Source organism: Triticum aestivum, chromosome 2A (genome assembly GCF_018294505.1).
Source record: "Triticum aestivum cultivar Chinese Spring chromosome 2A, IWGSC CS RefSeq v2.1, whole genome shotgun sequence".
Lineage (NCBI taxonomy): Eukaryota > Viridiplantae > Streptophyta > Magnoliopsida > Poales > Poaceae > Triticum > Triticum aestivum.
In genome coordinates, this window is record NC_057797.1 from 514,180,971 (window position 1) to 514,253,059 (window position 72,089).

Sequence of the window (72,089 nt, forward strand, 5' to 3'; positions counted from 1 at the left end):
TGATGATGATGAAGAGCCTGAGAGGCCTTTGACAAGGAAAAATAGGAAAGCTCCTGCAGGCAAGGTGCCACAGTCGACGCCGATGGTGGAACCAGTCGTTCAGGACGCTGGTGATGCCAATCGGGGTTCAGTTACCTCCGTCGTACCATTGTCGAGTGCCCTGCCTTCTTCATCGACTGCTCAAGCTCCCGCCGACCCACCTTCAGTTTTTGTGATCCATTATGTCCTAGAGGACGAAGTGAATGCTGCCAAGGAAGCCATACGCCAGGCGGGCATTATGATGGAGAAGATGAAGGCGGTGCGGGATGCCAGTCAGGCCGCCTATGACGCCAGCTCGGCTCTCCAAAGCAATGTTCAGGTTAGTTGGTCACCGCTTGTTCTGTTAGGATATGCTATCTGAAGACTCTCTTTCTGAAAATCTTTGCATCTGTACACCCACTGGGTGCGTTGATTGAATTTTTGGACTAGTTGGGGCAAGCTGAGTGCACCCACTGGGTGTAGTCCCCGAGACTACAGTGGACTGCTGGCAGTCGACTGTAGTCTTTGTATTTTGATTCTTTTGCTCGATCTGGTCTGGCCGTGTCGAGTTGCTATCATTTTTGGTAGTTCCGCTCTTCCACTCGGTCTGGGCGAGTGGGATCAGAACTGGTGGGGGCACGCCAAGTGCACCCACTGGGTGTAGTCCCCGAGACCGCAGTCGACTGCTGGCAGTCGACTGTGGTCTGAGTTCTGTGGTCTGAGTTCTTCTTTCTTGACGGTGCAATTGTTCTTTCTCTCTCTTTTTTTTACTCCCTGCACTCGACTCCGGTGGGCCGGTCAAGTGGGATCAGAACCGGTGGGGGCACGCAAAGTGCACCCACTAGGTGTAGTCCCCGAGACTATGGTGGGCTGCGGGCAGTCGACCGTAGTCTTAGTATTTATTGTCTTTGTTGTTTTTCGCTGTAAAATAACTTCCCCTCCCTGATTGCAGAAATCTTGTGATCTTGGAGCTCGCTTTGCTAACTTGGAGAAACAGCAGATCCGGCTAAACCTTGACTTGGAATTGGCTCAGCAAAATCTGAAAAAAGCGCAAGACGAGGCTGCTGGTATGGAAGGTAACTGATTGCCGACCGAACTTCAATATATCTCTTTGGTATCTTTTTTGATTCGATTATTTCTTTTGCAGAGAAAATGAAGTTGGCTCTAGACAAGAAGGACTTGGACCTCGCCGCCGCGCAAAAAGCAGCCCAAGACAAAACAGTTCTCGCAGAAGAGAAGCTTTCTTCAGTCGGAACGCTTGAAGGAGAGGTGACTAGACTGACATCTTGTCTTAATGAAGCTAACCGCAAAGTGACCAGCCTGAAGAAGGATAAGGTCGCCCTGAACGAAAAGTTGGAGTCTGCGATCCACAAGAGGAACGACACAGAAGCTTATCTGAGGACCCTTGCCAAGAAGCTTAATCTCGTGCTGGGAGGTATTTCTTTTAATCCGACTGTGTTGATGCTTGCCATTGGATTTTGCTCGGTTGATTGAACTGACTTTTGGCTGCAGAACTTTGTCAAGACTTTCATGAAGAAACTGGAAGGGTCGAGACGGGTCTGAACCCTATCGCTTCCCCGGTCTGCAAAGAAACTACGATGAACATGCTCCGACTAGAGTCCTGTATCGCCAGTGCCACAAGCTACCTCGCACGCCTAAAGGAGGTTGTTTCTTGGATCGAATCGACGCTTTGGTCGGGGCAACGCTTCAGAATGATCTGGAATCTCTGATGACTCGACTAAACGAGATCCCCGGCCGAGTGCAAGAATGGAAGAAATCCTCCGCCTGGTGTGGCGCTATCCCTGGTGCGAGTCCATTGCAAGGAGGCTCGTGAGGACAAGCTGGCTGCGATCAAAGTCGCTAACACCAAAAAGCACGACTTCCAGTCCTTCATGGAGACTTTCATTGCTGCCGCTACTCGGATCGCTGATGGGATCGATCTGGACTCGTTCGTGGAGCCTGCCAGCCCTCCTCCGGTCGAGTGAACAATCTTATGTAACTTGGATACGCTTCAAATTTGCCTCGGAATGCCGAGTGGTTTCTGTAACCGTTAAACTCCTTCGGGCATGGAGCCCGAGTACCTTTGGTTCGCTGCTTGGAACCTTTTAGTATTTATCTGAACTTGGTTTATCGTTGAATATCTTCATGAATTCTCCGTCGAGTGGAACTCGTTCTTCACTCGAGACAACTTTTGTATTTGTGGCGCAGCTCCGAAGGAGAAGGTAGCAGTCGACCTGCACCTCGTCGTCCTTGTGGGTCGGGATGGAGCGCACGTTGTATTTGTGGCGAAGCTCCGAAGGAGAAGGTGGCAGTCAACCTGCACCTCGTCGTCCTTGTGGATTGGGATGGAGCGCATGTTGTATTTGTGGCGAAGCTCCAAAGGAGAAGGTGGCAGTCGACCTGCACCTCGTCGTCCTTGCGGATTGGGATGGAGCGCACGTTGTATTTGTGGCGAAGCTCCAAAGGAGAAGGTGGCAGTCAACCTGCACCTCGTCATCCTTGCGGATTGGGATGTGTTTCGTACTTAGGCGAGTACTGGACTGCACCTAAGCCTCCAAGTCGGAGGGTCGCTCTCCACTCGGTAGGATTTTTCAAACTTAGGCGAGTACTGGACTGCAGCTAAGCCCCCGAGTGGGAGGGTCGCTCTCCACTCGATAGGATTTTTCAAACTTAGGCGAGTACTGGACTGCAGCTAAGCCCCCGAGTGGGAGGGTCGCTCTCCACTCGGTAGGATTTTCAAATACTTAGGCGAGTACTGGACTGCAGCTAAGCCCCCGAGTGGGAGGGTCGCTCTCCACTCGGTAGGATTTTCAAATACTTAGGCGAGTACTGGACTGCAGCTAAGCCCCCGAGTTGGAGGGTCGCTCTCCACTCAGTAGGATTTTCAAATACTTAGGCGAGTACTAGACTGCAGCTAAGCCCCCGAGTGGGAGGGTCGCTCTCCACTCGGTAGGATTTTCAAATACTTAGGCGAGTACTGGACTGCAGCTAAGCCCCCAAGTGGGAGGCTGGCTCACCACTCGGTAGGATTTTCAAACACTTAGGCGAAACGGGTTCGCAGCTAAGCCCCCGAGTGGGAGGGTCGCTCTCCACTCGGTAGGATTTTCAAACACTTAGGCGAAACGGGTTCGTAGCTAAGCCCCCGAGTGGGAGGCTGGCTCACCACTCGGTAGGATTTTCAAATACTTAGGCGAGTACTGGACTGCAGCTAAGCCCCCGAGTGGGAGGGTCGCTCTCCACTCGGTAGGATTTTCAAATACTTAGGTGAGTACTGGACTGTAGCTAAGCCCCCGAGTGGGAGGGTCGCTCTCCACTCGGTAGGATTTTCAAATACTTAGGCGAGTACTGGACTGCAGCTAAGCCCCCGAGTGGGAGGGTCGCTCTCCACTCAGTAGGATTTTCAAATACTTAGGCGAGTACTGGACTGCAGCTAAGTCCCCGAGTGGGAGGGTCGCTCTCCACTCGGTAGGATTTTCAAATACTTAGGCGAGTACTGGACTGCAGCTAAGCCCCCGAGTGGGAGGGTCGCTCTCCACTCGGTAGGATTTTCAAATACTTAGGCGAGTACTAGACTGCAGCTAAGCCCCCGAGTGGGAGGCTGGCTCACCACTCGGTAGGATTTTCAAATACTCAGGCAAGTACTGGACTGCAGCTAAGCCCCCGAGTGGGAGGCTGGCTCACCACTCGGTAGGATTTTCAAACACTTAGGAGAAACGGGTTCGCAGCTAAGCCCCCGAGTGGGAGGCTGGCTCACCACTCGGTAGGATTTTCAAACACTTAGGCGAAACGGGTTCGCAGCTAAGCCCCCGAGTGAGAGGCTGGCTCACCACTCGGTAGGAAATTATTTTTACAAACTTAGGAGAAACGGATTCGCAGCTAAGCCACCCACTGGGGGATTTCTCACGCAAACAAAAACAATAACAATCACTGGGAAAATTATAACGCTCTTGTCTTTGATAAATAAACTACAGAAGTTTTTCTTATTACATCTCATTCGAGTGAGAATTCAAGTGTAAAAGGGGCGGAGCAGCTCCGCATTCCAGGCTCGTGGCTCATCAATCTGGCGATCGACATTGTAAAGGTGATACGCTCCATTGTGGAGGACTCTGGTGACTATGAAGGGACCTTCCCAAGTAGGAGCGAGTTTGTGTGGTTTCTGTTGATCCACTCGGAGGACCAAGTCTCCTTCTTGGAAGGCTCAACTCTTCACATTTCTGGCATGGAATCGACGCAAGTCTTGCTGATAGATGGTCGATCGGATCATGGCCATTTCTCTTTCTTCTTCCAGGAGGTCGACTGCGTCCTGCCGGGCTTGTTCTGCTTCATCTTCAGAGTAGAGCTCGACTCGGGGTGCACTGTAAAGCAGGTCACTCAGCAAAACTGCTTCAGCTCCGTAGACCAGCTTCGGGTGCTTCCGTGACTTGACCACAATATCATCCATGTATGCTTCCACATTCCGACTGATTTGAGTGAGCAAACACTTCTGAATCATCCTTATGAAGGTGGCTCCGGCATTCTTGAGGCCGAATGGCATGGTAACATAACAGAAGCACCCGAATGGAGTGATGAAAGCTGTTTTGATCTCGTCAGGTCCATATAGACGGATCTGATGGTACCCGGAATAGGCATCTAAAAAAGACAGTCGCTCACATCCCGCAGTCGAGTCGACTATCTGGTCGATGTGGGGAGAGGAAAATGATCTTTTGGGCAGGCCCGATTGATATGTTTAAAGTCAATGCACATGCGAAGTGACTTGTCCTTCTTGGGGACCATGACAATGTTGGCGAGCCACTCGGAGTGGTAAATCTCTCGGATGAACTCTGCTGCTAAGAGCTGAGCCACCTCCTCACCAATAGCCTTTCTCTTCTGGACGGCGGACCGTCAGAGATGTTCTTTGACGGGTTTCACTTTTGAGTCGACTCATAGGCGGTGCTCAGCCAGCCCCCTGGGAACACCCGGCATGTCAGAAGGTTTCCATGCGAAGATGTCCCAGTTCTCACAGAGGAACTGGATGAGCGCTTCTTCCTATTTGGAGTCGAGTGTTGTTGAGATATGAGTCGGAGCAGCACTGAGATCGGTCGGGTGAATGTGAACCGGCTTCGTTTCACCAGACGACTGAAAAGCTGATTCTATGGCGGGCTTCTTAGCTCGCAACAAATCACTCGGGTCTGCAGTCTTCTGGTATTCCTGCAGCTCCACCACTGCCATCTGAGCATCAACGATCTTTGAGCCTTTCTGAAAACACTCTTCTGCTTTCTTCCGATTGCCTGTAAAGGTGATCACACCTTTGGGACCAGGCATCTTCAATTTGAGATACACATAACATGGTCGAGCCATGAAGCATGCGTAAGCTGGCCTGCCCAAAATAGTGTGATAAGCACTCTGAAAATCCACGACTTCGAACGTCAACTTTTCTTTGCGGTAATTCTTGGAATCACCGAAAACCACATCAAGAGCAATTTGGCCGAGCGACTCAGCCTTCTTCCCAGGAATGACTCCATGGAAACTCATGTTGCTGGTACTGAGTCTGGACATCGGAATGCCCATTCCTTTCAACGTCTCAGCATACAGTTTGTTCAAACCACTGCCACCATCCATCAAGACTTTGGTCAGTCGAGTGCCTTCAACAACTGGGTCGACCACCAAAGCTTGCCTCCCAGGGGTGGCAATGTGCATTGGGTGATCAGACTGGTCGAATGTGATGGCAGTCCGAGACTACTTCAGATAATTGGGTGTTGTCAGAGCAACCATATTCACCTCACGGTTGATAACTTTCAGTCGACTTTTGCTTTCAACATCAGCAAAAATCATCAAGGTGGAATTGACCTGGGGCTATCCATCATCACTGTCTTCCTTGTCCTCAACTTTGTCCGACTCCTTTTCCTTATCTTTGGGTTGTTTGCCCTGGAACTGCTGGATTAAGAGCCGACACTGTTGAGTGGTATTTTTCGGGTAAATGAGCTTACCCTCTTCGTCTTTCTTGGTGTGGATGTGACATGGCAAATCCAACACATCATTTCCGTCTTAGTCTTTAACTTTCTTGGGGTTCCAAGGCCCTTTGGGTTTCCCCTTAAACTTTCCTTGAGTTACAACCAAGGCTTCCCCAGGAGCAGCTGGCTCAGCTTTCCGCTTCTGTTCCCAATTGGAATTTCCTCCTCCGGTTTCTTGGGCGACTGACTTGTGCTTGCCACTCCGGAGTCGATCCTCATCTTCACCATTAGCGTACTTGGTGGCAATCTCCATCATCTGATTCAGAGACATGTCTCCGGTTTGACCAAATTTCAGATTCAGTTCTCTTTACTTGACGCCTTCTTTGAAGGCACAGACTGCTTGGTGATCAGACACATTCTCTACCGTGTGATGTAACGTGATCCATCTCTGGATGTAATCCCTCAAAGTTTCATTCGGCTTCTGCACACAAGACCGCAGTTCCGTCAGCCCTGCCGGTCGCTTGCATGTTCCTTCAAATGTGGTGACAAACACTCGGGCGAGATCTTCCCAAGTGTAAATATTGCTGGGTGCTAACTGATTCAGCCATGCTCTGGCCGTGCCCTCCAACATGAGAGGCAGGTGCTTCATGGCCACTTCATCATTGCCACCGCCAATCTGGACAGCCACTCAGTAGTCTTCAAGCCAAGTATCGGGCTTGGACTCACCAGTGAACTTACTGACTCCAGTTGCCAACCTGAAGTTGGGAGGAATCACAGCGGCCCTGATGGCTCTACTAAAGCACTCTGGCCCCGAAACATGTACTCTACTGCTGATAGGTGCATCTCTGTCGTGACCTTCTCGGTGAGCTCTGATCCTGTCGACCAAACCTTGAACGAGAATGGATCTCGCATCAAAGCCTGGTTCCCTGGGGTTGACTGGAATCCTTCGCCCAACACTATGAGGGTGCCTGTCATCCTGCTGTCGAGGCACATACGATCCACTCCTCGGGGGAGGGGTAGGCACTCGACGTCGATCGTCACGATCGAATCGGTGATCATACTGCTCACAGTTCCCGTACTGATCACGCCGGTCCCCACGTCCCTCACGCCTTGGGGGCGATCTTGGGCTATGAGCCGACTGGACTGTGTCTACAGCAACGGATCTGCTATGAATCCTGTTCCGCGACTGAGAAACAGCGGAATTCTGGTCTCCTGCTGCCTGGAGTAACGCTCTAATCTGCAGCAAGCCTCTGCCAGCCTCTGACTGGGAAGGTTGAATCGACTCTGCTATACGGGTTGCAGCTGCTAAATTCTGAATCGGAGTTCGATATACCTGCGGGGGCGGAAAGAGCTGACGTCGACTGGATTCTGGAACCCGTTGTCACGCACGCTCGTCGAGTGCTCGCTAGAGGTTCTCCAGTCGAGTGCGCTCAGCCAAGTTTGCCAGGCGCGCGTCCTCCAAGACACGAGCCTCGGGGGTTTCTCCAACGATAGGAGTGTGTAGTGCATCCATGTTCCGGCGACAAAGTTCTTCTCTCTGCAGCGACGTGAGAGGCTCAGGGAGATATTCCTCATGGGGATGTGACGGGTCGCCTCCACCTGCGCCTCCGTCGGTGCGGGGAAAACCGGGAGGACTGACCACCAGAACCTCTGCCGCCGGATCGCTGCTGTCGCACTCGGATGCGGTGTCTACGGAGCCAGTCGAACAGGCCGTAGAGGGATTCATCGGGCTCGATCGCCACGACTTGAGGGGTGGCCGACTGGCGTGCCACCGCGTGTCTCACCCACCACTGAAGTCTCGGCCGTCCTGAGCGCTTGCGCCGGCGGGAAACAGGGAGGAAGGACAACACACGGGCCGACCGATAATGGGTCGACGGTTGTCGCAAGAGGACGCTGCGGACGCACGCGCGAAAGTGCGTTGCCCCGCGGACAGGGAGTGCGTCGACGTCGAGCGGAGCCTCCTGGAGCCAAGCGGAGTCGTCGGCGATGAACGTGAGCGTGCCGAGACGGATCTCGTGGCCCTCCACCAAAACTCTGCCAGAAACCATGATGATTTGGATCGGAAAAGATCGCAACTCCTCCAACAAATTGCTAAGACACCGCCCCACGGTGGGCGCCAACTGTCGTGGTTCTAAGTCTGACAGTAATGTAGGGGGGTAGGTATGGAGAGGCAAGATCTTAGCTATGGAGTAGTTGTAAGCACACGAGGTTTACGAGTTCAGGCCCTTCTCGGAGGAAGTAATAGCCCTACATCTCGGAGCCCGGAGGCGATCGACTGGATTATGTGTGTATGAATTACAAGGGTGCGAACCCCTTACACTGAGGAGGGGGGTGGCTTATATAGAGTTTGCCAGACCCCTCCGGCCCTCAGTTATGCAGGGTTTTAAGTACATTAAGGTCGGGCATTACTGGTAACGCCCCTAATAAAGTGCTATGATGACCATAAAAGCTACTTAATGACCGATCGTTAGCGTGCAGAGTGACTTTAGGTCTCCTGGCCGTCGAGTGGTTGCTTCTTGGTCGAGTGATTGCTTCTTGGTCGAGTGTCTTCGAGTCTGTTGAGTGGAACACCTCCAAGTCGATTGAAAGGTGATTTCTTCTAGAGATGTCCTTGGGTAGGGCAGTTAGGACAGGTCCATGACCCTACCCTAGGTACATAGCTTCATCACGGAGCGCTTGCGCCGGCGGGAAACAGGGAGGGAGGACAACACAGGGGCCGACCGATAATGGGTCGACGGTTGCCGCAAGAGGACGCCGCGGACGCACGCGCGAAAGTGCGTTGCCCCGCGGACAGGGAGTGCGTCGACGTCGAGCGGAGCCTCCTGAAGCCAAGCGGGGTCGTCGGCGATGAACATGAGCGCGCCGAGACGGATCTCGCGGCCCTCCACCAAAACTCCGCCAGAAACCATGATGATTTGGATCGGAAAAGATCGCAACTCCTCCAACAAATCGCTAAGACACCCGACCCACGGTGGGCGCCAACTGTCATGGTTCTAAGTCTGACAGTGATGTAGGGGGTAGATATGGAGAGGCAAGATCTTAGCTATGGAGTAGTTGTAAGCACACGGGGTTTACGAGTTCAGGCCCTTCTCGGAGGAAGTAATAGCCTACGTCTCAGAGCCCGGAGGCGGTCGACTGGATTATGTGTGTATGAATTACAGGGGTGCGAACCCTTTACACTGAGGAGGGGGTGGCTTATATAGAGTTCGCCAGACCCCTCCGGCCCTCAGTTATGCAGGGTTTTAAGTACATTAAGGTCGGGCGTTACTGGTAACGCCCCTAATAAAGTGCTATGATGACCACAAAAGCTACTTAATGACCGACCGTTAGCGTGCGGAGTGAATTTAGGTCTCCTGGCCGTCGAGTGGTTGGATTTGGTCGAGTGGTTGCTTCTTGGTCGAGTGTCTTCGAGTCTGTCGAGTGGAACACCTCCAAGTCGATTGAAAGGTGATTTCTTCTAGAGATGTCCTTGGGTAGGGCAATTAGGACAGGTCCATGACCCTACCCTAGGTACATAGCTTCATCAGGTAAGAGAGAGGTTACACCGCTGCATAGAGGGGGGAAGAGTTGGTGATGATGGTGGTGAAGTTGTTGGTGAAGATGGCGGTGATGATGATGGCCCCTGGTGGCACTCCGGAAGCGAGGGGGAGAGAGCTCCCCTCCTTCTTCTTCTTCTTCCTTGACCTCCTCCCTAGATGGGAGAAGGGTTTCCCCTCTGGTCCTTGGCTCCCATGGCGTGGGAGGGGCGAGAGCCCCTCTGAGATTGGATCTATCTCTCTGTCTCTCTCTGATTCTGCATTGTAACATTCCAAAATTCTAAATTTTGGAATGTTATATTAAATAGATAGATTTGATTGATTGTTTGATTGATTGACTGAAAGTGAGTGAATTCAAAACTTTTTGAAAGTTAAATGAGAGGGAATAAAAGGACTTTCCCAAACTTTCATATTTGCTTTCTGATCTTCATGAATTCAAATTCTTTTCAAATACAAAACCCTTGAGCGAACATGATATGACTTCTTCCATTTAAATTAAATGAAAGGGTATTTGAAAATAATTGAATTTCATTTGGAAATATTTCAATTCATAAACTTCATGCAGCTCAATGATTTTCATGAGAGAAGGTAAAACGACTTCTTCAAATTATATGAAATATGAGTTGGGAGTTTCAAAGAATTAAATTCAAAGTTCTTTTGAATTTATTTTCAATTTGGAGTTATTTGAGTTTTATTCAAATTATTTTTCTCCAAAAATAAAATATATGGAAATTAGGGTAACATGATTCCCTACAACAGAAAATTGCAGAGAAATAAATTTGAAATTATTTTGATATTTTTAGAATGATTTTTTATTGGATTTTATTAGACTAGTGGCACTCTTTGAATTATCTAAATTTGTGTGGATTTTATTTGGCATTATAAAAATGTTCAACTTGTAAAAAATCGTTTTCTGAAAATTTTGATATATAATATGACTATATAAAGTTTTATTTTTATTTTCGTTTTTCAGTTTACCGCATTCTGTCAAAAAAACAAAAAAGTGCGCGTACACCTGAAACTAACTATCGCACACGTGCGCATCATAGTACCAGCGAGTGCCCTATTTTTTTCTTTATCCTATATGGGCCAGGCCCAGCCAGCCTTTTCATTTTTTTCTCTTAGGCTGATTTTGTTTTTTTTAAACGCAGCCGCAGCGTGCGCGTGCGGCCGGCCGAAGGCCTTTAGGCCCATCCGCCTCTTTTCTTCTCTATTTTGTATATTTTCATCTATGTTTAGTCCCACATTGCCTAGTCTTTGACCCCTAAGCCTCTTTTCCACCAATAAATATAGACCCATAGAGCCTCCAAAAAATCATCCGATTCGGGTTAAATCAATATTTTTGTTTGACTAGATTCATTTAAGAAAAATATTTTTCTCCTCTCCGACGCGACTTCTGAAAGTTGTCTCCTCTCTCCAAAGTCGTCTTTTCTTTGCCTTATAAATGTATCTTTTTTTGTTTTTCTTCTTCTTATACTTCCGTAGTTTATTTTTATTTAGACTAATATGATAGAATAATTAGATTATCAATTAGTCTACGTATTTATACGTTAGACCTTAACCGTAGTTATTTTTCTTCCGTAAAACAGCTTGGCCCTGATTTTTTAAATAGCCATAACTTTTCACTCGTTTATCCAAATTAGATGAAACCAGCACCTATAGCTTCGTCTTGTTTTCACCTATCCAATGAACCTATCACATCAACTTTTTGAAATTTTCAAATTTTGAATTTTGTTTTATATTCAAACTTCTTTTGATCATAACTTGAGTTTCGTAACTCCTATTTAGTTGATTCTTTTTGCAAATCGAAGCTCTTGACTTAAACTTTCTGATAAGGCCAAATTCACATAATTTTGGTACTGTTAGAAATTGTTTTATGTTGCAAGAGTATTTGCTTGGTTTTGGTGTTTTCCGATTCGTCTTCTTCGTTCTTTTTTATTATTTGAGTGATTGCTTATGTGTGGTTACTATTGCTTGCTTACGATAGATTGACCGGAGTATGACGAATAGAACTATCAAGAGTTATGAGTGCGAATCATCTTCATCAACATTGCAGGCAAGTTCACACTTTGATCATATCCCCTTTCATACCCAGTTTTTATGCATTAGTTTCACCCTCAAACATTGCATGAGTAGGATTGATAACATGTGGGTATTGGGAAGTAGTTGATGAGGTAGGAACCTATTTGCCCTGCATTCAAAACTTGGGAGTTACTATTACGTTATGCTTATAGTGTCATGCTATGCTCGTAGACGTGGATTGGGTTTTGAGAGTATTCATGACAGATGTGAGATTGTTAATTAATGGTTTACTTAAGGTGGCAACTTAAACACACATCTGGGTGAATTGAGGTACTTGGGTATTCCAGGATTTGCCTGTCTAGGCACCTGGGTAGACCAGGATTGCCTGTTTTTTTATGGACCGCCATTCAGGCTCAAAGGGATCATGAGATTTTTCATACTAGACACTTCCGTGTGCAGCCACAAGCTATTATGGGCTATAGCATAGTTGATTAAGTCGTGCGAACTCTTACAGTGGTAGACTAGCAGATGTAGGGGAAAGTAGGTGTAACGGTATACCCATCGTAAGGTGCTAGCGCTTCTGAAAGACTATGTCTCGGTCATCCGTTTCTCAAACACCATGTAGTGCAAGAAATCCAATGGAGGAGATCGAGTCTTGTGGGGAAAAGTGGGCAAACCTCTGCAAAGTGTATAAACTAATCATGATTAGCCGTGTCCCTGATTATGGACGTCTTGAGTATCTAGTACTTGGATTATCATGTGAATCTCATCATGTTACTTTAAATTAATTTTGTTGGGTTTAATGATGTTACTTAATTGGGATTGAGAATACTGTCAACCATTCTCAATGATTAACAACCACCATGATAGTTAAATAAAAATTTATTCCTTTGTAGTAGGGAAAAATTGGCTTTTCGCAAAAACCTTATAACCGTAGAGCTTTTCCACCAGCCATATATGCATGTAGTGATAGCATTATTCATCATTGCTCTACAGTGTGAATTTGCCAGTACATTCAATGTACTGACCCTTTGTGGCTGCAACGTCTCATGTTGCGGGATTATCTTACGACGAGTAAGTGATACGTTAGGGTTACGATTTCTACACTCAACTTTGCCGTTGGTGTTGATGGGAATCCACAACCTTGTTACTTCCGCTATTTTGGATTTGAGGTAATAGTATTTACGTTACTTTTACATGTGATTTACCTCTGTTATAAATCCTCGAGTACTGTGTGTGTTAGCATACCGATCCAGGGATGACACTTAAGCAAAGAGACTTGATCCATTCGGGTCAGGTTGCTACATGCATTCTCTCCTCGCTCTGTTTCACCGTTTTGTGTATATATGGAGATCCGTAACTCCAATTGGCCTGAAACCTTCGCCATGATTTTTTCCCGAATATTAGCTTTCTTGCGACAAAAGAAGAGCGTCAACCGCCTTACAGTGGGCTCTCGAGGGTAGGGGCGCGCCCTAAGGGGGGGGCCCTGCCTCGTGACCACCTCGGGCACTAGTTCGCGTTGATTTTCCTTCCAAATTTTCCATATTTTCCAAAAATAAGCTCCGTACGTTTTTATCCCGTTTGGACTCCGTTTGATATGGATATTCTGCGAAACAAAAAACATGCAACAGACAGGAACTGGCACTGGGCACTGGATCAATATGTTAGTCCCAAAAATAGTATAAAAAGTTGCCAAAAGTATATGAAAGTTGTAGAATATTGGCATGGAACAATCAAAAATTATAGATACGACGGAGACGTATCAAGGGTCCAAGTCCTCTGGATCACGTTCGTTCCGAAAATCACGTTCCCGAAGGTTTCATTTCGTTTGGATCCGTTTGATATTCTTTTTTGTGAAAATCTGAAATAGGCAAAAAATAGCAATTCTGGGCTGGGCCTCCGGTTAATAGGTTAGTCCCAAAAATAATATAAAAGTGTATAATAAAGCCCAATAATGTCCAAAACAGAATATAATATAGCATGGAACAATCAAAAATTATAGATACGTTGGAGACGTATCAGAGGTATGATCTTGATCTTGATGGCCCCTGTCAGATATGCAAGAAAACAAATCACATTGCTAAAGATTGCAATTGGTGCTATGCCGAGGACAACAGCTACCAAAAGAAACGAGTTGTTGCAGCTGTAGATCACTCATATGGAGTTGACACCAATTGGTATGTCAACATACCAATTGGCATGATCTGTAGCACCACTGTCAACATACCAATTGGTGTCAACTCCATATGAGTGATCTATAGTTGCAGCAACTCGTCTAGCTCACCAGTAATGTGATCTGTAGCACCACTGTCGACATACCAATTGGTGTCAACTCAGTATGAGTGACCTGCAGCTGCAGCTCGCGAAAATCGCGAGTTGTAAAGATGAGAACCATGAAAAGCAAGATCCCGAATAAGAAAACAGAAACCGAGGCCCGCTTGGATCATGGCGAGACAGATAGAAGCAGGACGAAGAGCAATAACACGATATGCACGTCGTGGTGGAACGGCCCGGACTCCCACGGGGGGCGGCAGTGGGGAATCTTGGACAATGGGCGAAAGCCCGATCCAGCAATATCGCGTGAGTGAAGAAGGGCAATGCCGCTTTTGGGCTGTTCGCCCATTAATGCGGTACGTGAGCTGGGTTCAGAATGTCGTGAGACAGTTCGGTCCATATCCGGTGTGGGCGTTAGAGCATTGAGAGGACCTTTCCCTAGTACGAGAGGACCGGGAAGGACGCACCTGGAAGGAGACCCATCATTTTGCAATGAAAACAACATATAAAACTCTGGACAATTTTGAAATCAGGCCAAGCGTCTTAATACATATGCAAAAAAATTCATTATTGGCCCACCATTGATTAGAAGATTTCATAGACCTCTTTCCGATGAAAAATCTTTTTTGTGTAATTCCAAATGTGAAGCAAGTCTCCGACCCATTCTCCAGTCTCCCGCACTGCTCAAGTGTGCGAGTTCGTATGAGGACCTCCTTCCCTTTTGCTCTACCCACTCTCCGTTCACACGGTTATCAAAGCGGAGGAAGGGCGGGCAGCAGGTACCACAAGCCCTCTGTCCCACACATCTATCAAGAAGCAAGTGTAGTTCACCGGACTCATTTCTTTTCGTAGTAGTTGTCCTCGGCATAGCGCAAACGGAGCAGGTATGTAGATTAGTAATATTGGTCATTCTATTATCAAAACCCCACACAAAGATTTACATCTTAAAAAAGTCTTGCATATCCCTACTACTTCACAAAATTTACTCTCTGTCCATCGTATTGCCATTGACAATAAAGTTTTCCTTGAATTTCATCCCTTTTTCTTTTTATCAAGGATCAGATCACGAGGAGAATTCTCTATCGAGGTAGATGCGTGGGAGGGCTTTATCCATTGATTCCTCGATTTTGAAGTTCCAATAAACAAGCTTATGGTGTCATTAAACTTTCACCGGAGAGATGGCATGCACGTTTAGGACATCCTTCTTTTGTTATAGTTCAACAAGTGCTTAGAAATAATCAGCTCCCGTTTGCTGGTGAGCGTCGTAGTGAAACAATTTGTGATTCTTGTCAAAGAGCTAAATCTCATCAGTTGTCATATTCTATTTCCACTAGTATTTCTCTTCAACCATTGCAACTTGTGTTTTCTGATGTGTGGGGTCCAGCCCCTACCTCTGTTGGTCATCATACTTATTATGTTAGTTTTATTGATGACTATAACAAATACACATGGATTTATCTTCTTAAGAAATGAGCTGATGTCTTTCAAGTTTTTGAAAAATTTAAAGCACTTGTTGAACGCAAATTTGATCGCAAAATTGTTGCCCTCCAATCTGACCGGGGAGGTGAATATGAAAAACTCAACAAATCTTGTTTTCAGCAACTAGGTATATCTCATCATGTTTCTTGTCCCCATGCTCATCAATAGAACGATTCTGTCGAACGTAAACATCGACACATTGTTGAGGTAGGCTTAGCTCTTCTAGCCGGTGCCTCCATGCCTCTTAAGTTTTGGGACGAAGCTTTTCTCACAGCTGTTTATCTTATCAATATGCTTCCTAGTCGTGTCATCAACAATGAAACTCCGGTAGAGCGTTTACTTCATACCAAACCAGATTATAAATCTCTTCGAGTTTTTTGGTGTGCATGTTGGCCTAATCTCCACCCTTACAATAATCGAAAGCTTATGTTTCGCTCCAAATAGTGTGTGTTTCTCGGCTATAATCCACAACATAAAGGGGTCAAGTGTCTTGATGTTCCCACTGGTCGTGTCTATATTTCCCGTGATGTTGTTTTGATGAAACCATATTTCCCTTTGAACATCTTCATCCAAATGTAGGAGCCCTCCTTCGCAAAGAAATTTTACTTCTTCCATACATTTGACCGGCATTAATCACGGGGGTGATAATAGCAATGATCAATTTACTAACCCTGCTACTAATCCTGGACGTGAGTTGTCTGATGTTGCAGATGGTATAGCAGGAATAGAAGAAGAAAACGGTGAACATTCCACTCAAAACGGGCGTTATTTCATGTGTAATCCGTTGGGGAACAATTCTGTGGAAGAATCCTCTGCGGGATCCCCGTGTCAGCCACCTGAAGAACCCTCTCCAGGATCTACGCCGCATCAGGACGCGCCAGAACGCGGTGATCCAGCATGCATGGACCCGGGCCTAACATAATCTATCACGCAGCGTGGTGGGGCTTCACCAGCCGTCTCGTGATTCGCTAGCGAACCACGCGTTTATACGCGTCGTCGTGCACGGCCTGTGTCCGACTCAGGACCCAACAATTATGCGGTTGGGACTAGCGTGTCTCATCCTACGGTCGATGCGCAATCATTGGCAAATGATTGTGGGTTGGGATCGTCTGCAACTCTTCACACGTCTACACATCGTGAGCCAGTCATAGAAGATCTGCACCGACCGCTCGCGTTCGATGCGTCCGCGCCGGGATTAAATATGACAAGTGATAGAGATGCTTCTATGCAATCACTTGGATCTTCTGCGCAGGCACCAGGATCATCTAGGCCGCCCAACTCTACAACACCAACTATACCAGCGCGTAACGTCTACAAAAGGGAGTGATTCAACCTGTTAATTATAAGCATGTTACTAAGTATGGTTAGCATGTTCCACATGAGAACCAACTAATCTTGAGGAAGAATTTGGTGATGCACTCTGGAAAAAGGCTATGGAGGAAGAATATCTTGCATTGCAGAAAAATAAAACTTGGCATTTGGTGCCTCCACAGAGAGGTAAAAACTTGATTTATTGCAAGTGGGTTTACAGAATTAAGAAGAAATCTGATGGAACCATAGATCATTACAAGGCCAGAATTGTTGCTAAAGGTTTTAAGCAAAGGTACGGTATATATTATGAGGACACTTTTAGCCCAGTTGTCAAGGCTGCCACCATTCATCTTGTCTTGTCGATTGCTGTGTCCACGGGTTGGAGTTTGAGATAGCTAGATGTGCAGAATGCGTTCCTTCATGGTATTCTGGAAGAGGAAGTATACATGAAACAACCACCTGGTTTCCAAGACAAGAATACCCCTTTCCACGTGTGCAAACTTGACAAAGCAATATATGGTCTTAAGCAAGCTCCCATGGCATGGTATTCACGTTTGAGTCTGAAATTGCAGAAACTTGGTTTTGCTCCCTCCAAGTCTGACACATCACTGTTTATCTATAATAAGTGCAATACCTCTATCTTTGTGCTTATATATGTTGATGGTATCATTGTTACAAGCTCTTCAGATAAGGTTGTAACAAGGCTTCTAAAGGACTTGAGCTCTGAATTTGCTCTTAAGGATCCAGGAGACTTGCATTTCTTTCTTGGCATTGAAGTGAAGAAAACTAGGGAGGGCCTTCATCTCTCTCAAGAGAAGTATGAAACTGATCTTCTGACTAGAGTTGGCATGCAAAATTGCAAACCATCATCAACCCCTTTATCCAGTACAGCAAAGTTATCTTTGACAGATGGAGAACTATTGAATCAAGAGGATGGCACCAGATACAGAAGCATAGTAGGAGCACTTCAGTACTTGACTCTTACTAGGCCAGATATTTTGTTTGTTGTTAATAAAGTGTGCTAGTTTCTTCATGCACCCACCACATCACACTGGATAGCTGCAAAGCAAATATTGAGATATATTAAAAGTGCCTCGAGTACTGGCCTAAAATTTTGTAAGTCATCATCTACTCTTGTTAGTGCTTTCTTTGATTCTGACTGGGCAGGCTGTCCATATGATAGGTGATCAACAGGAGGTTTTGCAGTGTTCTATGGACCAAATCCGATCTCGTGGTGTGCAAAGAAACAAGCTATAGTCTCAAGGTCAAGTACAGAAGCTGAGTATAAGGCCCTAGCAAATGCTATGACTGAGATTATTTGGGTCTAGTCCATGCTAAAGGAACTTGGGATTCGTGGACAGACTCCCTGTGTATGGTGTGATAATCTTGGTGCTACATATCTTTCTGCTAACCCTGTTTTCCATGCCAGAACTAAGCACATTGAGATAGATTTTTACTTTGTTCGAGAAAGAGTTGCTAATAAACAATTGGAAGTCATATTTGTTCACTCCAGAGATCAGATTGCAGATGGCTTTACCAAAGCATTACCAACAAGGAGTTTTGATGCATTCAAGCGTAATCTCAACTTGGAACCGTTGTGATTAAGGGAGGGTGTTAAAAGACTTATTCAGGAGGTTTATTGGGTTACGTTAATAGACTGTAGGCGCACCTGTATCTCCTAGTCTATCTCATGTAACTTATTCTTCATGTATTCTATCTCTCCTTGCTTGATCTACAAGCTATGTAATAGAGAACTTTGTATACATCACGATGGGTTTATTCCCAGTATATAACATGGAACCGTCAGCCTGAATCGACTAAGACGTTACAACAATTCTTACAGTCACATCACAAGTTGTGTCATTAGATTTTGTCAATTTTGTAGTTCTGTTCTTACTTCGTCTTGCTAAAGAGAAGTTTGCGGGATCGCTGACTCCACATGACCTCCCCTCTATAACATAGTCCAATCATCTTGCCTTCAACCTTCTTCCCTTCCTCAGATGGACCTACTCGAGATGGGTCCTCACGCAACGTAGCAAGTTTCTTACATAGCCGCCTCATCTCATTTCCAACTAAACCAAAACTGCTCGTGTTCTACTCCTTCATCGCCCCAGCAACAGATGATAACTTCTTAGACAAATCATTCACTGTTGCACACCTAGGTGTAGCTCTCCATGCTTCCTCCAAAACCTCCCCAAACACCTCATGAGATTCCCACATACACTCAAACCAAAATGGTCTCTCCCAGGCGATCTTACGATTATGTGGTTTCATCTCATTCATAAGCATGATAGGACTATGATCAGACTTTACCGCCGTTAGATGCTTCACAGATGCAAAAGGGAACCTCTCTAACCAATCAGAAGTAGCAAGGGTACGATCGAACCTGACCCTACAATATTCTCCACCGCATTGCGCTCAATGTCCAATCCAAACCTCTATAACCTAAATCAGAGAGCTCACATAGATCAATTGCCTCTCTAAAACATGCAATCTGTGCGCTATCTCCTCTCCATTGCCTTGGTTTTTCCTTTTCATAATATGTACCTTTCCGAGAGTAACCAAGGCTAACCCCCCCTTCTACTCCACTAACTATTCCCCCATTCTGCAAAAAGTGAACAACATGAACAAACTTCCGTTCTTTTTTTAGAAAAGGAGGATGACCCCCGGCCTCTGCATCTAGGAGATGCATGCAGCCATTTTACTGATTATCCTCGAGGATCTTACAAAGTAGAACAACATTATGCCTGAATCCACCATCTTGGCAATCTGCCGCTACTCGTATCCATATGATGAAGGGGTGCAATCTCGGCCATATACCCAGACCTCTCACCTAAGCCTAACATCTAAAGACGAAGGCCCCGACCGAGCCATCTGAAGGAAATATGCCCTAGAGGCAATAATAAAGTTATTATTTATTTCCTTATTTCATGATAAATGTTTATTATTCATGCTAGAATTGTATTAGTCGGAAACATAATACATGTGTGAATACATAGACAAACATAGTGTCACTAGTATGCCTCTACTTGACTAGCTCATTAATCAAAGATGGTTAAGTTTCCTAACCATAGACATGAGTTGCCATTTGATTAACGGGATCACATCATTAGGAGAATGATGTGATTGACTTGACCCATTCCGTCAGCTTAGCACTTGATCGTTTAGTATGTTGCTATTGCTTTCTTCATGACTTATACATGTTCCTTTGACTATGAGATTATGCAACTCCCGTTTACCGGAGGAACACTTTGTGTGCTACCAAACGTCACAACGTAACTGGGTGCTTATAAAGGTGCTCTACAGGTGTCTCCGAAGGTACTTGTTGAGTTGCCGTATATCAAGATTAGGATTTGTCACTCTGATTGTCGGAGAGGTATCTCTGGGCCCACTCGGTAATGCACATCACTATAAGCCTTGCAAGTATTGTAACTAATGAGTTAGTTGCGGGATGATGTATTACGGAATGAGTAGAGAGACTTGCCGATAATGAGATTGAACTAGGTATTGAGATACCGACGATCGAATCTCGGGCAAGTAACATACCTATGACAAAGGGAACAACGTATGTTGTTATGAGGTTTGATCAATAAAGATCTTCATAGAATATGTGGGAGCCAATATGAGCACCCAGGTTCCGCTATTGGTTATTGACCGAAGACGTGTCTCGGTCATGTCTACATAGTTCTCGAACCCGTAAGGTCCGCACGCTTAAAGTTTGGTGACGATCGATATTATGAGTTTATGTGTTTTGATGTAACGAAGGTAGTTCGGAGTCCCGGATGAGATCGGCGACATGACGAGGAGTCTCGAAATGGTCGAGACGTAAAGATCGATATATTGGATGACTATATTCGGACATCGGAAAGGTTCCGAGTGATTCGGGTATTTTTTGGAGTACCAGAGAGTTGCAGGAATTCGTCAGAGAGGTCAATGGGCCTTCATGGGCCTTAGTGGAAAGAGAGGGCATCAAGGAAGTGTGGGGTGCGCCCCCCTAGGCCCAAACCGAATTGGTTTAGGGCTTTGGGGGCCGGCCCCCTCTTTCCTTCTCCCCTACTCCTCTTTCCTTCCCCTCCTAGTTGGACTAGGAAAGGGGGAACCTACTCCTAGTAGGAGTAGGATCCCCCCCTTGGGGCGCATCCTATGAGGCCGCCGGCCCCCTCCCCTTGCTCCTTTATATATAGGGGCAGGGGGCACCCTAGAACACACAAGTTGATCATTGATCCCTTAGCCGTGTGCGGTGCCCCCCTCCACCATAATCCACCTCGATCATATCGTAGCGGTGCTTAGGCGAAGCCCTGCGTCGGTAGCAACATCATCATCATCAACACGCCGTCATGCTGACGGAACTCTCCCGTGAAGCTCCGCTGGATCGGAGTTCGTGGGACGTCATCGAGCTGAACGTGTGCTGAACTCGGAGGTGCCGTGCGTTCGGTACTTGGATTGGTCGGATCATGAAGACGTTCAACTACACCAACCGCGTTCTCATAACGCTTCCGCTTATGGTCTACGAGGGTACGTGGACGATAATCTTTCCTCTCGTTGCTATGTATCACCATGATCTTGCATGTACATAGGAAAATTTTGAAATTACTACGTTCCCCAACAGTGGTATCAGAGCCAGGTTTTGTGCGTAGATGTTATATGCACGAGTAGAACACAAGTGACTTGTGGGCGTTACAAGTCATATATACTGCTTACCAGCATGTCATACTTTGGTTCGGCGGTATTGTTGGATGAAGCGGCCCGGACCGACATTACGCATACGCTTACGCGAGACTGGTTCTACCAACGTGCTTTGCACACAGGTGGCTAGCAGGTGTCAGTTTCTCCAACTTTAGTTGAACCGAGTGTGGCTACGCCCGGTCCTTGAGAAGGTTAAAACAACACTAACTTGACTAACTATCATTGTGGTTTTGATGCGTAGGTAAGAACGGTTCTTGCTCAGCCCGTAGCAGCCACGTAAAACTTGCAACAACAAAGTAGATGACGTCTAACTTGTTTTTGCAGGGCATGTTGTGATGTGATATGGTCAACACGTGATAATATATAAATTGTTGTATAAAATGATCATGTTTTTTTGAAGTTATCAGCAACTAGTAGAAGCCTTATGGTTGTCTCTTTATTGCATAAGATGCAAGTGCCAAATAATTGCTTTACTTTATCGCTATGCGATAGCAATAGTTGCAAGAGCAATAGTTGGTGAGACGATCATGTGATGACACATTGATAGAGATCAAGATGATGGAGATCATGGTGTCATGCCGGTAACAATGAAGATCATAACAGTACTTTGGAGATGGAGATCAAAAGCACAAGATGATAATGGCCATATCATGTCACATATTTTGATTGCATGTGATGTTTATCCTTTATGCATCTTATTCTGTTTTGTTTGACGGTAGCATTATAAGATGATCTCTCACTAAATTTCAAGGTAAAAGTGTTCTCCCTGAGTATGCACCATTGCCAAAGTTCATCGTGCCGAGACACCACGTGATGATCAGGTGTGATAAGCTCAACGTTCATCTACAACGGGTGTAAGACAGTTTTGCACACGCAGAAATACTCGGGTTAAACTTGACGAGCCTAGCATATGCAGATATGGCCTCGGAACACTGGAGACCGAAAGGTCGAGCATGAATCATATAGTAGATATGATCGACATAGTGATGTTCACCATTAAAAACTACTCCATCTCACGTGATGATCGGACATGGTTTAGTTGATTTGGATCACGTGATCATTTAGATGACTAGAGGGATGTCTATCTAAATGGGAGTTCTTAAGTAATATGATTAATTGAACTTAAATTTATCATGAACTTAGTCCTGATAGTATTTGCATATCTATGTTGTAGATCAATAGCTCGCACATAGCTTCCCCGTTTATTATGTTCCTAGAGAAAAATAAATTGAAAGATGTTAGTAGCAATGATGCGGATTGGATCCATGATCTGAGGATTATCCTCATTGCAGCATAGAAGAATTATGTCCTTGATGCACCGCTAGGTGACGAACCTATTGCAGGAGCATATGCAGACGTTATGAACATTTTGACAAAAGCTCGGTATGATAAATACTTGATAGTTTAGTGCACCATACTTTACGGCTTAGAACCGGGACTTCAAAAATGTTTTGAACGCCACGAAGCATATAAGATGTTCCACGAGTTGAAATTGGTATTTCATACTCATGCCCGTGTCGAGAGGTAGGAGACCTCTGACAGTACTTTGCCTACAAAGATGGAGGAGAAATGGCTCAACTAGTGAGGATGTGCTTAGATTGTCTGGGTACTGCAATTGCTTGAATCAAGTGGGAGTTAATCTTCCAGATAAGATAGTAATTGACAAAGTTCTCTAGTCACTATCACCAAGTTACTAGAACTTGGTGATGAACTATAATATGCAAGGGATAACAGAAACGATTCCCAAGCTCTTCGTGATGCAGAAATCGACGAAGGTAGAAATCAAGAAAAGCATCAAGTGTTGATGGTTGACAAGACCATTAGTTTCAAGAAAAGGGAAAAGGGAAGAAGGAGAACTTCAAGAAGAACGGCAAGCAAGTTGCTGCTCAAGTGAAGAAGCCCAAGTCTAGACCTAAGCTTGAGACTAAGTGCTTCTACCGCAAAGGGACGGGTCACTGGAAGTAGAACTGCCCCAAGTATTTGGCGGATAAGAAGGATGGCAAATTGAACAAATGTATATTTGATATACATATTATTGATGTGTACTTTACTAGTGTTTATAGCAACCCCTCAGTATTTGATACTAGTTCAGTTGCTGAGATTAGTAACTCGAAATGGGAGTTGCAGAATGAACAGAGACTAGTTAAGGGTGAAGTGACGATGTGTGTTGGAAGTGGTTCCAACATTGATATGATCATCATCTCACACTCCCTATACTTTCGAGATTAGTGTTGAACCTAAATAAATGTTATTTGGTGTTTGCGTTAAGCATGAATATGATTTGATCATGTTTATTGCAATACAGTTATTCATTTAAAGTCAAAGAATAATTATTGTTGTTCTGTCTGCATGAACAAAACCTTCAATGGTCATACACCCAAGGTGAATGGTTTATTGAATCTCGATCGTAGTGATACACATATTCATAATATTGAAGCCAAAAGATGCAAAGTTAATAATGATAATGCAACTTATTTGTGGCACTGCCGTTTAGGTCATATTGGTGTAAAGCGCATGAAGAAAATCCATGTTGATGGGCTTTTGGAATCACTTGATTATGAATCGGTTGATGCTTGCGAACCATGCCTCATGGGCAAGATGACTAAGATTCCGTTCTCCGGAAGAATGGAGCAAGCAACAAACTTGTTGGAAATAATACATACTGATGTATGCAGTCCGATGAGTGTTGAGGCTCGCGGAGGGTATTGTTATTTTCTGACCTTCACACATGATTTGAGTAGATATGGGTATATATACTTGAAGAAACATAAGTCTGAAACATTTGAAAAGTTCAAAGAATTTCAGAGTGAAGTGGAAAATCATCGTAACAAGAAAATAAAGTTTCTGTGATCTGATCGCAGAGGCGAATATTTGAGTTACGAGTTTGGTCTTCAATTAAAACAACGTGGAATAGTTTCACAAACTCATGCCACCTAGAACACCACAGTGTAATGGTGTGTCCGAACGTCATAACCGTACTTTATTTGATATAGTGCAATCTATGATGTCTCTTACCGATTTACCACTATCGTTTTGGGGTTATGCATTAGAGACAGTTGCATTCACATTAAAAAGGGCACCATCTAAATCCGTTGAGAAGACACCATATGAACTATGGTTTAGCAAGAAACCTAAGCTGTCGTTTCTTAAAGTTTGGGGTTGCGATGCTTATGTGAAAAAGTGTCATCTTGATAAGCTCAACCCAAGTCGGAGAAGTGCGTCTTCATAGGATACCCAAAAGTAACTGTTGGGTACACCTTCTGTCACAGACGAAGGCAAGATATTTGTTGCTGAGAATGGATCCTTTCTAGAGAAGGAGTTTCTCTCGAGAGAAGTGAGGGGGAGGAAAGTAGAACTTGATGAGGTAAGTGTGTTGGGGAACGTAGTAATTTCAAAAAAAATCCTATGCACACGCAAGATCATGGTGATGCATAGTAACGAGAGGGGAGAGTGTGTCCACTTACCCTCGTAGACCGAAAGCGTAAGCGTTAGCACAACGCGGTTGATGTAGTCGTACGTCTTCACGATCCGACCGATCAAGTACCGAACGCACGTCACCTCTGAGTTCTGCACACGTTCAACTCGATGATGTCCCTCGAACTCCGATCCAGCCGAGTGTTGAGAGAGAGTTTCGTCAGCATGACGGCGTGGTGATGATGATGATGTTCTACCGACGCAGGGCTTCGCCTAAGCACCGCTACGATATGATCGAGGTGGATTATGGTGGAGGGGGGCACCGCACACGGCTAAGAGATCAAGAGATCAATTGTTGTGTATACGGGGTGCCCCCTGGCCACGTATATAAAGGAGTGGAGGAGGGGAGGGGCCGGCCCTCTCTATGGCGCTCCCTAGGGGAGTCCTACTCCCACCGGGAGTAGGATTTCCCCTTTCCTAGTGGAACTAGGAGCCCTTCCAAGTAGTAGGAGTAGGAGAGAAGGAAAGGGAAAAGAGAAGAGAAGGAAGGAGGGGGCGCAGCCCTTCCCCTTAGTCCAATTCGGACTAGGCCTTGGGGGGCGCGCAGCCTGCCTCTCTCTCTTTCCCCTACAGCCCAATAAGGCCCATACACTCCCCAGCGAATTCCCGTAACTCCCCGGTACTCCGATAAATACCCGAATCACTCGAAACCTTTCCGGTGTCTGAATATAGTCGTCCAATATATCGATCTTTATGTCTCAGCCATTTCGAGACTCCTCGTCATGTCCCCGGTCTCATCCAAGACTCCGAACTATCTTCGGTACATCAAAACACATAAACTCATAATATAACCGTCATCGAACTTTAAGCGTGCGGACCCTACGGGTTCGAGAACTATGTAGACATGACCTTGACATGTCTCCGGTCAATAACCAATAGCGGAACCTGGATGCTCATATTGGCTCCTACATATTCTACGAAGATCTTTATCGGTCAAACCGCATAACAACATACATTGTTCCCTTTGTCACCGGTATGTTACTTGCCCGAGATTCGATCGTTGGTATCTCAATACCTAGTTCAATCTCGTTATCGGCAAGTCTCTTTACTCGTTCCGTAATACATCATCCTGCAACTAACTCATTAGTTGCAATGCTTGCAAGGCTTATAGTGATGTGCATTACCGAGTGGGCCTAGAGATACCTCTCCGATAATCGGAGTGACAAATCCTAATCTCGAAATACGCCAACACAACAAGTACCTTTGGAGACACCTGTAGAGCACCTTTATAATCACCCAGTTACGTTGTGACTTTTGGTAGCACACAAAGTGTTCCTCCGGTAAACGGGAGTTGCATAATCTCATAGTCATAGGAACATGTATAAGTCATGAAGAAAGCAATAGCAACAAACTAAACAATCAAGTGCAAAGCTAACGGAATGGTTCAAGTCAATCACATCATTCTTCTAATGATGTGATCTCGTTAATCAAATGACAACTCATGTCTATGGTTAGGAAACATAACCATCTTTGATCAACGAGCTAGTCAAGTAGAGGCATACTAGTGACACGCTGTTTGTCTATGTATTCACACATGTATTATGTTTTCGGTTAATACAATTCTAGCATGAATAATAAACATTTATCATGATATAAGGAAATAAATAATAACTTTATTATTGCCTCTAGGGCATATTTCCTTCAGACTCCCACTTGCACTAGAGTCAATAATCTAGTTCACATCGCCATGTGATTTAATACCAATAGTTCACATCACCATGTGATTAACACCCATAGTTCACATCGACATGTGACCAACACCCAAAGGGTTTACTAGAGTCAATAATCTAGTTCACATCGCTATGTGATTAACACCCAAAGAGTACTAAGGTGTGATCATGTTTTGCTTGTGAGAGAAGTTTAGTCAACGGATCTGCCACATTCAGACCCGTAAGTATTTTGCAAATTTCTATGTCAACAATGCTCTGCACGGAGCTACTCTAGCTAATTGCTCCCACTTTCAATATGTATCCAGATTGAGATTTAGAGTCATTTGGATCAGTGTTAAAATTTGCATCGACGTAACCCTTTACGATGAACCTTTTTGTCACCTCCATAATCGAGAAACATATCCTTATTCCACTAAGGATAATTTTGACCGCTGTCCAGTGATCTACTCCTAGATCACTATTGTACTCCCTTGCCAAAAACAGTGTAGGGTATACAATAGATCTAGTACACAACATGGCATATTTTATAGAACCTATGGCCAAGCCATAGGGAATGACTTCCGTTCTCTTTCTATCTTCTGCCGTGGTCGGGCTTTGAGTCTTACTCAGTTTCACACCTTGTAACACAGACAAGAACTCTTTCTTTGACTGTTCCATTTTGAACTACTTCAAAATCTTTTCAAGGTATGTACTCATTGAAAAACTTATCAAGCATCTTGATCTATCTCTATAGATCTTGATGCTCAATATGTAAGCAGCTTCACCAAGGTGTTTCTTTGAAAAACTCCTTTCAAACACTCCTTTATGCTTTGCAGAATAATTCTACATTATCTCCGATCAACAATATGTCATTCACATATACTTATCAGAAATGATGTAGTGCTCCCAATCACTTTCTTGTAAATACATGCTTCACCGCAAGTCTGTATAAAACTATATGCTTTGATCAACTTATCAAAGTGTATATTCCAACTCCAAGATGCTTGCACCAGTCCATAGATGGATCGCTGGAGCTTGCATATTTTGTTAGCACCTTTAGGATTGACAAAACCTTCTGGTTGCATCATATACAACTCTTCTTTAATAAATCCATTAAGGAATGCAGTTTTGTTTATCCATTTGCCAGATTTCATAAAATGCGGCAATTGCTAACATGATTCGGACAGACTTAAGCATAGATACGAGTGAGAAACTCTCACCGTAGTTAATACCTTGAACTTGTCGAAAACCTTTTGCGACAATTCTAGCTTTGTAGATAGTAACACTACTATCAGCGTCCGTCTTCCTCTTGAAGATCCATTTAATCTCAATGGCTCGCCGATCATTGGGCAAGTCAATCAAAGTCCATACTTTGTTCTTATACATGGATCTCATCTCAGATTTCATGGCCTCAAGCCATTTCGCGGAATCTGGGCTCATCATCGCTTCCTCATAGTTCGTAGGTTCATCATGGTCAAGTAACATGACCTCCAGAACATGATTACTGTACCACTCTGGTGCAGATCTCACTCTGGTTTACCTACGAGGTTCGGTAGTAACTTGATCTTAAGTTACATGATCATCATCATTAGCTTCCTCACTAATTGGTGTAGTAGTCACATGAACAGATTTCTATGATGAACTACTTTCCAATAAGGGAGCAGGTACATTTACCTCATCAAGTTCTATTTTCCTCCCACTCACTTCTTTTGAGAGAACCTCCTTCCCTAGAAAGGATCCATGCTCAGTAATGAATATCTTGCCTTCAGATCTGTGATAGAAGGTGTACCCAACATTTTCTTTTGGGTATCCTATGAAGACGCACTTCTCCGATTTGGGTTTGAGCTTACCAGGTTGAAACTTTTTCACATAAGCATTGCAACCTCAAACTTTAAGAAACGATAGCTTAGGTTTCTTGCCAAACCATAGTTCATACGGTGTCGTCTCAACGGATTTAGATGGTGCCCTATTTAACGTGAATGTAGTTGTCTCTAATGCATAACCCAAAACGATAGTGGTAAATCGGTAAGAGACATCATAGATTGCACCATATGTAATAAAGTACGGTTATGACGTTTGTACACACCATTACACTGTGGTGTTCCAGGTGGCGTGAGTAGTGAAACTATTTCACATTGTTTTAACTGAAGGCCAAACTCGTAACTCAAATATTTTACTTCTGCGATCATATCGTAGAAACTTTTATTTTTGTTACAATGATTCTCCACTTCACTCTAAAATTCTTTGAACTTTTCAAATGTTTCAGACTTGTGTTTCATCAAGTAGATATACTCATATATGCTCAAATCATCTGTGAAGATCAGAAAATAATGATACCTGCCGCGAGCCTCAATATTCATCGGACCACATACATCAGTATGTATGATTTCCAACAAATCTGTTGCTCGCTCCATTGTTCCGGAGAACGGAGTCTTAGTCATCTTGCCCATGAGGCACACCAATATGACCTAAACGGCAGTGCCACAAATAAGTTGCACTATCATTATTAACTTTGCATCTTTTGGCTTCAATATTATGAAAATGTGTATCACCACGATCGAGATCCAATAAACCAATTTCATTGGGTGTATGACCATAGAAGGTTTTATTCATGTAAACAGAACAACAATTATTCTCTAACTTACATGAATAACCATATTGCAATAAACATGATCCAATCATATTCATGCTCAATGAAAACACTAAATAACATTTATTTTAGGTTTAACACTAATCCCAAAAGTATAGGGAGTGTGAGATGATGATCATATCAATCTTGGAACCATTTCCAATACACATCGTCACTTCACCCTTAACTAGTCTCTGTTCATTCTGCAACTCCCGTTTCGAGATACTATTCTTAGCAACTGAACTAGTATCAAATACTGAGGGGTTGCTATAAACACTAGTAAAGTACACACCAATAACATGTATATCAAATATACCTATGTTCACTTTGCCATCCTTCTTATCCGCCAATTACTTGGGGTAGTTCCGCTTCCAGTGACTAGTCCATTTGCAGTAGAAGCACTCAGTTTCAGGCTTAGGTCCAGACTTGGTTTTTTTCACTTGAGCAGCAACTTGCTTGCCGTTCTTCTTGAAGTTCCCCTTTCTTCCCTTTGTCCCTTTACTTGAAACTAGTGGTTTTGTTTACCATCAACACTTGATGCTTTTCTTGATTTCTACCTTCGTCGATTTCAGCATCACGAAGAGCTTGGGAATCGTTTCCGTTATCCCTTGCATATTATAGTTCATCACGAAGTTCTACTAACTTGGTGATGGTGACTAGAGAATTCTGTCAATCACTATTTTATCTGGAAGATTAACTCCCACTTGATTCAAGCGATTGTAGTACCCAGACAATCTGAGCACATGCTCACTGCTTGAGCTATTCTCCTCCATCTTTTAGCTATAGAACTTGTTGGAGACTTCATATCTCTCAACTCGGGTATTTGCTTGAAATATTAACTTCAACTCCTGGAACATCTCATATGGTCCATGACGTTCAAAACGTCTTTGAAGTCCTGATTCTAAGCCGTTTAAGCATGGTGCACTAAACTATCAAGTAGTCATCATATTGAGCTAGCCAAACGTTCATAACATCTGCATCTGCTCCTGCAATAGGTTTGTCACCTAGCGGTGCATCAAGGACATAATTCTTCTGTGCAGCAATGAGGATAAACCTCAGATCACGGATCCAATCCGCATCATTGCTACTAACATCTTTCAACTTAGTTTTCTCTAGGAACATATCAAAAATAAAACAGGGGAGCTAAACGCGAGCTATTGATCTACAACATAGATATGCTAATACTACCAGGACTAAGTTCATGATAAATTTAAGTTCAATTAATCATATTACTTAAGAACTCCCACTTAGATAGACATCCCTCTAATCCTCTAAGTGATCACGTGATCCATATCAACTAAACCATGTCCGATCATCACGTGAGATGGAGTAGTTTCAATGGTGAACATCACTATGTTGATCATATCTACTATATGATTCATGCTCGACCTTTCGGTCTCAGTGTTCCGAGGCCATATCTATTATATGCTAGGCTCGTCAAGTTTAACCTGAGTATTCCGCGTGTGCAACTGTTTTGCACCCTTTGTATTTGAACGTAGAGCCTACCACACCCGATCATCACGTGGTGTCTCAGCATGAAGAACTTTCGCAATGGTGCATACTCAGGGAGAACAGTACCTTGATAATTAGTGAGAGATCATCTTATAAAGCTACCGTTGAACTAAGCAAAATAAGATGTATAAAAGATAAACATCACATGCAATCAAAATATGTGACATGATATGGCCATCATCATCTTGTGACTTTGATCTCCATCTCCAAAGCATCGTCATGATTTCCATCGTCACCGGCATGACACCATGATCTCCATCATCTTGATATATATCAATGTGTCGTCACATGGTCGTCTCGCCAACTATTGCTCTTACAACTATTGCTATCGCATATCGATAAAGTAAAGCAATTATTTGGCGCTTGCATGTTATGCAATAAAGAGACAACCATAAGGCTTCTGCCAGTTGCCGATAACTTCAACAAAACATGATCATCTTATACAACAACTTATACATCATCATGTCTTGACCATATCACATCACAACATGCCCTGCAAAAACAAGTTAGACACCCTCTACTTTGTTGTTGCAAGTTTTACGTGGCTGCTACGGGCTGAGCAAGAACCGTTCTTACCTATGCATCAAAACCACAACGATAGTTTGTCAAGTTAGTGATGTTTTAACCTTCTCAAGGACCTGGAGTAGCCACACTCGGTTCAACTAAAGTTGGAGAAACTGACACCCGCTTGTCACCTGTGTGCATAGCACGGCGGTAAAACTAGTCTTGCGTAAGCGTACGCGTAATGTCGGTCCGGGCCGCTTCATCCAACAATACCGCCGAACCAAAGTATGACATGCTGGTAAGCAGTATGACTTGTATCGCCCACAACTCACTTGTGTTCTACTCGTGCATATAACATCAACGCATAAAACCTGGCTCGGATGCCACTGTTGGGGAATGTAGTAATTTCAAAAAATAAAATCCTACGCACACGCAAGATCATGGTGATGCATAGCAACGAGAGGGGAGAGTGTGTCCACGTACCCTCGTAGACCGAAAAAGGAAGGGTTAGCACAACGCGGTTGATGTAGTCGTACGTCTTCATGATCCGACCGATCAAGTACTGAACGCACGGCACCTCCGAGTTCTGCACACGTTCAACTCGATGACGTCCCTCGAACTCCGATCCAGCTGAGTGTTGAGGGAGAGTTTCGTTAGCACAACGGCGTGGTGACAATGATGATGTTCTACTGATGCAGGGCTTCACCTAAGCACCACTACGATATGATCGAGGTGGATTATGGTGGAGGGGGGCACCGCACACGGCTAAGAGATCAAGAGATCAATTGTTGTGTATATGGGGTGCCCCCTGGCCACGTATATAAAGGAGTGGAGGAGGGGAGGGGCCGGCCCTCTCTATGGCGCGCCCTAGGGGAGTCCTACTCCCACTGGGAGTAGGATTCCCCCTTTCCTAGTAGAACTAGGAGCCCTTCCAAGCACTAGGAGTAGGAGAGAAGGAAAGGGAAAAGAGAAGAGAAGGAAGGAGGGGGCGCGGCCCTTCCCCTTAGTCCAATTCAGACTAGGCCTTGGGGGCGCGCGGTCTGCCTCTCTCTCTTTCCCCTAAAGCCCAATAAGGCCCATACACTTCCCGGCGAATTCTCGTAACTCCCGGTACTCCGATAAATACCCGAATCACTCGAAACCTTTCCGATGTCCGAATATAGTCGTCCAATATATTGATCTTTACGTCTCGACCATTTCGAGACTCCTCGTCATGTCCCCGATCTCATCAAGGACTCCGAACTACCTTCGGTACATCAAAACACATAAACTCATAATATAACCGTCATCGAACTTTAAGCGTGCGGACCCTACGGGTTCGAGAACTATGTAGACATGACCGAGACACGTCTCCGGTCAATAACCAATAGCGGAACCTGGATGCTCATATTGGCTCCTACATATTCTACAAAGATCTTTATCGGTCAAACCGCATAACAACATACATTGTTCCCTTTGTCATCAGTATGTTACTTGCCCGAGATTCGATCGTCGGTATCTCAATACCTAGTTCAATCTCGTTACCGGCAAGTCTCTTTACTCGTTCCATAATACATCATCCTGCAACTAACTCATTAGTTGCAATGCTTGCAATGCTTATAGTGATGTGCATTACCGAGTGGGCCCAGAGATACCTCTCCGACAATCGGAGTGACAAATCCTAATCTCGAAATACGCCAACCCAACAAGTACCTTCGGAGACACCTATAGAGAACCTTTATAATCACCCAGTTACGTTGTGACGTTTGGTAGCACACAAAGTGTTCCTCCGGTAAACAAGAGTTGCATAATCTCATAGTCATAGGAACATGTATAAGTCAAGCAATAGCAACAAACTAAATGATCAAGTGCTAAGCTAACGGAATGGGTCAAGTCAATCACATCATTCTCCTAATGATGTGATCCCATTAATCAAATGACAACTCATGTCTATGGTTAGGAAACATAACCATCTTTGATCAATGAGCTAGTCAAGTAGAGGCATACTAGTGACACGTTGTTTGTCTATGTATTCACACATGTATTATGTTTCCGATTAATACAATTCTAGCATGAATAATAAACATTTATGATGATATAAGGAAATAAATAATAACTTTATTATTGCCTATAGGGCATATTTTTTTCAAACTGTACCTGCTCCCTTATTGGAAAATAGTTCATCACAGAAATCTGTTTCTGTGACTCCTACACCAATTAGTGAGGAAGTTGATGATGATGATCATGTAACTTCAGATCAATTTACTACTGAACCTCGTAGGTCAACCAGAGTGAGATCCGCACCAGAGTGGTACGGTAATCCTGTTCTAGAGGTCATTTTAATTGACCATGATGAACCTACGAACTATGAGGAATCGATGATGAGCCCAGATTCCGTGAAATGGCTTGAGGCCATGAAATCTGAGATGGGATCCATGTATGAGAACAAAGTGTGGACTTTGGTTGACTTGCCCGATGATCGGCAAGCCATAGAAAATAAATGGATCTTCAGGAGGAAGACGGACGCTGATAGTAGTGTTACTATCTACAAAGCTAGACTTATCGAAAAAGGTTTTGACAAAGTTCAAGGTGTTGACTACGATGACATTTTCTCACTCGTAGCGATGCTTAAGCCTGTCCGAATCATGTTAGAAAATTGCCACATTTTATGAAATCTGGAAAATGGATGTCAAAACTACATTCCTTAATGGATTTCTTAAAGAAGAGTTGTATATGATGCAACCATAAGGTTTTGTCGATCCTAAAGGTGCTAACAAAATGTGCAAGCTCGAGCGATCCATCTATGGACTGGTGCAAGCATCTCAGAGTTGGAACATACGCTTTGATGAGTTGATCAAAGCATATAGTTTTTTACAGACTTGTGGTGAAGCCTGTATTTACAAGAAAGTGAGTGGGAGCACTACATCATTTCTGATAAATATATGTGAATGACATATTGTTGATCGAAAATAATGTAGAATTTTCTGGAAAGCATAAAGGAGTATTTGAAAGGAGTTTTTCAAATAAAGACCTTGGTGAAGCTACTTACATATTGAGCATCAAGATCTATAGAGACAGATCAGGACGCTTGATAAGTTTTTTCAATGAGTACATACCTTGACAAGATTTTGTAGTTCAAAATGGAACAGTCAAAGAAAGAGTTCTTACCTGTGTTACAAGGTGTGAAATTGAGTAAGACTCAAAGCCCGACCATGGCAGAAGATAGAAAGAGAATGAAAGTCATTCCCTATGCCTCAGCCATAGTTTCTATAAAGTATGCCAAGTTGTGTACCAGATCTATTGTATACCCTACACTGAGTTTAGCAAGGGAGTATAATAGTGATCTAGGAATAGATCACTAACAACGGTCAAAATTATCCTTAGTGGAATAAGGATATGTTTCTCGATTATGGAGGTGACAAAAGGTTCGTCGTAAAGGGTTACATCGATGCAAATTCTGACACTGATCCAGATGACTCTAAGTCTCAATCTGGATACATTTTAAAAGTGGGAGCAATTAGCTAGAGTAGCTCCGTGCAGAGCATTGTTGACATGGAAATTTGCAAAATACATACGGATCTGAATGTGGCAGACCCGTAGACTAAACTTCTCTCACAAGCAAAACATGATCACACCTTAGTACTCTTTGGGTGTTAATCACATAGCGATGTGAACTAGATTATTGACTCTAGTAAATCCTTTGGGTGTTGGTCACATGACGATGTGAACTATGGGTGTTAATCACATGGTGATGTGAACTATTGGTGTTAAATCACATGGCGATGTGAACTAGATTATTGACTCTAGTGCAAGTGGGAGACTGAAGGAAATATGCCCTAGAGGCAATAATAAAGTTATTATTTATTTCCTTATTTCATGATAAATGTTTATTATTCATGCTAGAATTGTATTAACCGGAAACATAATACATGTGTGAATACATAGACAAACATAATGTCACTAGTATGCCTCTACTTGACTAGCTCATTAATCAAAGATGGTTAAGTTTCCTAACCATAGACATGAGTTGTCATTTGATTAACGGGATCACATCATTAGGAGAATGATGTGATTGACTTGACCCATTCTGTTAGCTTAGCACTTGATTGTTTAGTATGTTGCTATTGCTCTCTTCATGACTTATACATGTTCCTATGACTATGAGATTATGCAACTCCCGTTTACCGGAGGAACACTTTGTGTGCTACCAAACGTCACAACGTAACTGGGTGATTATAAAGGTGCTCTACAGGTGTCTCCGAAGGTACTTGTTGAGTTGGCGTATATCGAGATTAGGATTTGTCACTCCGATTGTCGGAGAGGTATCTCTGGGCCCACTCGATAATGCACATCACTATAAGCCTTGCAAGCATTGTAACTAATGAGTTAGTTGAAGGATGATGTATTACGGAACGAGTAAAGAGACTTGCCGGTAACGAGATTGAACTAGGTATTGACATACTGACGATCGAATCTCGGGCAAGTAACACACCGATGACAAAGGGAACAACGTATGTTGTTATGCGGTTTGACCGATAAAGATCTTCGTAGAATATGTGGGAGCCAATATGAGCATCCAGGTTCCGCTATTGGTTATTGACCGGAGACGTGTCTCGGTCATGTCTACATAGTTCTTGAACCCGTAGGGTCCGCACGCTTAAAGTTCGGTGATGATCGGTATTATGAGTTTATGTGTTTTGATGTACCGAAGGTAGTTCGGAGTCCCGGATGAGATCGGGGACATGATGAGGAGTCTCAAAATGGTCGAGACGTAAAGATCGATATATTGGACGACTATATTCGGACATCGAAAAGATTCCGAGTGATTCGAGTATTTTTCGGAGTACCGGAGAGTTACGGGAATTCGCCGGAGAGGTCAATGGGCCTTCATGGGCCTTAGTGGAAAGAGAGGGCGGCAAGGAAGTGTGGGGTGCGCCCCTCAGGCCCAAACCGAATTGGTTTAGGGCTTTGGGGGCCGGCCCCCTCTTTCCTTCTCCCCTACTCCTCTTTCCTTCCCCTCCTAGTTGGACTAGGAAATGGGAAACCTACTCCTAGTAGGAGTAGGATTCCCCCCTTGGGGCGCATCCTATGAGGCCGCCGGCCCCCTCACCTTGCTCCTTTATATACGGGGGCAGGGGGGCACCCTAGAACACATAAGTTGATCATTGATCCCTTAGCCGTGTGCGGTGCCCCCTCCACCATAATCCATCTCGATCATATCGTAGCGGTGCTTAGGCGAAACCCTGCATCAGTAGCAACATCATCACCATCAACACGCCGTCGTGCTGACGGAACTCTCCCGTGAAGCTCTGCTGGATCGGAGTTCGTGGGACGTCATCGAGCTGAACGTGTGCTGAACTCGGAGGTGCCGTGCGTTCGGTACTTGGATCGGTCAGATCGTGAAGACGTTCGACTACATCAACCGCGTTCTCATAACGCTTCCGCTTAGGGTCTACGAGGGTACATGGACGATACTCTTTCCTCTCGTTGCTATGCATCACCATGATCTTGCGTGTACATAGGAAATTTTTGAAATTACTACGTTCTACAACACCATCTGCTAGGGCCGGGGCACAAACCGGTCCGGCGCACTCACATGTGTCATCATCACCATCTTCCACTAGTTCATCTTCAGAGCAGATTGAGGTGTCAACCTTGGCAGGTCCTCCGCCATCGACGTCATCACGACGCCAAACGACGACCTCCACCTATGCGTGCCTTGGCAGGTCCTCCGCCATCGATGCCACCACGACGCGAAACGTCGACCTCCACGAACACGAGTCTAGGATCGAAAGTATGTCTAGAGGGGGGGGGGGGTGATTAGACTACTTGACTAAATAAAAATCTAGCCTTTTCCCAATTTTAGTTCTTAACAGATTTTAGCTATCTTAGCACAAGTCAAGCAATCTTCACACAATTCAAGCAAGCATGCAAAATAGTATATGAGCAGCGGAAAGTAAAGCATGCAACTTGCAAGAATGTAAAGGGAAGGGTTTGGAGGATTCAAACGCAATTGGAGACACATATGTTTTTGTCATGGTCCCGATATGTGGTGCTATCATACATCCACGTTGATGGAGACTTCAACCCATGGAGGGTAAGGTTGCGCGAGTCCACGGAGGGCTCCACCCACGAAGGGTCCATGAAGAAGCAACCTTGTCTATTCCATCACGGCCGTCGCCCACGAAGGACTTGCCTCACTAGCGGTAGATCTTCACGAAGTAGGCGATCTCCTTGCCCTTACAAACTCCTTGGTTCAACTCCACAATCTTGTCGGAGGCTCCCAAGTGACACCTAGCCAATCTAGGAGACACCACTCTCCAAGAAGTAACAAATGATGTGTTGATGATGAACTCCTTGCTCTTGTGCTTCAAATGATAGTCTCCCCAACACTCAACTCTCTCTCACAAGATTTGGATTTGGTGGAAGGAAGATTTGAGTGGAAAGCAACTTGGGGAAGGCTAGAGATCAAGATTCATATGGTTGGAATGGAATATCTTGACCTCAACACAAGTGTAGGTGGTTCTCTCTTAGAAAATGTGTATTGGAAGTGTAGGTATGTTCTGATGGCTCTCTCCACGAATGAAGAGTGGGTGGAGGGGTATATATAGCCTCCACACAGAATCTAACCGTTACACACAATTTGCCAAACTCGGTCGGACCGAATGGTTAAACTCGGTCGGACCGATTCAGCAAACCTAGTGACCGTTAGGATTTTCGGTGGGATTGAGATGCAGCTCGGTAGGACCGATATGGTTAGGGTTAGGGCATAACGTAATCTCGGTGTGACCGATTACACAAACTCGGTGGGACCAATTTTGGTAATAAGCTAACCAGAGAGTTGGTCAGGTAAACTCGGTGGGACCGATTCGCTCATCTCGGTGAGACCGAAATGTTACAAAAGGGAAACAGAGAGTTTACATTGCAATCTCGGTGGGACCGATCGCTCATCTCGGTAAGACCGAAACGTTACGAAGGGAAACAGAGAGATTACAATCCCATCTTGGTGAGACCGAGATCCCTATCGGTGAAACCGAATTGCTAGGGTTTGTGGCAGTGGCTATGACATTTGAAACTCGGTGGCGCTGGATAGATAGAATCGGTGGGGCCGAGTTTGACTTTTGGTTTAGGTCAAATATGGATGTAGGAAGGTAGTTGAGGGTTTTGGAGTATATCACTAAGCACTTTGAGCAAGCAAGCCATTAAGCAACACCTCATCCCTCCTTGATAGTATTGGCTTTTCCTATAGTCTCAATGTGATCTTGGATCACTAAAATATAAAATGTAGAGTCTTGATCTTGAAGCTTGAGCCAAACTTTTTGTCCTTATAATTTTAAGGGATCCACTTTCCTCATCCATGTCATGCCATTCATTGAGCTTTTTCTGAAATATTAATCTTGTAATAATGTTAGCTCAATGAGCTATATGTTGTTAGGAATTACCAAAACCACCCAGGGATAGTTGCACTTTCAACGAGTCCATCTCCAAGCAACAGATGTAGATCTATGCTAGGATAGGACTGCACCACCGCTGTCGCCCACCACCCGCAAGCACCGCCCAACCCCAAGGTTTCCAAAGCGGCGCCTTCAAGAAGGGAACGGCGCCATGAGCACTGCCGCCGCCCAACAAAGTTAACCACCTTCCGTTCTGCCTTCTTCCTTGTTAGCATTTTCCTTTTACTTACACCCAATTCACATTCGGCCCACAGATCTTGCACCCTACTGCATTCCGCCAACTATTATGTAGCCTTAGTTTGAAATCATTGACATAGTAGGCTGGCTTCTGAACAGAGTCCATAACATATTCCTTCTTCTCCACAAAGGCTCGTTTTCCTATCCGAAAATCCAAATCAGTGCCCAGGCTCATCTGCTCCCGGTCAGAAAAAAATTCAAAAAAAAAACTAATTTTTTTTAAACAAATTCATTTTTTGTGTGATAGATAATTTGATGCGTGAGGTCCGCTCAAAATTTCAACTTATTTGGATATCTAAGCAGCTCTCGGCAAAAAAGACAAATCAGGTCAAAACAGTGTGTGCACAGTAAACTTTTTTACATACCCTGATTTTGTCTTTTTTTGCAGAGAGCTTCTCAAATGTTCAAATGAGTTGAAATTTGTAGCGAACTTCACGCATCAAATTATCTACCACCCAATTTTTTTTGTATTTTTCTAGTATTTGTTTTAAATTTTTTTTCCGTCAGTGCGGGTGCAGCTGAGCCCGGGAGCATAAACGCCGCACTCTTTCCTATGGTCTTACATAGCTTCCGTAATTTCCTAACATACTCCTTCACAATACTCATTTCTCCTTGGTCTAGTACCTTGTACATAGCCGTCGCATCATGCAGCCTGTGCTTGTCAGCGTGTACTTCATTGATGCTCTTCCGCTTAAAAAACTTCTCTGTATAGAATACCTTCCTGTCTTGATCATTGCAATGTGTGCTTTTGTTTCGAACATGTAAAGGTGGCTGAAAAGGTCATCAGTAAGCAATATGATATTTGTGCTGGTAATTCCCTCTGTTCAGAGTCTCGAACAAGTTCTTTGAATTTACAGCAACACTATCAAGGACTTGTTTTTCTTCCGGCACATAATGGTCACAGGAGACAGAGTAGTTTCCTGACAAACTTCCACCGCACTCGTCATTTTCCTGCATTATCCAAAACTGTTCTAGCATCCCTTGATTCATCATCGGACTCGACCCTACTAATCTTTCCCATCCTATTGAACTCCTTCTCTGCAATCTTCTTTTCATTCCTTTTCGTGACTGACAACAACATGGTTGTCCATATAGTAAATCACTTTCTGGGCCAGCCCAACAAGAGGCTGTTGTATTTACCATCGGTTTTCTTTGTTTTTCTAACATATTTTTGATTTTTTCATTCACTTTTTACATTTTTCGTATATATCATAAACATTGTTTATAAACACTTAACATTTTTCTGCCTGGCACAAAATGTTTTCTTTAAATTATGTGAACATTTTCTTTACACTAGTAATAATGTACGTGCAATGCGCGTTTATATTAGATATGATATTAGTTGCACGTTATATTAGGTAAGATATATCTGTTGCACGTTGGTATTTGGTAAGATATCAATTATTATTTTCGCGGGAATGGTATGGTATTAATTACATGGCAGATTTCATGGGATAGCGTTGAGTCAAAATGTGTTTATAATCAATGACAGTGGTAGGTAATTAGAGCATTAAACGTGTTTGATGCTCAACATTGGAGCGATTTGAACCGCTAGATAACATGATTTGATGGTCAAGATGGTTTGGATCTGCCCCTTTGGGTCTTTTTATATTGATATAGATTGTATAAAAATTTCTAAAAAATGTCATGAACATATTTCTTTTCAATTTTATTTTACATTTTTAAATGTCACCTACGTTTTATTTAATAGTATGAAATACTTTTTGAATTATGTGAACATTTGTTTACATTGTATTTTTTAATGTGAAAAACGTTTAAAAAATGTGTGAAATTTTTAGCGTACTTTTTTGAATGCCATCAAGCATTCTTTAAAATTTACACGAATATCTTTTTAACACTGCATAATTTTTTTTTAATCCCTAACGTTTGTTTTATTACCATGGCAAATTAAATATTTTTGATGACAATTTTAGTGACGCAAGGATGATAAGTTTAGTTGACACACAGACAATTTCCTGACAAAAATGCATCAAGCACGGATTTGCCATACTGGCCAACTAAACTTGCCATCATCGCGCCACTAAAATTTTCATCGAAAACTTTTGATTGGCCATGGTCAAAAAATAATGTTGGGGCGTTATCGGGTCCTTTTAGGAATATAATTATGAATATTTTTATATATTTAGGAATATAAATAATAATTTTTTAGGGGTAATAAATAATAAATAAATGTATATAAAAAATAATCGAAACAAACGAGTGATCTAAAGGAAGCGAATGAAGCAGCTACTTTTCTTGGGCCCGTCCATTTACCATGTAGGCGAGCCCAGGCTGCAAACCGAACCCACCAATGTGACGCGAGCCGAAAAAAGGCACACCCAGGCCCCAAACGCAGCTCCAAATGCCATTACCGGCCTCTCCACTCGCCGCCGCAGCCGCATGACCCCCGCCGCCGGCCGCCCATCCCCTCCGGTCGCGACCCTCCTCGGCCGCTGCTGTACTCTTCGCTGCCTCGCCCAGCTCCACGCCCGTATCGTTCGCCTTGGCCTCCACAACCACCACGCCCTCCTCGCGCGCTTCACCGCGGCCTGCGACTCGCTCGCCTCCCCCTCCGTCGCCGACTCCTTCCTCTCGGCTCTCCCTTCCCACGCCGTCCCGCTCAGCCTCCGCAACGCCGTCCTCGCCTCACACTCTCGCCATTCCCCGCTCCACGCTGCGCTTGCGCAGTTCAATATCGTCCGCCGCACCGCCTGCCCCGACGCATTCTCTTTCCCTTCCTGCCTCCGCGCGTGCTCCCGCGTACCCTGCAAACCCACTGGCTCCGCTTTGCACGCTGCAGCCATACGCCTCGGCCTGGATGCCGACCTCTTCGTCCGCACAGCGCTCATCCAGTTCTACGGAAGCTGCAGCTCTGCTGGCGCATCCCGGATGCTTTTCGACTCAATGGTCATTCCCAGCGAGGTTTCCTGGACTGCCATTATCATGGTCTACGTCGACTGTGGTGACATCGTGTCTGCCCGGGAGATTTTTGACCGAATGCCACACAGGAACGTGGTTCATTGGAACGCCATGGTTGGTGGGTACGTGAAGTGCGGGGACCTGGAGAGTGCAAGGAGGCTGTTCGAAGAAATGCCCCAAAGAACTGCTGCAGCGCACACATCGTTGATCGGTGGGTATGCAAAGGCAGGAAATATGCAAGTTGCCAAAATGTTGTTCGATAAGTTACATGACCGGGATGTGTTCTCATGGTCAGCGATGATATCAGGCTATGCACAGAATGGTTATCCTGGAGAGGCTTTAAGGGTTTTTAAGGAGTTCCGTGAGAAAGGCATATGCCCAGACGAGCTTGTTATTGTTGCTCTGATGACAGCGTGCTCCCAACTGGGTAACATCATGTTGGCAAAATGGATTGAAGGTTACATCACGACTTATTCCATAGATATGAACAATGCCCATGTGTTGGCTGGTCTCATAAATATGAATGCAAAGTGTGGGAGCATGGAGAGGGCTACTGTTTTATTTGAGTCCATGCCAGTTCGAGATGTGTTCTCATACTGTTCGATGATGCAAGGTCATTGCCTCCATGGTTCAGCTAACAAGGCTGTTGAGCTTTTCACTAGGATGCTCTTGGAGGGCCTCTCCCCAGATAATGCTGTGTTTACAGTTGTTTTGACAGCTTGCAATCATGCTGGCCTAGTAGAAGAAGGGAAAAGGTACTTTGCAATGATGAAGAATGAGTATTTGATTATGCCATCTGGCGATCACTATGCTTGCCTTGTCAGTCTTCTCGGGCGTTCTGGGATGGTGAGAGATGCATATGAGCTTATTAAGTCAATGCCAGGAAAACCTCATCCGGGATCATGGGGTGCATTGTTGCGTGGATGCATACTCCAAGGTGATATTGAGCTTGGAAAAGTTGCAGCAAAGAAGCTTTTTGAAATTGAACCAGATAATGCTGGAAATTATGTAACCCTGTCAAACATTTATGCTAACATTGACAGATGGGCCGATGTTTCTGAAGTTAGAGCTGAAATGACTGGAAAAGGGTTAACAAAAATAGCAGGTCGAACCGTTGTTCTATAGTAAGGCATTTGTTGAGACTATTGATGTATTTACTATTTATCTTGCCTTAGCTTTGCTGACCTTATTGGAATGTTGAGTAGAGTAGTAGACTTCTGCTGAATGTGGAAAAAAGACAATATGTGTGCTTTGCATTGTCAACTCATGATGATTACGAAATCATCAGAAACTAATGATTTGCACCCAAGTTTGGATGTTTATGGTAGAAGGCTGCTGCTTTTTGACATAGAAAACATGCTAGTTTACAACCTGTCTTGGGTTAATAAGAGTCATCAAGCCATCTGAGGTGAACTGTTCACTTCTGCATAGTGCTTCTAGTTATATGCTGACATTACCTCGTGTTAAGAACCAGAGGATAATGTGATTGCTGGTGAGATTTCATCTACTGTTGCCATTGCCGATGAGATGATGCCATGTGAGTGCTCTTTCTCACCGAGTCATTCCTTAATCTTTCTTTACTACCTATTCAGTTTGTGAGCTTTTAGCATACAAGGTAGCGCCGCTATAGCTGTGATTGCAATGTTGATGAAAGCTATAATCTCTGTTGAACTGAAATCATCCAACCTTGTTTCACAAAAACAGAACATTTCAGGTATAGCGAACTCGTGAATGTAAAATGGACATATATTTCACTTTTGTTTCTTATGCACATACTTTTGTACAATGTACCTGCATACGTTATTATGTTTTTCCGTGATGTTTAGAAACATGAAAGGTTCCCTTTTTCCCACACAATGTACATGTATGGATTCTCTATCTTTTAACTCCTAGCTTTGCCTGAGTCTTTTTTATTAACTCCCGGCTCCAGCTCCCAGAACACCCTTTAAATATCAAAAACCATTAGCACTCGCCTTTATGTGGTGCATTCCTCCTTTGGGGGTGTTCTTGTAATACCTCTTTCTGATCAATGAATTTGGCAGTTCTATGTTGTCTCAACATAGCCGGTCCCAAGCTCGGGTAAAAGGAGGAGGGTTGTGATAGGCTTGGCCAGCCAACGTAAAAACCCAACCACTCTTATGGAGATGAAACCCAAAAGATTTTCGTTGGGGCGTAACCCTCTCAGCGACGCGCCACATCGGAACCCGGGTGTGGTGTCAAATGGGCAAGGGCCAGGCCGCCACCCCCCCGGTGGCGCGCTGTATCTTGATCTGGATATGGTGTCAAGTGAGCGAGGATCGGGTTGTTGCATCCTTAGTGGCGCGCTACATCGGCGCCCGGATGTAGTGGAAAATGAGCAAGGGTCTTCGCATTTGACTCGACGAGTGCGAAGGGTAAGGAAGCTAGCCGAGCCTAGGAGGATTCACTTAGGTAGGTGGAATGTAGGGTCTCTAATAAGGAAGCTTCGGGAGCTAGTTGATGCAGCGGTGAGGAGAAGTGTTGATATCCTTTGCGTCCAAGAAACCAAATGGAGGGGTCAAAAGGCGAAGGAGGTGGAGGATACCGGCTTCAAGCTGTGGTACACGGGGATGGCTGCAAACAGAAATGGCGTAGGCATCTTGATCAACAAGAGCCTCAAGGATGGAGTGATAGACGCCAAGAGACGTGGGGACCGGATTATCCTGGTCAAGCTGGTAGTTGGGGACTTAGTTCTCAATGTTATCAGCATGCATGCCCCGCAAGTAGGCCACAATGAGAACACCAAGAGGGAGTTCTGGGAAGGCCTTGAGGACATGGTTAGGAGTGTACCGATTGGCGAGAAGCTCTTCATAGGAGGATACCTCAATGGCCACGTGGGTACATCTAACACAAGTTTTGAAGGGGTGCATGGGGGCTTTGGCTATGGCATCAGGAATCAAGAAGGAGAAGATGTCTTGAGCTTTGCTCTAGCCTATGACATGATCGTAGCTAACACCCTCTTTTAAAAAAAGAGAGAATCACATCTGGTGACTTTTAGTAGTGGCCAACACTCTAGCCAGATTGATTTCATCCTCTCGAGAAGAGAAGATAGGCGTGCGTGCCTAGATTGTAAGGTGATACCTGGAGAGAGTGTTGTCCCTCAGCATAAGCTGGTGGTTGCTGACTTCCGCTTTCGGATCCGTGTCCAGTGGGATAAGCGTGCCAAAGTCGCTAGAACGAAGTGGTGGAAGCTCAAGGGGGAGGTAGCTCAGGCGTTCAAGGAGAGGGTCATTAAGGAGGGCCCTCGGGAGGAAGGAGGGGATGCGAATAATGTGTGGATGAAGATGGCGACTTGCATTCGTAAGGTGGCCTCGGAGGAGTTTGGAGTGTCCAAGGGAAGGAGAAGCGAAGCTAAGGATACCTGGTGGTGGAATGATGATGTCCAGAAGGCGATCAAGGAGAAGAAAGATTGTTTCAGACACCTATACTTGGATAGGAGTGCAGACAACATAGAGAAGTACAAGATGGCGAAGAAGGCCACAAAGCGAGGGCAAGGGGTCGGGCGTATGAGGGCCTCCACCAATGGCTAGGCACGAAGGAAGGCGAAAGGGACATCTACAAGATGACCAAGATCCGCGAGAGGAAGACGAGGGATGTTGGCCAAGTCAAATGCATCAAGGACAGAGCAGACCAACTCCTGGTGAAGGACGAGGAGATTAAGCATAGATGGTGGGAGTACTTTGACAAGCTGTTCAATGGGGAGAATGAGAGTTCTACCATTGAACTGGACGACTCCTTCGATGAGACCAACGTGCGTTTTGTGCGGCGGATCCAGGAGTCTGAGGTCAAGGAGGCTTTAAAAAGGACGAAAGGATGCAAGGCGACGGCCCCTGATTGTATCCCCATTGAGGTGTGGAAAGGCCTCGGGGACATAGCAATAGTATGGCTAACCAAGCTTTTCAACCTCATTTTTCGGGCAAACAAGACGCCAGAAGAATGGAGACGAAGTATATTAGTATCAATCTTCAAGAACAAGGGGAATGTTCAGAGTTGTGTAATTACCGTGGAATTAAGCTGATGACCATACAATGAAGCTATGGGAGAGAGTCATTGAGCACCGCTTAAGAAGAATGACAAGCGTGACCAAAAATCAGTTTGGTTTCATGCCTGGGAGGTCGACCATGGAAGCCATTTTCTTGGTACGACAACTTATGGAGAGATACAGGGAGCAAAAGAAGGACTTGCATATGGTGTTCATTGACTTGGAGAAGGCCTATGAGATACCGCGAAATGTCATGTGGTGGGCCTTGGAGAAACACAAAGTCCCAGCGAAGTACATTACCCTCATTAAGGACATGTACGATAATGTTGTGACAAGTGTTCGAACAAGTGATGTCGACACTGATGACTTCCTGATTAAGATAGGACTGCACCAGTGGTCAACATTGAGCCCTTATCTTTTTGCCATGGTGATTGATTAGGTCACAAGGGATATTACAAGGAGATATCCCATGGTGTATGCTCTTTGCGGATGATGTGGTGCTAGTTGACGATAGTCGGACGGGGGTAAATAGGAAGTTAGAGTTATGGAGACAAACCTTGGAATTGAAAGGGTTTAGGCTTAGTAGAACTAAAACCGAGTACATAATGTGCAGTTTCAGTACTACTAGGCATGTGGTGCCTCAGAAGGACACCTTTCGATATTTGGGGTCAATGCTGCAGAAGGATGGGGGTATTGATGAAGATGTGAACCATCAAATCAAAGCTGGATGGATGAAGCGGCGCCAAGCTTCTGGCATTCTCTGTGACAAGAGAGTGCCGCAAAAGCTAAAAGGCAAGTTCTACAGGACGGCGGTTCGACCCGCAATGTTGTGTGGCGCTGAGTGTTGGCCGACTAAAAGGCCACATGTTCAATGTGGCGGAGATGCGTATGTTGAGATGGATGTGTGGCCACACAAGGAAGGATCGAGTCCGGAATGATGATATACGAGATCGAGTTGGGGTAGCACCAATTGAAGACAAGCTTGTTCAACATCGTCTGAGATGGTTTGGGCATATTCAGCGCAGGCCTCCAGAAGCTCCGGTGCATAGCGGACGGCTAAAGCGTGCGGAGAATGTCAAGAGAGGTCGGGGTAGACCGAATTTGACATGGGAGGAGTCTGTAAAGAGAGATATGAAGGATTGGAGTATCACCAAAGAACTAGCTATGGACAGGGGTGCGTGGAATCTTGCTATCCATGTGCCCGAACCATGAGTTGGTCGCGAGATCTTATGGGCTTCACCTCTAGCCTACCCCAACTTGTTTGGGACTAAAGGCTTTGTTGTTGTTGTTGTTGTTCCTGCCAACGTTCAAAATAAAATAAAATAATAAAAAACCATTCACTTTACCGGTTTACCCCTTCGACTGATCTCAAAGTTGTTTTCACTGATGTTTGGGTCAGCTGTATGCCCCATCATCACACATTACCTGAAAAATCAGCAAAAAGGAAAAGAGAAGATGAAAAGGTCTGCATATCAGTGCTCGTCAAGGAGGAGGTCCAAGTTATTCCCAAACCAAGCACCGACCAGCCAACTCCTACAACAAGAACTGTGCCGTACCTTTGCTGCACCTGAAGTCTCTATGGATCTGCCCATTGTGTTTTTTGCGGCCATCTGCTTCTCATTCTGCTGTGTCGTCGCCATGACCCGAAACACCACATCGAGCCACTGGGAGAGACCAAGGAATGGGGTCTACTTCATGGTGAGTTTTGCAATGTGGAAAGCTGAGGTGTTCTCCTGGAAGAGGCATACAATCGCAAACTTTTTTGGCCTGCAGCTTCCTCGGCGCGGCGGTGAAGAATGATGAGGTGTCACCCGCATGGCTGAGGATCACTCAGCAGAGGCGAGGGCGACAACATACAGGGGTCAATGCTGCTGGTTGTGCAGGCGGCACCTCCGGGGCCTTTGCACCAGCATGCTTGCCATGGTAGGTGCTGAGGACAGGGATGGGGACAGAGACAAAGAGATGGGAACAGAAAATGGTTGTGCAGATGGTGTGTAAGCGCCCCATCAGTGAAAAGTGAAAAACCACTTGTGAAAACCAACTTGGTTTGGAATATTTAGATGGCAAGGTTTAGGCGGTTTAGAGCTATGATGGTGTTTTCTTGTGTGACCTTCCAGTGGGACTTTGTGTAAACTGGTGGTAACTCTCGTTGATACTTTGCTAAGAGAATTCTCTTAGATCTGCTTCTATCTGGGGGCCCTAATGTCTTACATGAACTGGATGCCTAGTTTATTGGGGAAGAGGTCCTTTTTAGTTCCATCTAGGTGTCCATACTGAATTGTATTTGAGATGCACTGTGTTAAATGCTATCTTGTTGTTCAAGCTACGTTTTACTTTCTTCTCTATGGATTATCTTATTCAAGATAGTCCATGAAGTAAAAGAATGCTCCTTTTCCTCCCTTGCAAAAAAGCGAAGAAATGCTCATGTTTTTTCTTTTGTTCCATAAGGAATCTAGTGAACCTTGTTACTATCCTTCCTTTGGGCTCAGTCTTCAGTGTTCCCAGCATCTGTCAAATGGGGATCTCTTCAGAAGTTTTGTGGACTAAAGCTTTTGAAGATCAGTGCCTCAACTATATTTCCTTAAGGTGCTATGTGCTGACTGCGGAGTTCAGTAATCCAGCTAGACTTCTAGCTAAACATTGCACCTAGATAAATTGTTTTCTGTGCGTGTTCTTTGCAGGTACTCTGGAGGACATGGGTACTATTTCACAATAATGGCCCTTGTCAAGATAAGAAATGTGGACATTTGATATGAAAGTACTTTCAAGCTTCACCTATGTAGAGGACAAGGCACATGTCCAGTTGTTTTTTGCTTCAGTAGCATGTGACACATGCTTTTAAACTGATCGGTATGCGCATGGGTGATCTACACACAAAAGCATTTCTTCTCTTGATTAATGTGCATGAATTTGGTACTCCCTCCGTAAAGAAATATAAGAGCGTTTAGATCACTACTCTAGTAGTGAGTTTAGATCACTACTCTAGTAGTGATCTAAACACTCTTATATTTCTTTACAGAGGGAGTAATATGTATCGGTTGTTCCAATTATTCATAATGCTTGCATGAGCTGCCATGTTGTACTTCTGAATATAGGTCTTACCAAGGCGTAGTTAATGCTTGCAGTTCATTGCGGTTATTGTAGCTATGGGTAATTTGAACAAGTTGTAAGAGGATATCATTCATACATTTAATTGATAAGATGAAATTCAGCAGTAATATGCCAATATAGGATGGTCAAATTCAAGTTTTGTTATCACATGTTTTGAATATTAGTCTAATATAATTTGTTATGCGTGTCCATGTTTAGGTCCATTACTACATTCATGGCTGATAGCAAAGTGCACACACTTATCATATGTGATATCCATGCCAAACCATAGGTGCCAAGCAAGTACTCCCTCCGTTCCGAATTACTTGTTGCAGGTATGGATGTATCTAGATGTATTTTAGTTCTAGATACATCTATTTCTGCGACGAGTAATTTGGAACGGAGGGAGTAGTTGCCAAAGTAAACAACTGAGTGATATATTGCCATGTTCAGAGTTTAACCTGCAAGGTCCTGTAGTCACAGCGGGGGTCCATTTTTCTAGAGATCACTTGAGTAATATGCATGGATAATTAGAGTTCAGTCATGTTTCAACATTTCTGCCACATCTGCTCTCCCCTTTCTCATAATGTTATCAGACAGAAGTGACACGGATACCAATGTCCACATGTTTCAGGTCTAAGGAGGGTTTTGGAACTGGTTGCATTAGTGGCTTGAGACTTGAGACTTTAAAAGGGACAACTGTTAGTTAACTTGATGTCAGGCTCACAGAATTGTACTGTATACACCAGGAGAGCTTAATTGTATCTTATCACTTGATAGAATCCAGAAGGCCATGCCTTGGTCACTAAACTCGAATTTCAAGCAGTTTCCCACATCTCAATTGATGTTTACTTTGAGCTAGACGAAATGTGCTTTCGGATGCTTGCATTTGGAAATCTTACTGTAGCTGGTTGTAGAAGCAGTAGGATGTTAGAAACATGTCTGGCACCTATTAATTTTGTGCTCCTCACCCTAGTCTTAAAAAAGTGACTTTTTCCTGCATGGAATCAAACGGATCACCTTCTGTAGGCCCTCTGGCCATTGAATCTGCATATGAAGTTCCTACACATGGTTTTGTGGTCCAGCATCAGATGGTTGAGAAATGTTGGAGTTGGTACTAGTTTTCTAATAGTAGGCTACCTAGCATACATAACTACTGTAGGACTATAATTTCTGAGATAGATATGTAAGTCAGTAAATCAGCGGATAATGTCTGGGGAGATAATTGCTTATAAAATGAGATAGAGCTAAACCAGCTAGGAAATGTGTACCTTCTCTGATGATTATTATACGCATTTACTGACTACTAGTCAGAGCATGAATTTGCATTATGGTTTTTGAGACCTGTCTGTTAGAAAATACATTGTCGGTTGGTTGTTAAGAGCATGAATAGGCACTATGTTGCAGTGTACCATTGATCGTGCCTGCATCTCCAATTCTTCATAATCAATCATAGCCAGATTTATGAAAGATCTGTGTATGACGATGTAGTGGGATCATTGGCAAGTCGTGATCTTCAGTCTTTTCTGATTATAGTACATTCATAGATACATGATACCTGCCCTCTAAGGTTATGTTATTGTTTACATGTGCTCACCTAGGTATATAGGCCTCATCCAATCACCTACCCTGTTGCTGTTGGAGCAACTCCACCATAGGTGGTGCACGATCCTTATTTTTTTGGGTGCAGGGATCTGTTAGGCTCCGGTTATGGCAGACAAGCTTGTTAGCATGTCGACTTAGGCGTTGACATATACTTTGCCCACATATGCTGCTGCACCAATAGCGCTATCCCAGGTCAGTGAACTTTGCTCTTAATTAAACCACGATTTGATTCGAACATCTCTCTTATGAAATTTGTACTAGCTGCTAGCCTACAAGAGCAACGACAATTTGGGAAATATATAAATAACGCCATTAAATTCTCTGCCTATCTGGTTGGTCCATGTTAGATTCTTAGTGGGATGTGTGCACCGCAGCACTATGTCTCTGTGTGGGCGTGCGCACGAGCGCGTGTGTGTCTGCTGCGTGCAAAGTTGCAGCACATGGCTAGCATTATCATGCACGAACTGAATCCTGGAATGATATCTTGTGGAAACTATCGGCACTTGGATAGGAGGTGAAACTACTACTCTACTACTTGATTTTGTTAGGGAGCATAACGGGCTTATTTGACTAAGAGCACCGCGGTGTATAATAAAATGCATTTCTAATAAGAAAACAAGTACAAGTGGGATTCGTTTATGGGGTAGAATTTGAGGTGCTTACCTACAGAGGGATGTTCATACAATTTAGTTCATCAGACATATGATCCACTTTTGTGCCAGGATCCTAACTTTAATGAAATTGAAGTGATATAGTGCCTTCCTTTGTTTAACATTTTACTTTTACAAAAAAGGACTCAGATATACTCTTATAAAAGTACGAAGCACCCCAAGACAAACAACAACCAAGCCTTTAGTACTAAACAAGTTGGGGGGGGGGGGGGTAGGGTAGAGCTAAAACTCGTAAGTTTTCAAAATCAACTCATGGTTCTGACATGTGGATAGTTAACTTTTCATGGCTAGTGCTTTGGTAATATTTCAATCCTTTGGATATCTCTTTACGGACTCCTCTCATGTCAAATTTGGTCTATCCTGGTCTCTCTTGACATTATCAGCAATGTTTTAACCGTCCGCTATGAACCGGAGCTTTTGAAGGTCTGCGTTGTATATGCCCTCGAACCATCTCAGATGATGTTGAATAAGCTTCCCTTCAATCGAAACTCTCTCACACCCATCATCATTGAGAGCTCAATCATTTCTTGTGTTGCCACACATCCATCTCAACATGCGCATCTCCGCACACCTAACTGTTGAATATGTTGACTTTTAATCAGCCAATACTTAGTACCATACAACATTGCGGGTCGAATCATCGTCCTATAGAACCCACCTTTTACCTTTTGTGACACTATCTTGTCATGGAGAACGTCATAAGCTTGGTGCCACTTCATCCATCCGACTTTGATTCGATGGCTCACATCTTTGTCCATATCACCATCTTCTACAACATTGACCCCAAATATTTAAAAGGTGTCCTTCTGAGGTATCACCTGCCCATCAAGGCTGACTTCCTCATGCATATTAGTACTAAACTGCATCTTATGTACTCTGTTTTAGTTCTACTAAGCCTAAAACGCTTTGATTACAAAGTTCATCACCATAGCTCTAACTTTCTATTAACCCCCCGTCCGACTATCATCGAAAAGCACCACATCATCCGTAAAGAGCATACACCATGAGATATCTCCTTGTATATCCCTTGTGACCTTATCCATCACCAAAACAAAAAGATAAGGGCTCAAAGTTGACCCATGGTGTGTCCTATTTTAATTGGAAAGTCATTAATGCCGCCATCACTTGTTCGAACACTTGTCACAACATTATTGTACATGTCCTCAATGAGGGCAATATACTTTGTTGGGACTTTGTGTTGCTCCAAGGCCCACCACATGATATTCATCGGTATCTTATCGTATGCCTTCTTTAAGTCAATGAACATATGTAGGTCCTTCTTTTGCTCCCTATATCTCTCCGTAAGTTGTCGTACCAAGAAAATGGTTTCCATGATCGACCTCCCAGGCATTGAACCATATTGATTTTTGGTCATGCTTGTCATTCTTCTTAAGGCGGTGCTCAACGACTCTTTTCTGTAGCTTCATTATATGACTCATCAGCTTATTTCCACGGTAATTATTACAAGGGGGGTAGGCTAGAGCTAAAACTCGTAAGTTTTCAAAATCAACTCATGGTTCTGACATGTGGATAGCTAACTTTTCATGGCTAGTGCTTTGGTAATATTTCAATCCTTTGGATATCTCTTTACGGACTCCTCTCATGTCAAATTTGGTCTATCCCGATCTCTCTTGACATTATCAGCAATGTTTTAACCGTCCGCTATGAACCGGAGCTTTTGAAGGTCTGCGTTGTATATGCCCCCGAACCATCTCAGATGATGTTGAATAAGCTTCCCTTCAATCGAAACTCTCTCACACCCATCATCATTGAGAGCTCAATCATTTCTTGTGTTGCCACACGTCCATCTCAACATGCGCATCTCCGCACACCTAACTGTTGAACATGTTGACTTTTAATCAGCCAATACTTAGTACCATACAACATTGCGGGTCGAACCGTTGTCCTATAGAACCCGCCTTTTACCTTTTGTGACACTATCTTGTCATAGAGAACGTCATAAGCTTGGTGCCACTTCATCCATCCGACTTTGATTCGATGGCTCACATCTTTGTCCATATCACCATCTTCTACAACATTGACCCCAAATATTTAAAAGGTGTCCTTCTGAGGTATCACCTGCCCATCAAGGCTGACCTCCTCCTCGTGCATATTAGTACTAAACTGCACCTCATGTACTCTGTTTTAGTTCTATTAAGCCTAAAACACTTTGATTACAAAGTTCATCACCATAGCTCTAACTTTCTATTAACCCCTCGTCCGACTATCATCGAAAAGCACCACATCATCCGTAAAGAGCATACACCATGAGATATCTCCTTGTATATCCCTTGTGACCTTATCCATCACCAAAACAAAAAGATAAGGGCTCAAAGTTGACCCATGGTGTGTCCTATTTTAATTGGAAAGTCATTAATGTCGCCATCACTTGTTCGAACACTTTTCACAACATTATTGTACATGTCCTCAATGAGGGCAATATACTTTGTTGGGACTTTGTGTTGCTCCAAGGCCCACCACATGACATTCATCGGTATCTTATCGTATGCCTTCTTTAAGTCAATGAACATATGTAGGTCCTTCTTTTGCTCCCTATATCTCTCTGTAAGTTGTCGTACCAAGAAAATGGCTTCCATGATCGACCTCCCAGGCATTGAACCATATTGATTTTTGGTCATGCTTGTCATTCTTCTTAAGGCGGTGCTCAACGACTCTTTTCTGTAGCTTCATTATATGACTCATCAGCTTATTTCCACGGTAATTATTACAACTTTGAACACCCCCTGGTTCTTCAAGATTGGTACTCCGCCTCCATTCTTCTGGCATCTTGTTTGTTCGAAAAATGAGGTTGAAAAGCTTAGTTAGCCATATATCGCTATGTCTCTAAAGCTTCTCCGCACCTCAGACTTCTGGTTTCGTCGTACAAAACGCCTGTTGGTAACATCAAAGGAGTAATTCAACTCAATGTAGAGCTCTCATTCTCTCCATTGAACAGCTTGTCGAAGTACTCCCGCCATTTATGCTTAATTTCCTTGACCTTAACTAGGAGCTGATCTGCTCCGTCCTTGATGCATTTGGCTTGGTTGACATCATTTGTCTTTCTCTCTCATGTGTTGCCATCTTATGGATGCCGCTTTCGCCTTCCTTCGTGTCGAACTGTTGGTAGAGGTCCTCATACGTCCGACCCCTTGCTTGACTCACAACTTGCTTTGCCGCCTTCTTTGTCACATTGTACTTCTCTATGTTGTCTGCACTCGTATCTAGATGTAGGCGTCAGAAATAGTCTTTCTTCTCCTTAATACTCTTCTGGACATCATCGTTCCAACATAGGTATCTTTAGCTTCGCTTCTACTTTCCTTGGTCACTCGAAACTCCTTTAAGGCCACCATAAGAATGCAAGCCGCCATCTTCATCCATCTTCTTCCTTCCAAAGGCCCTCCTTGACGACTCTCTCCTTGAAAGTCCGAGATGCATCCCCCTTGAGCTTCCACAACATTGGTACAGTGACATTGGTGCGCTTATCCCGTTGGACATGAGTCAAAAAGCGGAACTCAGCCACCACAAGCTTATGATGAGGGACAACACTCTCTTCAGGTATCACTTTACAATCTAGGCAAGCACTCTTGTCTTCTCCTCTCGAGAGGACGAAATTAATCTTTCACTAGATGTGATTCTTTTTTTAAAGAGGGTGTTAACTGCGATCATGTCGTAGGCTAGAGCAAAGCTTAGTCTTCTCCTTGATTCCTGATGCCATAGCCAAAGCCCATATATACCCCTTCAAAACCCGTGTTAGATGTACCCATGTGGCCATTGAGGTCTCCTCCTATGACGAGCTTCTCGCCAATAGGTACATTCCTAACCAAGCCCCCAGGCCTTCCCTAAACTCTCTCTTGGTGTTTGCATTGTGGCCTACTTGCTGAAACTTTCTCTTGGTGTTCGCATCGTGGCCTACTTGCGAGGCATATGCGCTGATAACATTGAGAACGAAGTCCCCAACTACCATCTTGGCCATGGTAATTCGCCCCCCCTTGCCTCTTGACTCTAACGATCCATACTTGAGGCCCTTGTTTATCAAGATGCCTACTTCATTTATGTTTGTAGTTGTCCCAGTGTACCACAGCTTGAAGCCAGTATCCTCCACCTCCTTCGACTTCTGTCTCCCCCGTTCAATTTTTTCGACGCAAAAGATATCAACACCTCTCATCATCGTTGTATCAACTAGCTCCCATAACTTACCTGTCAGGGACCCTATGTTCCAGCTATCTAAGCGGATCCTACTAGGCTCAGATAGCTTCCTTGGCCTTCAAACTCGTCGAGTCAAATGCGGCGAAGACCCTTGCTCATCTTTCACTACACCTGGGCGCCGATGTAGCGCGCCACTAAGGATGCAATGACCCGATCCTTGCTCACTAATCACAATATTTAGATCAAGGTACGGCGTGCTACCAAGGGGGTGACGACCCATCCCTTGCCCATTTGACACCACACCCGGGTTTGCTATGGTACGTCACTAAGAGGTTTACTCCCCAACGATGTTCTTTTGGGTTTCATGTCCATAAGAGTGGTTGAGTTTTGACGTCACCAAGACTATCACAACCCTCCTTCTTTATCTGGTCTTGAGACCGACTATGTTGAGACAACATAGGCGGAGTTACGAAGCACCTCAAATATAATAAAAATTACATTGAGGTCCCTGGACCACTGCTGCCGCTAGAACGAGTCGTCGACACGGTATTGTCACCACTCTCATATTGGAGCCAGCCTAACCTTGTCGATAATAGCTGGGAAGTCTTTGTGCACGTCCCCTAAGGACTAGGCCTCAAAGCCATGGTCATAGTCGTTGAACCCTTGATCTAAAGAACCCAACACCAATTCTCATCATCGCGTATAGACGATGAGAAACCCTGACCTCACCGCACTAAGGAGCTGACATGAATCTACGTCAGAGCTCCATTTGATTCAACCCGGCGGATGGACTTGAGAATTGAAACCCTGAAGGCCGACTCGAAGAAGAAATGTCGCCATCCATCCGACGTCGCCCCTGTGAGGATTAAAACCATCTACTAGCCGGAGCTGGGACACCAGGATTCCCCTCCCCTCCACCAGCCGGCGGGCAGAGAGGTGGCGAATCCACGACCTCGCGGGCCAAGATCGAGGGAAGGAAGACTTTACTCCAGACGCCTTGCAAAGGGAAAGAAAGACATCTCTTATTAAACATCTTATTATTGTATTTCTATCAGTAACATAATGCACTAATCACCCGCCAAAAGGAAAACAGAATGCACTAATGCTTTCCAGTATATCGCCGAAAAGAGGTTCAATTCAAAACGCAGAAGAGATGCATAGCTGATTAGTACGGGCGAGTGAATAAGAAATGCATAAAGATGTAGAGTAGTCCTAAGGGTTGACATTAGGCCTAGACTTTTGAGTACTGGTACTTATGGGGGTATTATGAGGTTCAGATCTTTAGGTACAATCTTTATTGAGATTAGGCTATGAACTTGGCCGCAGTATCTTCAATTCCATTGGGTTAGTAGTTATGTTTCCTCTTTACAACGTGTCAGTTGCTCTAGTTTACTCCCAAGTTCGTACTAGCATTAAAATGAGCTACTCTTAAGTCCTTACGTAGCCAGGTTTAATGCGATGCCTGCACTCTAAGTCCACTATCTTTGAATCAACGTTAAACAACTCGGATAGTTAGCTGCACACGCTCGTGCGTGTGAGCAGAGATTAGGCATTTGACTCACTCCTGCAGCGTTAGTGCTGTAAAGGGTTCCTTTAATTATGATCAAAAATATTATTGTTTGCCCTAACCAATATGAACTCGGGGTTTACAGACAACTGTGGCACTTGAACCCCACGCTCACTGCATGGTTAAAATATTAAGGAGATGTTCCCTTCGTGGGTGGGATGATCTTTTTCCTATTCTTCCGATGAAACAGGCAAAGACATGGCGAAATAATAGCTACGGACAATTGGGAGGATTGTTCTGTAATTACTTTCTCTCTCTTTGCATTCACAAAACTTGTCGGGTAGTGGCCACGAGAGTTGTTTGGGTGGCATTTCGAAAAAGAAGTTATTGGATGGTGCGTTGTCCTTAAACACAATGTGGATCTTGGATTCACTAAAAACCAGTAAGTTGCATGCTACCTCTTCCGGGATGCAGGCGGACGTCCGCGAACCTTTACAGAGCTAAGAGGCATTTTGTTCGCCGCACGGGAGTCTGCCGGCGAAAATTTTGACCTGGGGAAGGGTGGGAGGGCAAATTTTTCCACTTGTTGCACCCTCAGGAGTTGAGGCTCATGTAGGCAGTAGCATTTCGTCGAGCTGGTCGTGGCGGCCCTCGCGGCCGAGCACACGAGCGGTGGTGGAGAAGCTTGAGGAGAAGGGGAATTAATCCTCCCTCTCCCCTATCCAGACGGCTCGTCTCTCCTCTGCCCGGCCATGCCATGATGGCCTCCACCTCCATGCCCACCTGCTTCTGCTCCTCCTCCTTCTCTTCACCCGACCTTGCCGCCATCCATTCACCCCATCTCCTTCTTCCTCTCGTCTTCGCTGTCGCTGGAGGTGGAGCTGCAGAGCGAGCAGCACCGGCAGCACGTACGACCACAACCCACTGCTGCAGCCACCTCCGGACCCACGCTTCCTGCTGCGCCTCCCCGTCCAGGACGGTGGCCACAGCGGCAGCCGACTCCGCATCTTCTCCGGCACGGCGAACCCGACGCTGGCGGAGGAGATCGCGTGCTACCTGGGCCTCGAGCTGGGGCGGATCAAGATCAAGCGGTTCGCCGACGGGGAGCTGTACGTGCAGCTGCAGGAGAGCGTGCGCGACAGCGACGTGTTCCTGGTGCAGCCCACCTGCCCGCCGGCCAACGAGAACCTCATGGAGCTGCTCATTATGGTGGACGCCTGCCGATGCACCTCCGCCAAGACCATCACCGCCGTCGTGCCCTACTTCGGCTACACGCTCCCAGAGCGCGCCGAGGTAGCGCGCGGCCGTCGAGGCCCTGAAGCAGCAACTGAGCAGGAGAAAGGGGGCGAGCGCGCTGCGGCTATAAGGGAGGGAAAGGGAGGAGGGAGGAGAGAGACACTGGCAGGTGGGTCAGCGCCTGCAAAACGGCGAAACTAGCTCCCCCATGCTTCTTGGGGGACGAGTGGAGATGCTCTTAGCCCTCTCAGTTGATTTATCACTAGTCACAAAAATCCAATAGGGGTATCTAAGAGATGCACTTTTACCTGGCCCACCAGTGTTGAACCGACGGGTGTAACTTTTTATAGTAGCGCGGGACTTGTCGATATGAACCCCACAGGCGTAAGATCACCTCAATCGGGGTCGGGATGCAAATTTGGTGGAAAATTTACTAAGCCAGAGTTGAAGTTAATCACTAGTATGACGGCCCCAGGTCACACTGTCATCCTTACCAAGAGGGAGAGGGTGATGGGGATCACCGGAACTTAACCGTTTCGACTCCAAATCGAGCGCAGTTTGTACCATTTAATTCCTAAATTGATACCTGATGGTGGAGTTTTTGCTACCTTGGAGCCCTTGCATCTAAGTTGTGTACGAAGATCAACATGTGAGAGGGTTGATAGATGTTATAAAGTCTTCATCTCAAAGCTAGTCGACCCTAGAGTGTGGTAGAAGGGGCAATCCACTCAACCACTCACCAAGAACGTCCACAACACCCCAAGATCCGTCTTCTAACACAAAAGAAGAGGGAAATGATGCCATCCATGCTATTACCAGGTGTCGGCCCTCGCCCGGGTGCATTGGCCACGATACCCATTGCCACCATCACCGACTCCATGATCGCCTCATTCTTCCCTAATGTAGATATCATGCGGGGTTGTAATCCTCTTTTCCTTTGTGATGATTAACATTATGTTTGGGTGATTTATGACTTCTGGGTTGGTTCTCTTATGTGATGTTTTGCATATATCGATTCTCAATGCCGATAATGGTTGCATAACTTTATCGAGGAATACACCTAGGATTTGTACCAACTAGATGAGATAGGGCCTAGGGTTAACAGTGAAAAAAGCTAGCCCTTCTCCTTGATCGTCGGCTCAGGGTAGTAGCGAAGGCCCATTACCACCAAATACATCCATAGGGAAACTCTTAATTACCACCAAATACTAGCGTATTAGGGTGGTGGTAGTGGTGTGAGGGTGCATGAGGCATCGTGGCATGTCTAGCCTTGGATTCACTCTCTTTGCTTTCTGATTAGCTAACCATTACTAGCTAGTTTACTTTGCGCCTAGAAGACATTAATTATTCGAGCATTGTTGGTTTAAGTGTAGTTTAGTATTTAAACTCTTGTTTTTTTTACTTACTTGTTCTTAGTTTAGTTTACCTTACAGTTTCGTCCCTTGATGGAAGGTAAAATTAGTAGGCTAATCCCCAAACTTCGGTTTGGGTGCAAACACAACTAGTGATCGTGACAACACTAAATGGGCTAAGAGAGAGCGACTCCTCATATTTGATAAGACAAGTAATATGAATTGGATGGAGTAATATACTTGGAAATACTTCACGGAAATGTACTACAGTGATTTATGCGCTTGACGAGGCTATGATACCCGTGCGTGCCAGGTGGATGTAGGCCCCGCTAGGTCATCTACTAAGGTGTGAGTCACCAACTCGGGCCTAGGCACCGCACCAGCTTGGCGAACAAGGTGAGGAAGAGTTATCTGTGCACGACATGGTCTGGCTGGACCAAGGGGCATGAGAGCCATGTAACCTTAGATCGACCAGGTATATAAGGTGCTTTAGGGGCCCTCTTTGGGGGCCCAACACATTCCAGATAATCCTAGAGCTAGGGTTTTTACCTACCATCATCTTCATCGTCTCTACCGCCAAGGTCGAGAGCTTGTAACCCAAGAAACCGATCTCCCCGATGATCCTCCCAATCGTCGATGCGTACCCAAGCAATACAACCACAAAAGGAAGGAGTAGGGTCTTGCCTTCTCCCAGAGGCCTGAACCTAGTTAAATCGCCCGTCTCGTACCTTACAACCTTGATCCCCACTTGCACCCTCCGAACAAATCCATCACCGCTCAACGTCACTATCAGTCTTAAGAACATCGACAATTGACACGCCAGGTAGGGTTTGTGCATGCGGATCTATTGATCACATCATGATTGCTTACCCACCTTTCACTAGTACCCGATGGGGCTATGCACACAGTTTTGATCCCCTATCACACATAGTTTCCTAAAGTGTGTGCTCGAGTGAGTTGGCAATTGGGGGGGGGGGCGTCCACCGCTGACCAAGGAGGAATTGTGTGCGACGGGCCATGCAAAACCACACATATGTTCTACCGCAATCATGTGTGATAGTTTCATCAGTCGCTCACGATGACTTTTTGGGAAACATGTGCGATTGTCAGAATATCTCTGGCGGCTCTTTGATAAAAACTAGGTGTGATATTTTTGTTCCGCGCACATGAGTTTTGCCTTTCGTAACGTGTGCGATTGTTACATTATCTTGGGCGTGTCTTTGGAAGAAATCGCGTGTGATAATCATACCATCGCAGTCGCTTTCTTTTCCGCAATTGTTCGTATTGTCCACATCCGTGCACACTATTTGTTTTCTCGAACTGTGTCCAATGGTCATTGATCAGCACATCAGTCTTTCTGCCGCAATTTGATATCTAATACATGCATTTCATATCAAATTGGTTAGAATATGAATTTGAACATAGGCACATAGCACAATTCATGTCAATCAACATAATATAACACCATGTGTATTTATAGAATGATCATTGATCACGTCCGTGTACCAACACAAGTAGCGGAGTATGAACATTTGACATCTAAAAGCGATCACCACCATGAGGGTGTAGCATTCCAGGTGAAGGACAATTGGGTAGTTGATGTTCTTGAAGAAGCGGAGTGCCCATATTATACCCTTCTCCATGCATAAATGCGTATGTCACAAACTACTTTAGTCGAGTCCTTATATATCTGCAAATAGTAGAAGAGCGGGTTGACACTCCTGTTGCATGGACCTACATACATGAAGTTAATGTTATTTGAAAGTTTTATGCAATTGCACAATACTTTATAACAAACGAACAAACCTTGTTGCCATAATTGTAGAGCCTTCCATTATGAACACGTTATAACATAAAGTAGTTATAATTAGTTGAAGTAAGAATTAGGAGATGTACACGAATGTTCAATCGAAGTTCATAGTCCAGATTCACACTGTAAACCTGTTCAAACAACAAGGGACTTCATGCACGCGCAGGTCAAAGAAAAACTTTTCTTTTAATTAAAAGTTGCACACTCTTCATGCTTTCATGATATATCGATCCATAATAAAAATTAACTTTAAAATCCATGAAACTTTGACCTTGGGAAATATAAAGGACCTATGATGTACCCAAAACACGTACAAAGCTTTCCACGCAGAGTTAAGGATTTGAACTTATTCCTCAACACACTTGCATTGAAATATACGACCCATTTAGTAGGTCAAAAAAGTCTATAGTAGTAGTGACATACGTTGCCAATCTTCAAGTGCCCAACATAGATGAGTAACTCTGAATCCATTCGTTAACACTTTCATCTCATCGCCGACATTCAACATACTCTGCCTAGAAGCATGAAGATAACCTCAAAAATCCCTAAGAATCATAAGAGACTCTAGGTTCTTATAAACATGAATGATTAAAATAGAACAAGTCCATGTTCATATTTTGAAGAACGAGGAACCCCTGATGATTCATCTGAAACCATCGGAGCCTCTTCAAGTGAACCGGGAAAGCAAATCAAATGCGGACACTTGAAATAAAATCTTACCAAAAATTTAGAAAATTGACCCAGACTTCCCATCTGTGTTGTACATATGAAGGAGATCAATGTATGACGCTACTGGTTATCAAGTTCTCATTATTGGTTCCTAGGCAAGTCCAACATCAATATATAAAAATCTATTAAAATCCTCACTTAGTAGGCTCAGACAAGTCCAACATTATCCATAAAAATCTAGTTCAACCCATATAAAAAGTTGACATCAGGAAAAAGAATGGACGTTAGGTCATTACAAAAATGCGTCCCTACCTTTTGAAACAAAGTAAAAGAAATTGAGCTTATTTCTCAGCATACTTAATCGAAAGATAGGCACACACTTAGTAAGTCTAAAAGGTCAATAGTAGGTCTACACATTGGTCTTCTTATCTTAACAACAAAGCTAGGCAATCATTACACCCTTTAAAATTGAGTATGAACTTCCCATCTGTTGTTGCACAAATGAAAAAGACCGATGTATAACTCTTCCAATTTTCATCATCAATCAGTGTATGCGCAAGCCAACAACGATTCATACAAAACACAAACTTTCAACATCACTCCAGAAATTAAGATATACACAAGTCTAAAAGTTCCATCACAAGATATAGCAAATAAAATTAAGTTAATCAGAGCATCTACAATGCAAGGTGCTTATCTAGGCGCTAACCAAGAAAAAGATAAACATAAAAAACTAAAAACCCGTCTAAGTGCTTCCAATCCAATGGCAAGAAGCTAATCACATACGCTAAGTACATAATAGAAACAAAGCAGTGTCCCAGCCAAGCGTCAACTACATCAGTTAGCATTGATGTTGGATCTGAACCTGGGAGTTTATCAACTAACTGTCGATCTATTGGTAAATCAATCCTAGTATGTGGCATTGGAGATGGCCTACCAACTGTAAAATAATAGGGGAGGGTAAACAACCTGTCATTAAACTCCAAGATCCGCGCACGCAACTTCAAAGGTTGTCTCATGGTTAGGTGCTCGGCCAAGATGTTGGGGACGGCGAGCGTGCAGTGGCCACACGTGAGGTCATGATTTTCCTCTCGACGGCCAAATTGTGCGTGAGCTCCAGGGGCCTCGGCGATGAAGTCATAGTGGATTTCTGCGGAAGCCATGAGGTATCAGAGGTGAGAGAACAGGGATCATAGGTCGCTAGCGAGGATTGGATGAAGCAGGAAAGGAGGTAAAAGGGGGAAATGGGGTTTTATGTGGTGGAAGAAGGTGGGGAAAGGGGGAATGGGGTTTTATTGTGAAGCAAGGGAGGGGAAATGAGGCTTCTGGCGTGGCGGGCGAAACTTTTTCCAAGTGGGTTTGCCACACATGTGCAATTATTACAAGTAGAAAGTTTCTTTTGGTCACCTGTGTGCGATCACATATGATTTTCGAAATTTTTGAAAGCACCAAACAGAGGTGCCTTGTGTACTGAACACAAAGAATATTGGTCCAAAGTGCTCCAAAAAGTTTCTACAATGTTTCCACCCCATTAAAAAGTCACTATACAATTTTGGTACATTTAGAAGTCCATTTTTTTATTTCAAGCATATGATGACTTTCTTGGCATTTACTGGTTTTAATTCAATTTAGAACCACCTGTACGTTAAAAACAGGTGAAACACACGTGAAAAAAATCACATATATGAACTTACTCACATTTGTATGCCCCACCAAGAATGTGCATAAGGATTTGAAAGATTTCCTTGGAAGGATCATACCCTTGCTTGCTTGTTATACGGATTCCAATTTTTACAAATAGTAAATGGTGTCCTAAAAATACTAAAACTGGCATGGTGTCATTATTGCACCTCGCAAGGGTGTGATACAAATTTAGCCAATTCCATACAAATTCATGTATATTGTGTTCTAACCCGAGTATCCCCGATGGAAGTAACACGTGCAGTGAAGAAAGTATGAAGTTTGAACACCAAATTACACTCCCTTCATCATTTGATCCTATAATTTGGAATACAAGTACATGCCGTAGTTATAGACATTAATTTACCTTAGTTTCTGACCTTCTCAATTATTAGTTGGTGATTTATATTTTCCAAAAGCACCAAACGGAGGTGCATTGTGTACTGAACACAAATAATTAAAAGTGCTCCAAAAAATTCTATGGTGTTGTATACCATTAAAAAGTCCTGTAATATTCAGGTACTTTTAGGAGTTCATTTACTATTTTAAGCATATAATGCATTTCTAAGCATTTATCGGGTTTTAATTAAATTTAGAATTGTTGGGGAACGCAGTATTTTAGAAAAATCCCTACGATCACGCAAGATCTATCTAGGATATGCATAGCAATGAGAGGGAAGAGTGTGTCTATGTACCCTCGTAGACCGAAAGCGGAAGCGTTTAGCAACGCGGTTGATGTAGTCAAACGTCTTCGCGATCCAACCGATCAAGTACCGAATGCACGGCACCTCCGCGATCAGCACACGTTCAGCTCGATGACGCCCCTCATACTCTTGATCCAGCTGAGGCCGAGGGTGAGTTCTGTTAGCATGATGGCGTGTTGCCGGTGATGATGAAGTTACCGACGCAGGGCTTCGCCTAAGTACTACGATAATATGACCGAGGTGGAAAACTGTGGAGGGGGGCACCGCACACGGCTAATGATCAACTTGTGTGTCTATGGGTTGCCCCCTCCCCCGTATATAAAGGATGGGGGGGAGGAGGCCGGCTGACCACAAGGGGTGCGCCAAGGGGGAGGAATCCTACTCCTAGTAGGAGTAGGTTTCCCCCTTTCCTAGTCCAAGAAGGAGAAGAAGGGAAAGAGGAGAGAAGAGAAGGAAGGAGGGACGCGCCCCCTTCCCTTGTCCAATTTGTACTGGGCAGGCGGGGGGGGGGGGGGCACCTCTGGCCGGCCCTCTCTCTTCTCCACTAAGGCCCATTGTGGCCCATTAATCCCCCGGGGGGTTGCGGTAACCTCCCGGTACTCTGGAAAATACCCGATACACTTCGGAACCATTCTGGTGGCCGAATATAACCTTCCAATATATAAATCTTTATGTCTCGAACATTTAGAGACTCCTTTTCATGTCCGTGATCTCATCCGGGACTCCGAACAACCTTCAGTACATCAAATCACATAACTCATAATACATATCATCATCGAACATTAAGCGTGCAGACCCTACTGGTTCGAGAACTATGTAGACATGACCGAGACTCATCTCTGGTCAATAACTAATAGCGGAACCTGGATGCTCATATTGGTTCCTACATATTCTACGAAGATTTTTATCAGTCAAACTGCATAACAACATACGTTGTTCCCTTTGTCTTCGGTATGTTACTTGCCCGAGATTCGATCGTCGGTATCATCATACCTAGTTCGATCTCATTACCGGTAAGTCTCTTTACTCGTTCCGTAATGCATCATCTCGCAACTAACTCATTAGTCACATTGCTTGCAAGGCTTATAGTGACGTGCATTACCGATAGAGCCCAGAGATACCTGTCCGATACACGGAGTGACAAATCCTAATCTCGATCTATGCCAACTCAACAAACACCACCGGAGACACCTGTAGAGCATCTTTATAATCACCCAGTTACGTTGTGACGTTTGATAGCACACAAGGTGTTCCTTCGGTATTCGGAAGTTGCATAATCTCATAGTCATAGGAACATGTATAAGTCATGAAGAAAGCAATAGCAATAAACTAAACGATCATAGTGCTAAGCTAACGGATGGGTCTAGTCCATCACATCATTCTCTAATGATGTGATCTCGCTCATCAAATGACAACACATGTCTATGGCTAGGAAACTTAACCATCTTTGATTAACGAGCTAGTCAAGTAGAGACATACTAGGGACACTCTGTTTGTTTATGTATTCACACATGTACTAAGTTTCCGATTAATACAATTTTAGCATGAATAATAAACATTTATCATGATACAAGGAAATATAAATAAAAACTTTATTATTGTATCTAGGGCATATTTCCTTCAGTCTCCCACTTGCACTAGAGTCAATAATCTAGATTACACAGTAATGATTCTAACACCCATGGAGTCTTGGTGCCGATCATGTTTTGCTCGTGAGAGAGGCTTAGTCAATGGGTCTGCAACATTCAGATCCACATGTATCTTGCAAATCTCTATGTCTCCCTCCTTGACTTGATCGAGGATGGAATTGAAGCATCTCTTGATGTGCTTGGTTCTCTTGTGAAATCCGGATTCCTTTGCCAAGCCAATTGCACAAGTATTGTCACAAAAGATTTTCATTGGACACGATGCACTAGGTATTACACCTAGATCAGATATGACCTCCTTCATCCAGAGTCCTTCATTTGCTGCTTCCGAAGCAACTTGTATTTCGCTTCACACATAGATCCTGCCACGATGCTCTGTCTGGAACTGCACCAACTGACAGCTCTACCATTCAATAAAAATATGTATTCGGTTTGTGACTTAGAGTCATCTGGATCAGTGTCAAAGCTTGCATTGACGTAACCGTTTACGATGAGCTCTTTGTCACCTCCATAAACGAGAAACATATCCTTAGTCTTTTTCAGGTATTTCAGGATGTTCTTGACCGATGTCCAGTGATCCACTCCTGGATTACTTTGGCACCTCCCTGCTAAACTAATAGCAAGGCACACATCAGTTCTAGTACACAACATTGCATACATGATAGGACCTATGGCTGAGGCATAGGGAATGACTTTCATTTTCTCTCTACCTTCTGCAGTGGTCGGGCATTGAGTCTGACTCAACTTCACACCTTGTAACACATGCAAGAACCATTTCTTAGCTTGATCCATTTTGAACTTCTTCAAAACTTTATCAAGGTATGTGCTTTGTGAAAGTCCAATTAAGCGTCTTGATCTATCTATATAGATCTTGATTCCCAATATATAAGAAGCTTCACCAAGGTCTTTCATTGAAAAATTCTTATTCAAGTATCCTTTTATGCTATTCAGAAATTCAGTATCATTTCCGATCAACTATATGCCATCCACATATAATATTAGAAATGCTACGGAGCTCCCACTCACTTTCTTGTAAATATAGGCTTCTCCAAAAGTATGTATAAAACCATATGCTTTGATCACACTATCAAAGCGTATATTCCAACTCCGAGATGCTTGCACTAGTCCATAAATGGATCGCTGGAGCTTGCACACTTTGTTAGCACCTTTTGGATCGACAAAACCTTCTGGTTGCATCATATACAACTCTTCTTTAAGATATCCATTAAGGAATGCAGTTTTGACATCCATTTGCCAAATTTCATAATCATAAAATGCGGCAATTGCTAACATGATTCGGACGTACTTAAGCATCACTACGGGTGAGAAGGTCTCATTGTAGTCAACTCCTTGAACTTGTCGAAAATCTTTCACAACAAGTTGAGCTTTGTAGACAGTAATATTACCGTCAGCGTCAGTCTTCTTCTCGAAGATCCATTTATTCTCTATGGCTTGCCGATCATCGGGCAAGTCAACCAAAGTCCACACTTTGTTCTTATACATGGATCCCATCTCAGATTTCATGGCCTCAAGCCATTTCACGGAATCTGGGCTCATCATCGCTACCTCATAGTTCGTAGGTTTGTCATGGTCAAGTAACATGATTTCCAGAATAGGATTACCGTACCACGCTGGTGCGGATCTTACTCTGGTTGACCTACAGGTTCAGTAGTAACTTGATCAGAAGTTTCATGATCATCATCATTAGCTTCATCACTAATTGGTGTTGGAATCACTGGACTGATTTCTGTGATGAACTACTTTCCAATAAGGGAGAAGGTACAGTTACCTCATCAAGTTCTACTTTCCTCCCACTCATTTCTTTCGAGAGAAACTCCTTCTCTACAAATGATCCATTCTTAGCAACAAATATTTTGCCTTCGGATCTGTGATAGAAGGTGTACCCAACAGTCTCCTTTGGGTATCCTATGAAGACACATTTCTCCGATTTGGGTTCGAGCTTATCAGGTTGAAGCTTTTTCACATAAGCATCGCAACCCGAAACTTTAAGAAACGACAACTTGGGTTTCTTGCCAAACCACAGTTCATATGGTGTCGTCTCAACGGATTTCCATGGTGCCCTATTTAATGTGAATGCAGCCGTCTCTAAAGCATAACCCCAAAACGATAGTGGTAAATCAATAAGAGACATCATAGATTGCACCATATCTAATAAGGTGCGGTTACGACGTTCGGACACACCATTACGCTGTGGTGTTCCAAGTGAGGTGAGTTGCAAAACTATTCCACATTGTTTCAAATGAAGACCAAACTCATAACTCAAATATTCACCTCCACGATCAGATCGTAGAAACTTATTTTTCTTGTTACGATGATTTTCCACTTCGCTCTGAAATTCTTTGAACTTTTTAAATGTTTCAGACTTATGTTTCATCAAGTAGATATACCCATATCTACTCAAATCATCTGTGAAGGTCAGAAAATAACGATACCCGCCACGAGCATCAACACTCATCAGACCGCATACATCAGTATGTATTATTTCCAATAAGTCTATTGCTCGTTCCATTGTTCCGGAGAACGGAGTCTTAGTCATCTTGCCCATGAGGTATGGTTCGCAAGCATCAAGTGATTCCAAAAGCCCATCAGCATGGAGTTTCTTCATGCGTTTTACACCAATGACCTAAATGGCAGTGCCACAAATAAGTTGCACTATCATTATTAAACTTATATCTTTTGGCTGCAATACTATGAATATGTGTATCACTACTATCGTGATTCAATAAAAATAGACCACTCATCAAGGGTGCATGACCATAAAAGATATTACTCATATAAATAGAACAACCATTATTCTCTAATTTAAATGAATAACCGTCTCGCATCAAACAAGATCCAGATATAATTTTCATGCTTAACGCTGGCACCAAATATCATTTATTCAGGTCTAATACTAATCCCGAAGGTAGATGTAGAGGTAGCGTGCCGACCGCGATCACATCGACTTTGAAACCATTTCCCACGCGCATCGTCACCTCATCCTTAGCCAATCTTTGCTTAATCCATAGCCCCTGTTTCGAGTTGCAAATATTAGCAACAGAACTAGTATCAAATACCCAGGCGCTACTTCGAGCATTAGTAAGGTACACATCAATAACATGTATATCAAATATACCTTTCACTTTGCCATCCTTCTTATCCGCCAAATACTTGGGGCAGTTCCGCTTCCAGTGACCAGTCCCTTTGCAGTAGAAGCACTCAGTCTCAGGCTTAGGTCCATACTTGGGCTTCTTCACTTGAGCAGCAACTTGTTTGCCGTTCTTCTTGAAGTTCCCCTTCTTCCCTTTGCCCTTCTTCTTGAAACTAGTGGTCTTGTTGACCATCAACACTTGATGCTCCTTCTTGATTTCTACCTCCAAAACTTTTAGCATTGCGAAGAGCTCGGGAATTGTCTTATCCATCCCTTGCATATTATAGTTCATCATGAAGCTTTTGTAGCTTGGTGGCAGTGATTGAAGAACTCTGTCAATGACACTATCATCAGGAAGATTAACTCCTAGTTGAGTCAAGTGGTTGTGGTACCCAGACATTCTGAGTATATGTTCACTGATAGAACTATTCTCCTCCATTTTGCAGCTGTAGAACTTATTGGAGACTTCATATCTCTCAATCCAGGCATTTGCTTGAAATATTAACTTCAACTCCTGGAAAATCTCATATGCTCCATGATGTTCAAAACGTCGTTGAAGTCCCGATTCTAAGCCGTACATCATGGCACTCTGAACTATTGAGTAGTCATCAGCTTTGCTCTGCCAGACGTTCATAACATCTGGTGTTGCTCCTGTAGCGGGTTTGGCACCTAGCGGTGCTTCCAGGACGTAATTCTTCTGTGCATCAATGAGGATAATCCTCAGGTTACGGACCCAGTCCGTGTAGTTGCTACCATCATCTTTCAACTTAGCTTTCTCTAGGAACGCATTAAAATTCAACGGAACAACAACACGGGCCATTTATCTACAACAACATAGACATGCAAAATACTATCAGGTACTAAGTTCATGATAAATTAAAGTTCAATTAATCATATTACTTAAGAACTCCCACTTTGGTCACGTGATCCATATCAACTAAACCATGTCCGATCATCACGTGAGATGGAGTAGTTTTCAATGATGAACATCACTATGTTGATCATATCTACTATATGATTCACGCTCGACCTTTTGGTCTCAGTGTTCCGAGGCCATATCTGCATATGCTAGGCTCTTCAAGTTTAACCTAAGTATTCTGCTTGTGCAAAACTAGCTTGCACCCGTTGTATGTGAACATAGAGCTTATCACACCCGATCATCACGTGGTGTCTCGGCACGACGAACTGTAGCAACAGTGCATACTTAGGGAGAACACTTATACCTTGAAATTTAATGAGAGATCATCTTATAATGCTACCGCCGTACTAAGAAAAATAAGATGCATAAAAGATAAACATCACATGCAATCAATATAAGTGATATGATATGGCCAACATCATTGAGGGAGTCCTGGATTAGGGGGTCTCCGGACAGCCGGACTATATCCTTTGGCCGGACTATTGGACTATGAAGATACAAGATTGAAGACTTCATCCCGTGTCTGGATGGGACTTTCCTTGGCGTGGAAGGCAAGCTTGGCAAAGCGGATATGTGGATCTCCTCCCTTGTAACCGACTCTTTGTAACCCTATCCCCCTCCGGTGTCTATATAAACCGGAAGGTTTAGTCCATAGAACATACAATCATACCATAGGCTAGCTTCTAGGGTTTAGCCTCTACGATCTCGTGGTAGATCAACTCTTGTAATACTCATATCATCAAGATCAATCAAGTAGGACGTAGGGTATTACCTCTATCAAGAGGGCCCGAACCTAGGTAAACATCGTGTCCCCTGCCTCCTGTTACCATCGCCTTAGACGCACAGTTCGGGACCCCCTACCCGAGATCCGTCGGTTTTGACACCGACATTGGTGCTTTCATTGAGAGTTCCACTGTGCCGTCACCATAAGGCTCGATGGCCCCTTCGATCATCGGTAATGATGCGGTCCAGGGTGAGGTTTTCCTCCCCGGACAGATCTTTGTATTCGGCGGCTTCGCACTGCGGGCCAATTCGCTTGGCCATCTGGAGCAGATCGAGAGCTACGCCCCTGGCCATCAGGTCAGGTTCGGAAACTTAAACTACAGAGCCGACATCCGCGGAGACTTGATCTTCGACGGATTCGAGCCCATGTCAGGTGCGCCGCACAATCACGATGAGCATGACGTAACTCTGCCGTCGGACAATGTTCAGGAGATCGCATCTGCAACTACTCCGGCCTTCAATTTGGAGCAAATTGCGCCATCCGAAGACGGAGGGATAGACCCCGCCATGGAGGCCGCACTCTCAGTGGCGATGGAGCCGGATACTGACTTCACTCCTTACGAGAGCCGTGTTGCCGGACCACTAGATTCGTCTCCGGCCACGGACTCCGAGCCGTCTGCATCCGTGCCTATCGAATCCGATTGGGCGCCGATCATGGAGTTCACCTTCGCGGATATCTTTCAGCACTCGCCTTTCGGCGATGCGCTAAATTCATTAATGTCTCTCTCCTTGTCAGGAGAACCTTGTCCGAACTATGTCCGGCTAGAATGGGATGCGGACGACGAAGAAATTCGCTTCCCACCCACCACCCACTTAGTAGCCACTGTCGACGATTTAACCAACATGCTCGACTTCGACTATGAAGACATCGATGGTATGGACGACGATGCAGGAGACGAACAGGAACCACCGCCCACAGGACGCTGGACCACCACCTCATCATATGATATATACATGGTGGACACCCCCAAAGAAGGCAATGGCGGCGAGACAGCGGAATATGACCCCTCCAAGAAGCAACCCAAGCGCCAACGTCAGTGGCGCCGCTCTAAGTCCCGCCATAGCAAAAGTAGTGATACCAGCACAAGAGACAATAACACTCCGGATAGTGCCAAAGACAACTACAATCCCCTCTAGCACGGTGTAGAGCGGGAGGGTGAACAAGCTAGCCCTGCAGAGCAGGCAGCAGATGGAGAATTGGAGGAGGACAATTACATTCCTCTCTCCGAAGACGAGGTGAGCCTCAGCGACGAAGAATTTATCGTGCCTGAGGATCCCGTCGAGCAGGAGCGCTTCAAGCGCCGGCTTATGGCCACAACAAATAGCCTGAAGAAAAAGCAACAACAACTTCAAGCTGATCAAGACTTGCTAGTAGACAGATGGACCGAAGTCCTTGCGGCCGAGGAACACGAACTCGAGCACCCCTCCAAGAGTTACCCAAAGCGCAGGTTGCTACCTCACCTCGACGAGGAAGCATTGAAACTTCCATCACCAGTGTACGATGCGG

General features: G+C 44.3%; 1 protein-coding gene across 1 annotated transcript; it reads left to right on the plus strand.

Annotated features, from left to right (window-relative positions):
• The first annotated feature begins 41,040 nt into the window (after positions 1-41,040).
• Positions 41,041-49,622, plus strand: LOC123189166 (putative pentatricopeptide repeat-containing protein At5g37570). The gene is made up of 4 exons (XM_044601512.1): positions 41,041-43,150; positions 48,062-48,199; positions 48,295-48,463; positions 49,338-49,622. The coding sequence occupies exon 1, from the start codon at positions 41,095-41,097 to the stop codon at positions 42,736-42,738; it is 1,644 nt and encodes a 547-aa protein (XP_044457447.1). The 5' UTR covers positions 41,041-41,094; the 3' UTR covers positions 42,739-43,150; positions 48,062-48,199; positions 48,295-48,463; positions 49,338-49,622.
• Positions 49,623-72,089: the final 22,467 nt, after the last annotated feature.

Coding starts and splice junctions, on each gene's coding strand:
- LOC123189166 (XM_044601512.1), top strand. CDS start 41,095: ATGACCCCCGCCGCCGGCCGCCCATCCCCTCCGGTCGCGACCCTCCTC.